Source organism: Palaemon carinicauda, chromosome 43 (genome assembly GCF_036898095.1).
Source record: "Palaemon carinicauda isolate YSFRI2023 chromosome 43, ASM3689809v2, whole genome shotgun sequence".
Lineage (NCBI taxonomy): Eukaryota > Metazoa > Arthropoda > Malacostraca > Decapoda > Palaemonidae > Palaemon > Palaemon carinicauda.
In genome coordinates this window covers 24,435,988-24,508,076 of record NC_090767.1, presented here as the reverse complement: position 1 = coordinate 24,508,076, position 72,089 = coordinate 24,435,988, and the positions used below count along the sequence as shown (strand labels likewise).

Here is a 72,089-nt window from a genome sequence, read left to right as displayed (position 1 = left end):
CCAAGAAGGACTCAGACAAGCTCAGAGTCATTCTGGACTTATCCCCCCTCAACAAGTTCATAGAGAACAACAAATTCAAGATGCTGACGCTTCAACAAATAAGGACCCTTCTGCCTCAAGGTTCCTACACGGTCTCTATAGACCTGGCGGATGCCTATTGGCACATTCCAATGAACCATCACGCTTCCTCCTACCTAGGATTTCGACTCCAAAGGAAAAGCTACGCCTTCCGGGCCATGCCATTCGGCCTCAATGTGGCCCCTCGGATCTTCACAAAGCTGGCGGATGCCATAGTACAACAGCTCCGCCTAAGAAACGTCCAGGTGATGGCCTACCTCGACGACTGGCTAGTCTGGGCTCCATCGCCCGAAGAGTGTACAAAGTCTTGCGACGAAGTTACCCAGTACCTAGAACACCTGGGATTCAAGATCAACGAGAAGAAATCTCGCCTCTCTCCGGCTCAGAAGTTTCAGTGGCTGGGAATCCACTGGAATCTTCAGTCACACCGCCTTTCCATCCCCCAGAAGAAAAGGAAGGAAATAGCAGGGTCTGTCAAGCGACTACTGAAATCCAAACGCATTTCAAGACGACAGCAGGAACGAGTTCTAGGCTCTCTACAATTCGCCTCAGTGACAAACCCAGTGCTTCGTGCACAGCTAAAGGATGCCGCGGGAGTCTGGAGACGATCGGCATCCATCGCTCGAAGAGACCTCAAGAGACGGCTTCCAAACAGACTTCGACGCCTCCTAAAGCCGTGGTCGGAAGCAATGGCCCTGAAAAGGTCCATTCCTCTCCAACACCCTCCTCCATCACTCAACATCCACACGGATGCCTCACTGGAGGGCTGGGGAGGTCACTCCCACCTGAAACAAGCTCAAGGGACCTGGTCTCCACTATTCAAGACGTTCCACATAAACATCTTGGAGGCCATGGCGGTCCTTCTTACTCTGAAGAAGCTATCCCCGCCGCCCTCGATCCACATCCGTCTAACCCTAGACAACTCGGTGGTAGTTCGTTGTCTCAATCGCCAGGGCTCAAGATCGCCCCAGATAAATCAGGTGCTTCTCCCAATCTTCCGTCTGGCGGAGAAGAAGAAGTGGCACCTGTCTGCAGTTCACCTACAAGGATTCCGCAACGTGACAGCGGATGCTCTATCTCGGACAAACCCGATAGAGTCGGAATGGTCTCTAGACGCAAGATCATTCTCCTTCATCTCTCATCAAGTCCCAGAACTTCAGATAGATCTCTTTGCAACGAGCGACAACAATCAACTTCCTCTGTACGTAGCCCCGTACGAGGACCCCAAAGCAGAAGCGGTGGACGCCATGTCACTGGACTGGAACAGATGGTCGAAGATATACCTGTTCCCTCCCACCAACCTTCTGTTGAAAGTCCTCTCCAAACTGAGAACCTTCAAAGGGACAGCGGCCCTAGTGGCTCCCAAGTGGCCCCAGAGCAACTGGTACCCCCTGGTCCTGGAGCTGCAGCCCAAGCTGATCCCTCTCCCGGGCCCAGTTCTCTCTCAACAAGTACAGAAGTCGACTGTCTTCGCTTCATCATCGAAAATCAAGGACCTTCATCTCATGATTTTCTCTCCCTTGCCGCAAAGAAGAGGTTTGGGATCTCGAAGAAAAGTCTAGACTTCCTAGAGGAATACAAGACCGAATCCACGAGACGGCAATATGAATCATCCTGGAGGAAATGGGTCTCCTTTGTTAAAGCAAAAAATCCTAAAGAAATCACCATTGATTTCTGTATGTCCTTCTTCATTCACCTTCATGGACAAGGATTAGCAGCCAATACGATTTCAACCTGCAAATCGGCTTTGACTAGACCAATTCTATATGCTTTCCAAATTGATCTGTCCAACGACATCTTTAACAAACTGCCGAAAGCATGTGCTCGCCTACGCCCAGCACCCCCTCCGAAACCGATCTCCTGGTCACTAGACAAGGTGCTCCATTTCGCCTCCAACTTGGACAATGATTCATGCCCCCTCAAGGATCTGACTCAGAAAGTTATATTTTTATTTGCTCTCGCCTCGGGAGCTCGAGTCAGCGAAATAGTGGCATTATCAAGAGAAGAGGGACACATCCTGTTTGCTGATTCAGGAGAAGTGACCCTCTCCCCTGATCCGACGTTTCTCGCCAAAAATGAATTACCCACCAAAAGATGGGGCCCTTGGAGAATATGCCCCCTGAAGGAGGATGTCTCTCTATGTCCAGTAGAGAGCCTCAAGGTCTATCTTCGCAGAACTTCAAACTTTGGTGGAGGCCAACTCTTCAAAGGAGAAACATCGGGCAGCGACCTGTCACTGAAACAATTAAGAGCGAAAATCACCTACTTCATTCGCAGAGCGGATCCGAACAGTACACCCGCTGGTCATGATCCTAGAAAAGTGGCATCTTCTCTGAACTTCTTTCAGAGCATGGACTTTGAAAGCCTTAAAAACTTTACGGGCTGGAAGTCCTCGCGAGTTTTCTTTAAACATTATGCGAAACAAGTGCACGAAATCAAACATTTTGTGGTAGCCGCAGGTAGTGTTATGAAACCTGCACCTAACTCTGCGTAGAACAGTGAGTTACTTGGGACTCTAACTCTTCGGGTGCCTATGTTGACCCTCGAGTGATTCATAGTGATGTCTAAAAACACTTAGTGCTTTTATAACTGTTCTTATCCCAGGTGAAATGTCATAGTGTCACACAAGTGCCGCATGCCTTGAGCATGATGTGTTATTTAAAGACTTGCGTTCCTCGAGAACGAGTACCTACTAATCCTGAAATTCCCTTTCAGATTCAAGAGCAAGCCTTTATTTCTATGTACATTATTATTACTGTAAATGAACTTTACTTTTGCTGTAAATTATTTAATTTCTGCATTGTGAAATAAAATTTCTATTTTATTACTTATGCGTCTCTTTCAGCTCCTACTTACTATGAAATACATACTGTCATAGTTTTATTTATTCCTCCTTTCTTATGGTCATGAAGAATTTAAGATGTCTATTCCTAAATTATATTCACCTTGCCTCAGTAAGGTTCCTACACGAATACTTACTTCTGATAATCAGGAGATGAACTCTACACACAGTGCCCAACCACCACTGGCCTACTTCAGAATGTTCCTATACAAATATCAAACATTCTGCTTCATCTCTAAGCTCTTAAAAGTTCTTCTGTTAAGATGAATAGCCCTTCAATACCACTTTGACGTCGGCATAGCCCATGGGAACTTCCTACCAATGGGGGGCAGGATATTTCGTTCCTATGGTTCTTACCTAAGATTACTTTGCTGTTTTGTCAATGCCTAGGCATTTAACTCTGGGGGAAAATCTACCACGATACATTGATTCTCTGGTACTCTTCCATCAGGACGCCATGGCTTGAGCCCAAAAAACGGATTTTGAGCGAAGCGAAAAATCTATTTTTGGGTGAGATAGCCATGGCGTCCTGATGGACCCTCCCTACTACTTCGTTCAGTTTGCTCCCACCCTACACAATTGTATCATGGTGATGGGCAGCAACTGGCGCCAGGATAAAGACGCGCGTGACGTCATTAGAGCAATGGCGTCCGTTTGTTTACGTCTCGAGTATCAGTAGTAGCCACGAGTGAGATTAGCTGTGGAACGGCTCCCAGCTATTCTCAGCCCTTACACACCGAAGCGTTAACTCTGTTCGGGGTGGAGATAGCTATGTGGCACGACCAGACATGCGTGTCCCCTGTTGTATTACGATGTCTTAAAGGGAAACCTTTGAGATACTCGCTCCAGAAGTTAGAATTCTGTGATAACCTGTGGTTAAATTCTCTGGGAATATCTTAGTAGTCTTATACCCAAGGAAGCTACCAAACAGGAACCTTCCATCAGGACGCCATGGCTATCTCACCCAAAAATAGATTTTTCGCTTCGCTCAAAATCCGTTAAATAACTCTCATTCTCAGTGATAACAGATGAGCTTCTTCAAAAAGATTTCAGAATCATGAGACAAATTTTTTAATAAAGTTTGCTCAAACAACTGCTTGATTCCTCTTTGAGGATTAATGCTACTTTTTAGTTTGAAAATTTGAATGAGATTCTTGTGCCGACTGTTTTTCAAGATAAAACTCATGGTGCTGCAAGAGGCAACTAAAGACCTTTACCTAATCTTAGGTCTTCAGAAACAAGGAAGAAAACAGGCGCTTTATTGCAAACCCCCTTTTTCCCTCAATTTCAAAGGTTGATGGAAATTGTAACCTTTCAGAGCTCGGATCCAAAAGAAAGCAAGAAAAATTAAAAGAAAGAATGAATGGTCAAGGGAACTTGAACCATTATGGACAAGACAGACCTCTGTGCCTCTTGAAGGAAGAAAAGCTATCCTCTCCTTCAATCAATTCCATCTCCTGAATGTACGCCATGGATTACTGAATCCCTTAATAGAGATCTCGCTAAAATTAGAGCATGATGCGATTTATGGGGCATGAAGTTGAACCCTAAAATCTCAAAGCATGATTGTAAGTTGGTCGAGGACAGTGGCTCCTCAACTTCCGGATCTTTGAATTGATAATGTCTCTTTAACAATATAGAATTCATTTAAAATTCTACATGTGATTTTTATATTGCAAATCTACTTTTGAGAAACACATTCAGTCTGTTTCCTCTTCAATTACACAAAAAAAAATTTGCTTATTGAGAAAGTCTTTCAAGATTTTCAGTGATCAGCCTATCATGGGGAAATGTTCTAATTCCTTCATTCTTCATTATTTCGAGTATTGCTCTCCTGTCTGGTCTTCAGCTGCTGACTCTCATCTTAATTTGTCGGATAAAAACTTGGTCTATTAAATTCCTGATCTTTAATATAGATATTAATCTCTGTCACTGTCATTCTGTTAGCTCATTGTGCATGTTGCATAATATTTTTCATAATTCTGATCATCTTTTACATTGAGATCTTCCCAGACTGCACCATAATGTAGGTTGCACTAGGTATGCAATTAATTCTTGCATTCTTGCCTTCTTCATCATAAGGCTTGATGCTACACAGTATTTTAAGACTTTTATTTCAGCTGAGACAGACTGTGGAATAATCTTCCTAATCAGACAGTTGAATCGATGGAGCTGCAGAAGTTCAAACTTGTTGCAAATGTTTTTCTGTTGAACAAGTTAACTTAAATCTCTTTTCATAGATTATAGGAGAGATCTATTTTAACATTGTTACTAATCACTGTTGGAGCACTTGAGCTTATAGCATCCTGACTAGTAATAGTAATACGTCATGAAAATCATGGAAGAGAATTACGCACTTGTATTTGTCTTGAAATATGACCAGTCACAGGAAACGAGCAACTAGATCTTTCAGGTAGATTTCAAAGCTTCCGTTGACATACTGAACATGAATTTTTGAGGGTATCATTGTCCTTTAATTAGTTAGTGATAATTTCAAAAGTTGAACATCCTAAGTATAGAAGCAGTAATGCTATAATATATTGCACAGTGCAGTACAGTAATTTAAAGTGATGTTCCATTTGGCTTGAAGTTTTCCCTAATTTCATCAACTGGGTATGAAAATATTCCTTTCTCTTTTTTAAATGACATACTATATTGACGAAGATTCCATCCCAAAGAAAGACCTTATTCAGTGGAACTGTGTGGATATTCTGAATTCTTGTCCCATTTTCAAAATAAGAATATGATCATCTTTAGTCCAAAATTAATTCATTTTAAACAAGAAGAAATCCCATTGAGAATATTCTTTGAGACAACTCAAACCACATTCCACAGTCTGGATGTGAATGGTAAAGAAGAAAGCTCCAATGTATAAGTGAGCTTTTAGAAATATGGATTGTAAAACTTGAGGTTCTCACTTATTTTCTATCCTGAAACACCAAGTCTTCAAATTTCCATTTAAAAAAGACATCTTCAAGTCATCAACATGAAATGGGGACTGTCCAAAATGTTTCCTGAAAATGTCTTACCACAGTCTCCAAGTATTTTCATTTCCATATTTCCATGAACTTTCCAAAAGTCTTTTTTTAATATTACAGTTGCTTCATCGACTTTTGTTTATCCCTTTATTATGAGATTTCAAAACTGCATGTTTCTTTAGTCCAATGGGTCATTCCTTGAAGGTGATTAGCTGACTGAGGATTAAAGCCAGACAAAATTTTCTCTTCTAGAAAAGTGAGAGATGACCCTCAATTGGGTTAGTAGTACACGATGCTTGTTTTCATTTTTTACACAGCCCTCCGTACATTAGGCTCTTTCAAGCACAAATTTGAACCCTCAGTTTTGAATGGTCTTCTGCTCTCTTCATCCTATCTGGTTGCATTTCTCCAGAGCTGTGTACCTTCTCCGACTTTGTATTGTTCCAGTGCTCACATTTTATTTCTAAAATTCTATGGATCCACTTGATTCTAATTCAACTACGATAGAATACTGTACAGTATTATACAATCTCAAATCAATACCAACCGTGGAAGGAACATAAAGCATAGGCTTCTGACTGTAACAAAGTTTAGGCAACTACCAATAGAGAGTTATTGGGTACTATGAATGGCCAGACAGTACTACATAGTCTGACCTATTCTCTCCACATTTTCCTCTGTCCTCATACACCTGACAATACTGAGATTACCAAACAGTTCTTCCTTGCTCAAGAGGTTAACAACTGTATTGTAACTGTTAAATGGCTATTTTGAACTTGGTAAGGGTAGAAGACTCTTTAGCTATAGTAAGCAGATCTTCTATGAGGACTCTTCAAAATCAAACCATTGTTCTCTAGTCTTGGGTAGTACTTAGCCTCTATACCATTGGCTTCCACTGTCTTGGGTTAGAGTTTTCTTGCTTGAGGGTACACTCCGGCACACTATTCTTTCTTCACGACAGATCTCTTTTAACATTATTACTAATCTTACTATATTTCATCTTGTCATTCATTACTTCTTATAACGTATATATTTATCCATTTCCTTATTTCATTTCCTCACTGGGCTATTTTCCCTGTTGGAGCCCTCGGGCTTATAGTATCCAGTTTTTCCAACTAGGGTTGTAGCTGAGAAAGTAATAATGATAATAATAATATAGGCCAAGTACTAGGACCAGTAAAGTCATCCAGCACCATCACTACCTTAGTAAAAGAAAGGTTCTTGTGGAAATATCTTTTACACAATATCAGGAGATAAATAAACGTTTCTAAGGCCAAGTGCAAACAGCGGGTCAGTGTTAATAAGAGATACAATTTTCACAGCAGTGAAAACTCCTTTTTATTTTGTCCATTATCTCTCGCCAAAATTGTTCGAAACATGGAAAAGTAAATTGAAGGAACTTATACAATGGACCAAGTTTACCTCACAACTTGAGCCACATAAAAAATAAATTTATTTAAGTTTATATAACATTTCCATTCATAGTTTATTCCAAACCTTGAGTCTTTATTTGTCTTAAGACATATGGGGTGGAAGGACGAAGGATTAGCTTCTCTGTGAGTAATATTATCAATGATCTCCTAAAAATCTGGTAACAAAGCACCAAACATTCTTCAAATGCAACAAATAAGAATGAGTAAAACATCCAGAACTTTAAATGTTCCTGGAACAGAAACAGGAAAAGAAGGACAAAAGCCTTTTCTGGGATACACAGAACAAAACCAGCGATCCCTATGACTCCTCCCAAGGTCCATAATCATCCAACAATGCTTCCTAGATTTCCAGACATCTGGAAACCCACCTCTTCAGTGACATAGCAAAGACAAGAACAAGACGACAACATGACACCCCTATCCAGAATTTCCTACAGGGTCGCCAAAGGTCTAAACGGCACTACTCTGACTGTGGCCCTCTCTGTACGATCCCCTTTGGACCAAGAGATCTAAACGCACCCGCAATATCAATGCGTCTGTCTGCACAAATGGTGAATACAGTTGACATGTAATCCTAATGACAATTTAACAGAGCTTCAAATCAATTACTGCAGCATAAGAATGCTATACACAGTCTTTTAAGACCATTATATAAAAGTGACTTTTAAATTTCATGTGACTCTCACTTAAATGATACTTTACATTTCATTCTGCATCGCAATTCAACTGAAAATAAGTGACATTTATAACAGCTAAAGATATTAAGAATTTTACGATACCATTTAATTTTTTTGATTTAATAATTTTCCAAAAATTGTAAATATTGTCAACCAGATATCTTATGTCAGAATGTAAGTAGTAATTACAATCTTGCTACCCAGTTATATGAGACAGTAATTGGTTTCCATATTCCTAAATGAAAACAAGAAGTATTTGAAACATAACCTTGAGTTAAGCACTACATGTTAAGTCATATTTTCTCATACAATACACATCAAATCAAGTACATAATCATTTCTACATTTGCTTAAATAAACAGAAATATCACACAGGGAAAAAACTGAAATGTATTCATTAGAAAAGTTAGGCACTAAAATAATTGGGTCAAAATAGCAGCACACAATGGGTAACAGACAAATGATTTTGATAAATGCAATACCAACTTCAGTGAACCACTTATTCTTTAAAAAGAACATTAAAAGTCTCTTTACAAATGAACAAACTTACTGGCAAGAACTATTTAAGGGTAACTCATAAATGAGATATTCCTTCGGGTCAATTTGACTGACGAGGCAAATACTAAGTTGTCATATTTCAGACCAAAGTTACAGAACTGAACATCTGGAGGAAAATGGTTGAAACAGAGACTTGGGTGAGAGAGAAAGGGAGAGTGAGACACTGAGGAAAATAATCAGAGAAACTCACAAAGTCAACAAGGAAAGGGGGAGGGAGAATGAGGGAGAGAGAGAGTAAGGGGGGAATGAAAAAGAAGTGTCTGGGATCCCATACCTCCTCCCCACCAACTCTTCTTCATCTTCTTTCCTTTTTCCTCCTCTTCAGGTGGGTGGCCACACTGCACTCCCTGCCCCATGCAACCCAAGAGGTGCCAAAAGGCAAAGTAATAAGGTAAATTTTTCCAAATTCTGTTGGGAAAAAATGGTTACAGTTAGGATTCCAAAATCTATCACAATAGATGACGTACTTCGGGCACAACAAAATAGCCAAAACATTTATAATGGGTGGCCATGATCCAAGATTAAAACATGCAGGCTCTCCAAGATGTTTCTAAAGGAGCTTAGCAATAGCAAAAGAATTTGACGGACTTTAACTTCTTATAACTTGACAACAATATCAAAATGACATTGTAACTTCAACAAATGTTCAACTAATTTTTTCATTAATGATTATATTATATATTTTCATGGTCAAAGCTTTGCAAATGGATTCTATGCTACCTATAAATAGTAAAATTCCTTCTTGAAAAATCTATAAAATTTAGCATAAAGTAAAAAAAAAAGAAATGTACAGTATTCCTAAGTTCTTTTATATACAAAAAAAAAATCCTGTCATAGTTATAGAGCCTTTGTTTTAAAAAAACAGTGGAACCTCTACATACGAACGTTTCTACATCCGAATTTTCCACCATCCAAAGTAAAATTCGGGCAAATTTTTGCCTGTACACCCAAATTTTATTTCGACACACGAAGTAAGCAATTTTCGTCGTACCGGTTGTATCCGAATTTTTCGACACGCGAAGTACAATTCGAACACATTCCTACTCTACACCTGAATTTTTTTTTCGACACCCGAAGTAAACAATACTCGTATACGTAGTCGGTACTCATAGCGCCGGATGTGTTTTTTATTTCCGCCGATAGAAGGCAGCATTTCGACCTCGGAGGGACACTCAATTAGCGCGGCTAGGGTCAGTCCTCTGTTCTCGTCGGCTTCTTGCGGTTGTGCCCTGTGCGTTCTGCTATTATTGTACTGTTTTAATCGTGACTTTTTACGTGCATCTTTTTACGGTAATTTACGTAAAGTATGGGTCCTAAAAGGCTTAGTTTTGCAAGTGGTAGTGGTAGTGGTGAGAAAAGGAAGAAGGAAATGCTTTCTTTAGATGTACAGCAGGAAATTATTGAAAAACATGAGCGTGGCATCCGCGAGAGTGAACTTGCTAAACAATATGGCCGTAATATGTCGACGATCTCGACAATCCTGAAACAGAAGGAAGCTATTAAAGCAGTGAAACCTTCTAAGGGGATCACCATTATTTCAAAATGCCGTAGCCCTATCATAGGATAGAAGTAACGACTTCTGCTAATCTGGATCAAGGACAGAGAGATTGTTGGCGACACCATCACCGAAACCATCGTCTGCGAGAAGGCGCACGCCATCTTCACGGACTTGAAGGAGGAGAGCTCTGGGGGTGATGCTGGGGAGAGTTCAACCAAACCTTCCTCAGACGATTTCAAGGCATCTCGTGGCTGGTTTGAGAAATTTAAGAAACGGTTCGGGATTCATTCAGTTGTTCGCCACGGAGGCTGCTAGTGCGGACACAAAGGCTGCAGCTGACTTTGTCAAGAACTTTGAAAGGATCGTGCTGGAAGAAGGCTACGTAGAGCAGCAAGTGTTTAATTGTGATGAAACCGGGCTGTTATGGAAGAAGATGCCCAGTCGAACCTACATCACCGCCGAAGAGAAGAAATTGCCTGGGCATAAGCCAATGAAGGATCGGTTGACTCTTGCCCTATGTGCCAACGCTGGCGGGGACTTTAAAGTCAAGCCCTTAATGGTTCACCATTCTGAGAACCCTAGGTGCCTTAAGGCACACAACGTCGATAAGGACCAGCTTCATGTTTTCTGGTGATCCAACTCAAAGGCCTGGGTCCCTAGGCAGTTCTTTGTGCAATGGGTTAACCAAGTTTTCGGCCCTTCTGTATCTTCATGAACAAAAATTGCCTTTAAAGTGCCTGCTATGCCTTGACAATGCACCCGCTCACCCCCCCCCCCCCCCGACTTGAAGATGATATCTTCGATGAATTTAAGTTCATAAAGGTGCTGTATCTTCCACCGAATACCACCTCTATCCTCCAGCCCATGGACCAGCAAGTCATCTCAAATTTCAAGCAGCTCTAAACCAAGCACCTATTCAAGCAGTGCTTTAATGTCACGCAAAGCACAAACTTAACTTTGAGTGAATTTTCAAAAAACCACTTCAATATCAGGCACTGCTTGAAGATCATAGATCAGGCTTGGGTGGGATTATCTCGACGGACCCTCAATTCTGCCTGGAAGAAGCTGTGGCCTGATGCAGTTTCTCCCCAAGATTTCGAAGGTTTTGACCCCGAACCTGATCCTGTGGTGGGTGCAGCGGAAGACGTAGAGGAAATCGTCTCCCTTGGCAAGTCCATGGGTCTGGAGGTCGACGCAGATGACGTTACGGAACTCGTCGCCGAACATCACGACGAACTTACCACAGAGGAGCCCAAGGAACTCCATGCTATGTCTGAGCACATGAGTGATGACGAGAAAGGGATCGAGGAGGTAGAACATGTGTTAGGTTCAGCGCAAATAAAAGAGGTGTTAGGAAAATATCAAGACGTGATCGACTTCATCGACAAATACCACCCCAAAAAATTGCAGGTTTGTCGTGTAGTTGTGCAGTTCGATGATGTTTGCCTAACTCACTTTCGAAACATTCTGAAAAGCCGTACCAAGCAACTATCTATCGATAGTTTCTTTAAAAAAACTACGAAGCGAACTCGTGATGAAGAGGATAGAAGTGGTTCAAAGAAAATGGCAAAGAGTGAAGCGAAAGAAAGTGAAACAAAGAAAACGGCAAAGAGTGAAGCGAAAGAAATTCAATAAATTTTAAGTGTAGAGAGTGAAAGTGATTAAAATTAATCATCAAAAGGCAAAAAAAGAAAATGTAAAAAAATATAAAATATAAGAATAAAAAAAATAAATAAGTTATGTTAAAGTTCACTTAGTGTAAGTTAGAATAAGTTACGGTAGTGTACGTTTATCGTAGTTAACCTCTTTACCTCCTCGCCGCCCGTCCGTCTCCTCTCTGCGTAAGCAAGACCAACAACACCTGCACTGGAGTTTCTAAGGTAAAGTGACGCTAAAAACCCATTTCTTATTTATAATTTTTTGATAATTCTTCTTTTTTACATGTCTATCTAATTTAGTGTGCATTATTCTCATGGGAAATTATGTGTAGGAGTTTATTAAGAAGTTATCATAGGTTTTTGGGCTCAACCACAGATTGATCCTATTTCAATGTATTCTTATGGAAAAATTCGTTTCGACATCCTTACATTTTCTACATCCGAAGTCGGTTGTGGAACGGATTAAATTCGTATGTAGAGGTACCACTGTATAGATTTTTTCTATTGAATAAAATGAAAAATACTTTTCCTTAGTAAAAACAAATCTATTCAAGAGTAATACTGAAAATGTGCAAGAACAGTAAATACTACAAATTCTATATGATTTGAACAGTATTTTTCCTAGCTATATAAACTTGAGTCATTTATATGGGGTTACTTCTGGTTTCGTTTTCTACAGCCAGAAAATCAAAAGGAAATTGGTAGATTATGTCATATTGCGTTGTTAGGCAACTTCTGCACATGACACACTCAGCTTCTATCAAGCGCTTACTCACAACACTCTTCTGGTCAAAGACTTGACGGGTGGCTGAGGCGGGACCTTTGGTAAATGACTCGGGTTTGGATGGCTGGGAAAAATCACAAATTTTCAAGTAATTTGTATTTTTCCTAACATACTTACCTCGAACTACTTTCTTAGGAGTATCTGGGAGACTCCTCCCAACCGACCAGATTTTTGTGTAGTTTACCCTACTCCCGTTTTCTATGGGGGTCAACCTCAGGCGGAGTGATACGCGCCCTGAGGCGACCCGGGGTCGGAGAGCATGCTTGCTTAAGTCGTGCTCCTCAGCCCTGCAGGGCCCTAGTTCGAGGTAAGTACCGTATATACTCGTGTAATGTTCGATTTTTGAAGGCCTATTTTTCAGTTGAAAAAGTAAGGGTCGAACATTACACGAGATATATATTTGAAAAAGTAAAAATTTCTGGCCTACCAGTAGGTAAACGTAAGCTAGGCCAACGCGAACATTACCCTAGGCTATGCTACCTACCGGTAGTTAATCGTAGGCTATGCTTACACGTATATAAGGTTACCTACCAGTATGTAAACATGGCTAGGCCTATATATAAAGTACTAACCATGTTCATTTAACATCAGGCATATTATTAGCATGGATTTTATTTCCTAAACCATCATAAAGTTTTTTTTCCGCTACGACTACGAGTAATGACTTTACCATAACGAAGCAGGTATGAAGCTAACAAACAGTCGGGTTGCGTATGTTATGACGTGATATGGTTAATTGAAATAATAGGCTCATTTTATTTTACTTGGTATGGTATATTAATTGATATTAATAATAAACTGCAAAAATTTTTCTTAATTGAATCCACATTTTTTTTCCTCCAAGTTCGAACGCTAGTTTCGGTAACTCCCAACATTTTTACGGCTTGAACGTTATTTGTCGTTTCAGCGGACAGCGGCTGCAATAACTTGAAGCTTGAATTTTGCAGTAAATTTTTTATATTTCTTGGTAGACATCTTGATGGGTTATGAGTAAATTCTCATTCATATATATTGTGAGGGAAAAAAATGATTAGCATAACGGGTAATTATAATCACAGTAATTACCTGCAATTACCGGTAATGGTAATTTGTTGCTCAAAACGATGAACTAATTTTGTTTGCTACTTGTAGTGTTTGCTTGTTTTTGAAAGCTATTAGGCGGTGATGATAATCGGCTGTTTGTTACTAAAGTGTTCTCTAGAAAATGTACGCTGAATACTCAATTGTTATTGTAAACAGATGTTAGTATTTAGGTGTTGTTCCGTTTTGTTTTATAAACTTGTTTGTCGCACTTAGGCATAACCCTTACTTTGTTGGTAATTATGGTATGCTGGAGATAAAAGACCTCTAGCCTACTGCCAAAATCAAGACTCGAACATTACATGAGGTATATGATGAATTCATGATTTTGAAGGCAAAATAGGGGGGTCGAACATTACACGAAGTCAAACATTACACGAGTATATACGGTATGTTAGGAAAAATACAAATTACTTAAAAATTTGTGATTTATTCCAACACGGAGTACTTAACTCGAACTACTTTCTTAGGAGACTTAAACTTTAGGAGGTGGGAGAGTCCTGCAGGGACCAGAGACTGGAAAGCTGGAAGCAACAAGGGGGGAACCTAGGTAGAAGGCTAGGTTCCGTTGACCACTGATAGAAAACGCACGAGATAGGGAAAACTACCCAAAAAACAAACTTAGTGTCTAAGTGGCTTACCTCTGTAAAAACGCCTCGGAGACGCATTCCTTGCTGATGCCGTATCCTACAGTAGTTAAGGTCTTCTGAGTCATTCCAGGGAAGGTAATCAGGGACCAGGGGAAGGGAGAAAGGGGGAAAAAGGTAAGGAAGGAACTTGTGTCTCTTGGACTTACCGCCCACAGCTTCCCCGGGGCTATGGCCTTAGATCTTCTGGAGTGCGGAAATGACAGGACCAAGGGCGAAACAGTCCAAAGATTTTCTCGAACAATCCTTCAGGTAGTGTTCCGTGAAGGTGGATTGTCTGGACCAAGTGCCTGCCGACAGGATTTGGCCCACTGCCATGTTGTTCTCGAAGGCTAACGAGGTGCTTAGACCTCTAATATCATGAGGCCTAGGCCTGCCTGAGAGAGGAGTTCCTGAGGTGTCGTAGGCCCTCTTGATCACTTGACGCAGCCAGAAGGAGATCGAATTCTTGGAAACTGGCTTCTTCACTCGGCCTGTCGAGACGAACAAACTCTTGATCGCAGGGCGAAGCCTGGATGTCCTCTCCATGTACACTTCCTTACTGCTCTAACTGGGCACAAAAGCAAGTCCCTTGGGTTGTCTGAACGAGGGATCGCTGGTACCGAGAATCCCTCGAATCTAGGATCCCAACATGACGGGTTCTGAGTCTTGGCCACAAAACTAGGCACGAACTTAAAGGAAGCTTCTCGCCACCCCTTCGAGTGCGAGACTTCGTATGACAGCCCGTGTAACTCACTAACTCTCTTTGCCGAAGCCAGGGCTAATAAGAAGACCGTTTTGAGGGTGAGTTCTTTGTCCAGGATGTCTTTGAGGGGCTCAAAGGGCAGTTCTGACAGGGCTTTGAGTACTCTAGCTATATCCCACTGTGGCACCCTCGTTGCCTGGGGGGGACATGACTGATCAAAGCTCCCGATGAGCATTGAAATCTGTCTGGAGGCCCCTAAGTCAATGCCTTTTAGGAGGAAGACCTGCCGTAATGCTGTACGCACCCCTTTGATAGCCGGGATAGAAGTACCTACGTCATCCCTAAGATACACAAGGAAATCGGCTATCTCGTGAATAGAAGCCCTCAGGGGCTTGATGTTCCGGGCAGTGCACCATTTCGAAAAGACAGCCCACTTTGCTTGGTAAACTGCGACCGAGGAACGCCTTAGGTATCCCGACATCCTCGTTGCCGTCCTCGACGAGTACCCTTCCTTCTTCAGGAGCCGCTCGATAACCTCCACGCGTGTAGGAAGGGGGCAAGGGGGAACAAGAACTAGTTCCTTTAAGTCTGCGAACCATTCTCTCTCCGGCCACCAAGGCGCTACCCAAGTCATCTGTAGGTTGGTTGCCCTCCTCACTCTGCTGAGCACTTGCCTGAGCATCTCGAAGGGTGGGAAGCCGTACACATCGAGGTTGTCCCAAGGATGTTGGAAGGCATCCTCGAACGCTGCTGCTGGATCTGGAACTGGAAAACAGAACACGGGAAGTTGTGTATTCAGACGAGTGCACCTGGGTGCAGAGTCCACTCCGAGCCTATCACTTGGCCTACCCTGCTGAGGCCATCTGCTGGGACATTCTTTTTTCCTGGGATGAACCTGGCCGTAATTTCGATCCCTTCCTTTGCCGCCCATTCCAGCAGTTCTGTCGATAGAGTGCATAACTCCTTTGACTTTAGGCCTCCTTGTTTCTTTACGTAGGCCACTACCGTGGCGTTGTCGCACATCAACGCCACGGTGTTTCCTCTGAGGAGATGTACGAATTCCTGACATGCTCTCTGGACGGCTATCATCTCCAGAATGTTTATGTGTAGGGTCCCTTCCTCGAGGGACCACTTCCCTTTCGTTGATTCGTCGAGGAGATGTGCACCCCAACCCTCCTTCGACGCGTCAGTGAATAACAACATCTCCAGAGGATAGAGTGCGAAGGGCATCCCCTTCAAGGTGTTCAATCTGTCGTGCCACCACTGTAGGACTTCCAACGTTCCTGGGCAAACTGGAACTATCTTGTGCGGGGGCTCCTCCGGGGACCACCGTTCCTTCAAGTTCCATTAACCACCCTTGAGCTTGAGTCTCCCCTGAGGGACTAGCTTCTCTAGCGACACCAGATGGCCCAATAGCTTCTGCCAATCTTTGGCTCTCCTGGGTTGGCTCGTGAGGAAGGGCTGTAGTACTCGGTCTAGATTGTCCAGCCTCTCCAAGGAGAGGAAGGCTCTCACCCGCCGGGTGTCCAGGACCATCCCTAGGTAGGTCATCCTGATGGTGGGTGTCAAGTGGGACTTCTCTAAGTTGACTGTGATACCCAAGTCCTTGCAGAGACGTAGAAGCCTCGCGCCTTGCTCCTTCAGTTCTTCCTCTAAGGCTAAAAGTAACAACCAGTCGTCCAGGTACCGGATCAGGCAAATGCCCTGCCCGTGTGCCCAGGCCGAAACTGTTGTGAAGACTCTCGTGAAGACTTGAGGCGCTGTCGACAGCCCGAAGCAGAGAGTCTTGAACTATAAGACTTGGGTATTCGACTTTATTCTCAGGAACTTCCTGCTGGAGGGATGAACAGGGATCTGGAAGTAGGCGTCCTTGAGATCCAGGGACATCATGAAGTCCCCCTCTCTCAAGGCTGCCAACACAGTCTTCGCAGTGTCCATTTTGAAGTCGGTTTTTGCCACAAACTTGTTGAGGGCTGACAGGTCTATGACTGGCCTCCATCCCCCTGTCGACTTTTCCACCAGGAAGAGCCTGCTGTAGAACCCCCCCCCCGGGATTTCGACCGATTCCAACGCTCCTTTGGTGATCATGGTCGACACTTGCTCCTGTAACGCTGCTCGTTTCAAGGGGTCTTTGGGCACCAACCACTCCGCCTGTTGGGCTGAAATAAGTGGCGAAGGCTCCGCCAGGAAAGGTAGCTTGTATCCTTTCTTCAGGATTGTAACGGTCCAAGGATCTGCCCCGTAATCCCGCCATGCTTGCCAAGAGTGTCTGAGGCATCCCCCTACTTGAGGCTCCGGTAGGAGTAGGGGGCCTCTCTTCCTATCTCCTCCTAGAGGCGCGGCTGGAACGACCTCTCCTAGAGTTGCCGTAGGTGGGTCTAAAGCCAGACTGAGAGGAAGTGTTGCTGTGAATTCTGGAGCCAAGAAGCCGTTGGAGTTTCTCTCCTCGGTTGGACTGGCGAGGAATGAGAGGAATGTGCAACGTCCGCCGAAGGTCTTCTGTGCACTGGACGTCTCAGGGGAGGGGGTCTTGGTTCCCCTACATCCTTCATCTTTCTAACCCTCTCCATCGTCTCTTCGACAGATTTGAGGGGAAACACCGACTCTTCCCACACCGAGGAGTTTCTCAGAAACCTTGCTTCTCGGTCGGGTAACTTCCTCACTAACTTGCTTAGGATGGTGTCTCTTCCGCAGGACCCAGTTGGCGGCCTGGGAGAGACTGGTAAGAAAGGAACTTCAGTGCTTTTCCCCCTGAACTGATTAGCTCTCAGCAAGGACTGGTTCTCAGGCAGAGAGAGATCATGTGAGGACTGGAAGCCCACCAGAGTGCACGCCCACCAGTCTAACCAAGAAGACACGTAGACTAGGTCCTGGGCCAAGTCTTCCATCATCGAGGTCTCCGTTGGGGAAAAACAAACTGGGGCCGAGGATGCCCGTCCTCTGCCGCCCCTTGGTTCAACTTGGTGACTGCCGACTCTACTGCGCGGGGTCCCCCACGACGTCCTTCCGGGACATAAAATTTTTCTGGGTCTTAAGGCCAAGAAGAAGCTTCGAGGCACTCTGCTTGGCTGGCTAAGAACTTGTCTATGTGCTCCATCCCTAGCTTTACGTCTCGTGCTAGGGGGAGCGCCAAGGAAGGTCTCTGCTGAACTGGGTTGACCACAAGCCTGCTGAGTCCTGAGAGCCAGGCTTGTTCCGCCGAGGGCTTGGGCTCATCCAACCTATGGTGTCGTCTGATGAGGGCCAAGACCTTTCGATAAGAGATGTCATCAGATGAGCACTCTCCTCCTTCTACCAAGGCATCCGCTACCAACTCCTCCGCCCGAGAAGACTCGTCGAGGGCGGGAGGGGAAGCGCGGGAAGGGAGCAGCTTCTTCTCCTGCCTCGCAACTGACAGGCCTGCCCGCAGGATGGGTGAATCCGCTGGGACGAGGGTAGCCGTCATGGGTCTACCTTGTCCCGCGGGGGGACCCTGGGCTGTGGGCTCCTCGAAGCATGAGGGGAGCCCCTGGTGCTCGTGGAAGACCGCCGAGGTGGCTGCTGATGACGCCAAGCCTTCGTCCAAAGGAGTGCCTCCCTCCGTTGGGCTGAGGAAGCGGGAGCCTTTGCGGCCTTAGAGACGTTTAGGGAGGCTTAATGCGACGTCCCCTGACGGAGATCTGGTCCGCTGGAGGAGTAGGGTCACGAGGGTGAAGATGAGGCTCTAGGGAGCCAACCGGAAGTGGCCGCGGCTAAGGTAGCCTTAAACAGCTCACTCCGGGGTACAGTACTGTAATTCTCACCCACTTATCGTTTGAAGAGCGACTCTTCTTTGACTTCTTCTTTGAGGTCTTGGATCTCTTCCTGCTGTGCCTGGAACGAGAACGGGACTACTTCTTCCGCGACTTTTCCAGCTTTCTCTTCGAGGACTTCGGACCTTCGTCCTCCGATGAAGACGAATCCGAGGAAGAGGATGACGAGGAGGAGGAGAGGGAGTCCGCCGAATCTCCCGAGCCGCCCAAATCCGCATGGGGAACTCCGCGTCAGTTCTCTGGCGAAGAGGGTTGAAGAAAGACGGGCGGGAGCGTTGACGAGGGCGCCGGGCCAGACCGTGGAAACTTCTTTCGGTCGAACCAAGCATCGAACTCCTCCTCTAACCTCATGGGGACCTGCCGAGCGTCCTTGGTGGATCCCATGCGGTGGGGTCCGAAGATGAGCCTGCCTTCTCGCCGTCTCCCCCGGTCGCTGAAGCACCTGAAACACACATCCAGGATACAGGGGAAGAGGCTGCACCCGTCTTCCCCCACATAGGATCTTCCGTAGAGACGGGCCCTGTAGGCACCAGGACTTAGCCTCTTAAACACACTCCCGCCCCTCCCTCAGGCCCCACACATGCTTGAACTGATCTAAAATCATCCCCCACAGACATCTCAGACTCTCGGGGAAGGGCAATGGGCCGCTTCCCCACAACGGACTTACCTCGTCCCCTACTCTGGGTAGGGGAAGGTGGAAGGAAGCCCCGTTCCGACGAGGCATCCGGCGAAACTAACGACGAAGAAACGTTGGCCTTCTTGGGCGATTTCTTGGCAGCTTTCTTCTTTTTAGTGCCGTAGAGGGCCCACTGAATCTCGGTCCAAGCCTCGCACTCCGGACACGTGGTCGTAGGGGAACAAACCTTGCCCCTACACGACGAACACAGGGAGTGGGGATCGACTTCGATCTCCAAGAAACGCACCACAAGATTTACTGGCCACAGGACCAGGGCAACGGCGCGGATGCTCCATTACGCTACACTAGGACACCAAGAGACACAGGAACACAGAGGAAAGGATAGGGAATGAACACGTGGGAAACGTGAACACGTGGGTAACGCGTGGTAGACACAAAGGGTCGCACTGGGTGAGGAGAGCGCGGCGAGATGGTAATCACGTCGCGACCAGAAACTTACTGAGGAGCACGACCTAAGCAAGCATGCTCTCCGACCCCTGGTCGCCTCAGGGCGCGCATCACTCCGCCTGAGGTTGCCCCCCCCCATAGAAAACGGGAATAGGGTAAACTACACAAAATTCTGGTCGGTTGGGAGGAGTCTCCCAGATACTCCTAAGAAAGTAGTTCGAGGTAAGTACTCCGTGTTGGAACAAATACAAATTACATCTAAGTGAATTATTTGTGAACAGTGAAGCCAGCTCGTTCGAGGCAAGGCTTTCTGTTCCATTCTAGAGAACTCTGCCAGGGTGAAGTGATAAGAACATCACATGGCTTATAATATTAATATACCATTCAATATATCATCAAACAAACAAAAACGAAAACTTGCATTAGGAATATTTTTAAGTCAGGGCTACAAGTCCGACCATAAACACACTTGTAATGCAGAAAATAACCGATGCCTGGAATAGGTGCGGTTACTTGTCCCATGAGAGCTTAGGTTAGACTATTTGTTGTGCAGCAACAATAGGTCCTATGGAAAAGGTGTCTCAGGACGTGTGTGTAACGTAGTTCATCTCTTTTAGACTCCTGCTTTTAGAACTTGAGCTACTGAGTCGTTTTTGCGGAACGCTAAGGCTACGGCAAGCCTACGTCTATCATGTGTTCATGGAGAGCCCCTGAGGATTTATAGGCTCTCATGATAGTTTCTGTCAGCCATAAAGAATTGGTGTTTCTGAAAACTTTCTTTTTGGAGCAGCCAGAACTCACAAACAGATTGGAGATTTTAGGACTAAGATACTGCGTCCTCTTTAGATATTTACGTTCAGCTCTTATAGAACATGGTAATATGTCATCCGGGTCATCAGTTACGTCTTTGAAAGACAAGATACGAAAGAGTCAAATCTGATATCATTATCAACCGGACTTTGGGTTTTAGCCACAAATTCAGGAACAAAAGACAAAGATAGTCCTTTCCAGCCTCTGGAAAGTGACATAAGATGAGACATACCATGCAGTTCACTTACCCTCTTGGCTGAAGTTAAGGCAATGATGAAGACTGTGTTTTCTTTAAGGTAAGGTCTCTGTCTAAGACTTCATACGTAGGTTCATACAGAGCTACTTTCAAGGCCCGTAGGACCTTAGTCACATCCCAGGAGGGGGGTTTTAGTCTTTGAGGAGGGCAAGACTGCTCAAAACTTCTAATCAAGGCTGAGAGTCCTCAAAAGTTTGAGAGATCCAATCCTCTCAAGTTTGAATACTTGGCTCAATGCCACCGAGCGGTAGTCTTTTACCCCAGTGACTGAAAGGGCCTTCCTGTTTCTTAGGCACACTAAAAGTCTACAATCAGGGGAATAATGGCTTTGAGTGGGGCAATATTCCTCTAACGACACCAATCACAGAAGATTTTCTACTTTGCCTGGTAAACTGCTCCTTAAGACTTTCGGAGGTACTGTATCCGGAGAGTTGCTTCGCAGTTGGTTTTGAAAATCTTTTCTTTCGGAGGAAACGCTGGATAGTCTGCAGTCATGAAGAGATAGACAATGTATTGTATTGAGGAATTTTCTGATGTGAGGTTGGCATAACAGGTTTGGCCATTCTAGAAGTTCTCTGGGTATTTCCATGAGAAGTTTCTGTAGGTCTGAATACCATTCCACTGCTGGGCACCTTGGGGCCACTAGTGTTACTCTGACTCCCTTGGATGTTCTGATTAAGTTTAGTGTCTGACGAATCAGACAGAACGGTGGGAAGGCGCAGAAGTCGAGTCCGTCCCAAAGGTGTTGAAATGCGCCTTCCATCACTGTAGCCTGGTCTGGAACTGGAGAGCAATACACCTGGAGTCTGTGATTCAGGTGGGTGGTGAACGTGTCCAGAGAAGGGTAACATCACAAATTTACAAGTCTCTTTGCCACTAGAGGAAGCAAAGACCATTCTGAACCAATTGTCTGTCATCCCCTGATAGCTCAGATGGTCTGTAACGACGTTTCTCTTTCCAGGGATGAACCTGGCCAAGAGAGAGATCGCCTGGGACTGTGTCCACTTGAGAATCTCATAATGCACTTTATTAACACTTGGTGATAAAATGTTATGAAATTACAGCTGTCATCCTTCGGGACAGAAACCTCAGAGGTCTCCTGACACATAGAAATACGGGGGGAGATAACGTCCGTCGCCTAACCTACTTTACGCTTCTTCTCACTGCTCACAGAAGGCGAAAGAGGAGAACGCTCTCTCTTGGCTCACTTCTTACATCGAGAACGATATCTATCCCACGGGGAGAATGACCACTCGCTACAACATTCACATGGAGATTCCACCGAACATCTTTTCCCTCGGCACGACGGACATACCTGGTGAGGATCCACTTCTACCTGGCTCACGAAGGTACCAGGGGCGGCCATTACAGCCCAGGCAGGTACACATCGAATTTGACATGGTCAAAAGGCACATACTCTTAACTCATAAATAACGACTAAAGCAAGTGACAAGGAATGTGAAAGACACAAGCACTATAAGGGCGAGAGTAGGCGATTTGGTTGTCTGATCGTAGGATTGAAGGCAAGGCTGTCTGATTACCTTCAAAGTCAGTAGTGTTATGAGTAAGCTCTTGAGACAAGCGGGACGCGTCATGCGCGGCAGTTGCCTAGTAATGCAACATGACGTAACCTACTGATTTTTTTTCTGGGTCGATCTGTGGCGCCGGGTGAAAAGAGTCCTTCTTATATACCTTTTCTGATAAAACCTTCCAATTATACCAGAGAAAGATAAAAGCATGGAATGCTGAGGTTACAACCCTCGCGCGAGCACCTTTAGGGTGTCGTGTATAAAGCAAAGGCGCGTGAAATCCACTATTCACAGGTTGTCTTCCATTTAGTTAATTCCTTCGTCAAAGGGATGGGCCGATACAAAGGCCCTTGCCAACCACCAGCGCCACACCACCCACGCCACGACGCGAGCGCCATCTGAACAACATCCTTCTTTTTGGAATTCTAAGTGTTGATTTGTTTTGTGGTGCTCTCGGTCTTTTTTATCAATCGTGGATTTATTTTGTCATGTCCGAAGCTCCATCTTCACACATTCCAATGTTAAGTACCATAGTTTGTTTTGACAGTATTTTATTGTACCGGGCTTTTGTTTTATATCCAGTATAGTCTGTTTTAATTCCCGTCTGGCCTTTGGCGGCCATTGTTTGTTCACTTGTTGGGAATTCATCTTTGTCTGCCCGTTTAGTACTCTGTCACTTAGGTTCTTGGTTAAGTCCTGGCCTTATGCCTTTAGAACCGTTATTATTTTTATTTTTATTTTTTTTGTGTATTTATGCTCATGGTACTTTTTGCTAGTAAGTCCAGCCTACGAACGAGATAGCGATTTAGCTTTGTTTTTGTTTAGTGCCCGCCCCTCCGAGGCGTTCGTCACTCGACTGTGCTATTTATTTAAAGTTTTAGCAGTTGCTATTCTTCGATCGTAGTGTTATATGGATGTACATTTTTATTTTATACGTTTATAATAGTGTTGTGTGATTTTTAGTCCTGTTTTTGTGTCCAAGAGAGCGAGAGATGGGGGTCCCCGTTTTCTGTTCGCAGTCACGAGTTACCCCTTTCTCTCGTTTTCTTTCTTTGCTCTGGTGGTTGAGCGGATTTCCCGTTTTCCGTTTTGTGCGTTCAACGGGTTCTCCCTCCCTCACCTCTCCCCCTCGGGGTGGATGATAACTTACGAGTTATTTATTTTTCGTGACTTTTCAATTGTTAGCGTTATTTTGGTCCGTGTTCGTCCTCTCCCCGTTACGGCTCGGGAGTAGTTTATGAACGTTTTCCACTCCGCCTTGAGTTCTACTCCGGCTTGAGGGATTCTCAATGATTTTCGTTCTATTGTTATATTTATATATTGTTTACTACATGGGACGGGCTTCATATTGTTTAGATACGACCCTCCGGTGGCCCTTACTGCGGTCTCAGGCCACGGCCATATCCACAATAGCCATTGTTATTACAATTGTGTTTTATTCACAATAATTATTCAGGACCTTTCTTCTCCCTCCGGCCTCACCGGAGGTTGTAAATACGCTTTGCTATGATCTAAGCCTTAGCCTTTAGCTGCGGCTTGGCTTTTATATCTTCACAATTGAATTATTAGCCACAATTGAATTATTCAGGGTATCTCATTATCCTCCGGCGTCACCGGAGGTCGCCCATACACTTCACACTTATATTTGCCTTGCCTTTGGCTAAGACGGCATTATTCAGGACATCTCATTACGCTCCGGCTTCACCGGAGGTCGCCCATACACTTAACACTTATATTTGCCTTGCCTTTAGCTAAGGCTGGTGTTTATATTTATTTTAAGGGCATGTCACTGCTTCCCCGACCCTCGCAGGTCGGCAGATTGCTTTAAGTTATTTATCCTTATGTCATTAACAGACATTATGTAAATTACAAATATACAAACATTTGGATATTATAGTGCCAACAATGGTTTTGGCCGAATAGCGATTTAAACGTTTGCGATTTAGTCTGTTAGTCTGTTAGTTTACACTCGCCCCAGGAAGGCTCGATTTAGACTATATCCTTATTTATTGGTTACGTTGTCGTTATTCTTCGTTTTTGGTTATTACAATGACTAAAAATGAAAAAGAAAAAGGAAAAATAAAAAAAAAAAAAAAAAAAAAAAATAAAAATAAAATAAAATAAAAACAATCAGTTTTATTTTACTTTCCTTATATTATTGGGTGATGTTAGCTGTTATTATGTAACCTTGAGAGTGAGAACATAAGGTGCTCGTTTATTAGCTCGAGTAAGGGAGGTGATTTTCCCGTTCTCCGTTTTTATACGTTCACGAGTTATTCAGGCCTCCTCTTATTATCAGAGTTGATGATAGTACGTTTAATGTTATACACGTTTTATTGATGTGGTTACTGTTAATATAGCTAACACTATTAGTAGGAACGTTGGTGTATGAGTCATTAATTGGGTTCGATTTATACCGACACCCTTAGCTCCGCCTTGAGTTATGTTTAGCTCCGCCTTGAGTTATACGCCGCTATAATGGATACTCATTGGGTGAGAACTAGTCAGATATTTGGAGTGCAACGGTGAAATCCGGCACTCAGACTCCGGCTGAGACCTTTTTGCACACGAACCTTTGTCATGTTTGATCTCAATTACACCTTTCCGGCCCCTTTTTTCATCGAATCTCCGGCTACGCTGGAGATAACTCAAACATTCATTGAGGTTAATGGTATCGTACCGGTGACGGTCACGATCTCACGGGGACTAGCCTTTGCTACCGGATCTCCCATACAAACAGAGATCAAGCAGACGTCCAGAACCGGAGTTAACAATGTGATACCGATGAGGATTTCACAGTTTCATTATTACGGTCCCTTTTTCATCGAATATCCGGCTTCACTGGAGATAACACAGACATTCAGTTTTAGAGAATGTTATCGTACCGATGAGGATCACGTTTTCACGTTGCCGGACCTTTGTCACTGGTTCTCCGGTACAAACTGAGATCAATCAGACGATCAGAATCAGGGTATGAACCCTTTTTCATGAATTATCACAATATCGTCATTACGATTCTTTTTCATCGAATCTCCGGCTTAACCGGATATCGTACAGGCGATCAGCATTGAGGTTAATTTTAGATTTCCTCTGGTTCACGTTGTCACTATGACGGACCTTTGTTTGTACCGGGGATGGTTGTCGGAGATCACTCAGACCACGGGTGGCCAATCTTTTGTTTTACCTGTAAAAAAAAAAAAAAAAAAAAAAAAAAAAAAAAAAAAAAAAAAAAAAAAAAAAAAAAAAAAAAAAAAAAAAAAAAAAATATTTATGAACGTAACTATGCCTATATTTATGCATGTATTTAATTCTAACTATGTATAAATATGGATAAATATCCATACAACATCGTGTTCAAATAGAATTAAATTAATTATGCCTATATTTATGCATGTATTTAATTCTAACTATGTATAAATATGGATAAATATCCATACAACATCGTGTTCAAATAGAATTAAATTAATTATGCCTATATTTATGCATGAATTTAATTCTAACTATGTATAAATATGGATAAATATCCATACAACATCGTGTTCAAATAGAATTAAATTAATTATGCCTATATTTATGCATATTCAATCCTAACTGTCTAAATATGGCTAAATATCCATACAACATAGTGTTCAAATAGAAATACATTAATTATGCCTATATTTATGCATAGTCAATTCTAACTATGTCTAGATATGGATAAATATCCATACAACATAGTGTTCATATAGAAATAAATTTCCACCCAGTGGCGAATGCGCCAACAGTGTCACATTTCATGAATACAAGTGTCGCACTATACCCCAGAAGATATTACATTAAATAACTTGTCTTTAAAATGGCTTTTTAAGAGTATACAGCTGATCCCAGCCTGTGAATGGGATCGCTAACCAAAGTTCAAGGAACATCCAGACTTATGTCCCCTTTCTGTTACAGAAGGTTCACCTGCATGGTTCCCATCAGGATGATGATGATTCTCTCTGGCCTGCAAAGAGAGGCTCTCCACCCTTGGGTATCGAAGTTGGGAAGGAATGCTCCATCTAGAGGTCCCTATCTCCTCGGAGTGTCCTCTCTAAGGTTGGACAACGACCCCATGGACGGGCAGGTATGTGGGGATGAGTTTTGAGCCTTCAGCTTTGCAATTACCTACGTCACCGACCTAGGACCATTAAAGGATCCTAATGTTCATGTTACCCTGCATAAACGGTGACGGCTAAAAGCAACACATACTAAGGAAATCCAAGGGGCTATGACGAGCTCTAAGGTATGGTGGTGAGTCAGTGCCGTTCAGGAACTCGGATATAGGTGGTACCATAAATCTGGAGGGCATAGACGTCCTCCCTCTGGGGGACCTAGATTTTACTCCCAGGTACTAGAATTCCCATTCAACGGATTCGTTCGATTGAAAGAGATTGCCTTGGTTAGATTAGACAAGGTACCGAAGGTAACGGTATTATTTCCTAAAGGGCAGGCCCGATCTGTCTGGACCAGGATGTTGTCAGCCTGGGGGGTACGATAATTCCAGGCTCTGCCCTTCCAGTTCGACCTACACCTTTGTTGGTCTGATCGGGTCAGTTGTGGGAAGTACGTTCTGTCTGAGACCTCTATCAGACAGGAATTGATAGTCGGTTTCCCACTCGTCATCACAGCCTTCCTCTGGTTCGACGATTTTGTATCTGACCCCCCATCATCAGGTGGTCTACCTCACTGATTCCCCAGGTACACAGCCCAACTCCGTTGGGATGTTTTGCCTGCATGCAGCCCTAGATCCGAACCCTCAGGCTCCTTTCATGGACACCAGAGAGGAAGCTACAGGAGTAGAAGACAGTCCCGACATCAAAGCGGACCTAGGAAAAAGGGGGCTCGGAGAAGGGAAGGACCTAGATTCACTCCCTCACAACGCGGTGGTCCTGGTAGAGGGAAGACTTTACCACTTTCGTGACCATTGGACTCGGTCTGTGGGATCATAGCATGGTCTCTAACGGTTTGAGATGAAAATGGCCTCAAGGTCCTCCTCCTCCGCCAGTGACCTTCTCCCAGAAATACACTCCCGTCCTGAAAGAGTACACCACAGGGTTACTCAAGAAAAAGCAATCAAGCGACTATCTCTTAGGTATGGACCTTACTTCCCCGTGGGACCGTCACCACCTCTGTCGATCTTACCGACCGCTATTAGCTTGCGCCTATAGCTCGAAACTTCTCTTCTTATCTGGGTTTCCACCTAAGCAGGAAAGCCTTTGTGTTCAAGACATGCCCTTCGGCCTCAACATTGATCCCAGGATATTCACGAAACTGGGAGAGGCAGTGTTAGAACAACTCAGGAACCAAGAGATACAGATCATTGCTTATCTGGCCGGTTGGCTCATTTGGGCCCGGCCGGCCATAGAAGGTAACAGAGCTACGAAGGAATTTCTTCGATCGCTCGACAACCTGTGATTTCGGGTCAATCTCCATAAGTCTCGCCTGCGACCATCAGGCCACTTAGAATGGTTAGACATTCAGTGGGACCTTTCGAAGCACACGTTGTCTCTCCCTTCCAAAAGTAAGAGGAATAGGTCCCAAGATCAAGGATTTCTCAAGCACAAACAGGTGTCCAAAGAGCCTAGAAAGTATCCTCGGCCTTTCCCAATTCACTTCAGTAACAGATCTCCTAATAAAAGCCAAACTCAAGACATCAATCGATTTTGGAGAAAGAGAGCTACAGTACCTATAAGAAGACAAGGTCTCTAAGATCCCCTCTGTCGGGAAAATGAGACTACGCCCATGGTCCGAACCGAAGGACCTCTCCAAAGCGGTTCCTCTACAATTCCCACCTCCACAAGTGACATTCCATTCAGCCGTGTCTCTAAGTGGATGGGGGGATTTCTCCGAACATCAGATGTTTCAGGTTCTTGGTCACTAGCCATGAAACAGTCCCATATCAATGTTCTCGAAGCCATGGCGGTGTTCTTGACCTTGAAGAGAGAGACTCCTCCGAGGTCGACCCACATCAGAGTAGGGTCAGACAGCACAGACGAGGTACACTACGGAAACAGGGGAGGATCCAAGTCACCCAACCTGAATCAGGTCCTGGTCACTTTCTTCGCCTGGGCAACAGAAAAGAACTGGTTCCTGTCAGCACCTCACCTAGCGGGAGGCCAGGGTGTGAGAACGGGCTCACTATCCAGGACGAGTTCCCTGGAGTCAGAATTTCACTCCGGTGGATACTCAGGTTCGTTCCAGGCATCCAGGTAGATCTATTCACATCTCAGATCAATCACAAACTACCTTGTTATGTGACCCCAATCCTGGACCCTCGGGCTCATGCCATGGACGCATTACCCCGGGATTGGAACCATTAGAGGAAGATTTCCCTATCTCTCCCAGTGAATCTTCTAAAAACTTTAACACCGACTGCGCTCCTTCCGGGGCGCAGTGGTTTTAGTACCACCTCACTGCCCAAGAACAGTTGGTTTCCTCTCCTCCTCGAGTAGAAACTCCGTCCCATCCGGATTCCGTTCCTCAAACTGACCCGAGTATTCCAAACTCACTGTGTCGGATTACTCAAGGATGTCCAAACCCTAACTTTGTGGACTACAGGAAGTTGGCAGCTCGTAGAGACTCGAACATTGAACCGGAAAACGATTTCTTCATCGAATCAGTCAAAAGGGACTCGACAATTCGCCAATATGATTCGGCCGTTAACCCCCAAAATAGGTGGTCCCCTTGGAAAGTTATTCCTCTTCTCCAAGATACTTTTCTATGTCCGGTCACCACTCTCAGGGCCTTTTTAGCCACGACTGCTACCCGATCGTCTGGCCCCTTGTTTATCAGGGAACAAGGAGGTACCATTCCCATACGTGGTATTAGGCTATAGATCCTATACTTCGTTTGACAAGCCAATCCGGGATCATTTCCCCCAGAAGATGGACTTTGATGACCTTATAAAGTTCACGGGTTGGGAATCTCCTATGGTCTTCAAACGCCACTATCTAATGAACTTACAGGCTCTTAAATACCCAACAGTTGCAGCTGGGAGCCGTATTTCTCCCCAGTGATCTTTTGTTCTTCCTTTCATCCATCTCTTTTCTTCTCCCTCCTACCCGCCACTCGCACCACGACGCCGCTTCCTTGGTAGTTCGTTAACCCTAAGTTTATTACATATTAGGTTATGTTTGTAACTATTATTGATTACCGTTGTTACAGGGTTGGGATATTCTTAGCCATGTCAGTTTTGTAGCATGTTTCCTCTGATACTCGGAGGCTTCCCTGTTATCATGTTTGTTTACCTTAATTATTTATGATTTTCTTTACATGGTGTTGTTTCTCTCCCCTCATTAAATTAGTTATTGTTGGGCTTGGAAGGCATTCTCTGGTACATTTTCACCCGGCGCCACAGATCGACCCAGAAAAGGGATTTTGACGAAGGAAAAATCTATTTCTGGGGAGAGACCTGTGGCGCCCGGTGAAACCCTTCCCCTTTATTTTACACAATCCCACCCTTTCCTTTCCAAGCCATCATGGCCAATACAGAAGGATGTTGTTCAGATGGCGCTCGCGTCGTGGCGTGGGTGGTGTGGCGCTGGTGGTTGGCAAGGGCCTTTGTATCGGCCCATCCCTTTGACGAAGGAATTAACTAAATGGAAGACAACCTGTGAATAGTGGATTTCACGCGCCTTTGCTTTATACACGACACCCTAAAGGTGCTCGCGCGAGGGTTGTAACCTCAGCATTCCATGCTTTTATCTTTCTCTGGTATAATTGGAAGGTTTTATCAGAAAAGGTATATAAGAAGGACTCTTTTCACCGGGCGCCACAGGTCTCTCCCCAGAAATAGATTTTTCCTTCGTCAAAATCCCTTTTTTATTGTCTGGCCGTAAAGAAGGAAATCAGAAGTAACCCCATATAAAGGACTCGGAAGTTTGTATCTGTGTAGGAATAAAATGACAGCAACATAAAAAAAAGTACCTAAATTTCTAGCAGAAGCACAGTAAACAATGTCAATAAAATTAGAAAGGAATCAAAGAAATATTTGATGAGTTGGAATTATGAGACAAATGCACTTGCAGATGAAATAAAGATGGTAAGCGTTATAAACCTTAGACAGTTAATTACCACTCAAGTCTATCAGTCGCTCAGTTACAACTCACCAACCCAGTGGTTCTGATACTTAAGAACTTAAGAATCTCAACAAGAACTATCAAACAACACTAAATATTAACTGGCTTCAAGTAATTGTAAATATATAATATTATCATTAAGATTATGATACAATAATCTATTTTGGTATTCAAAACTATTTGTGATTGACACTGGTCTTTAAGCGATTCTATCTCCCTGACTGTCACAGTAATAAAAGGAATTATAATTAATGTAATTTCTTTGACCATAAAAATCTTTTTGGAAATCGTAAACTGTAACTGAGAACACCTGCATGTTTTAATTCATTCATGGGTAACCACAACAACAGCATTTTTTTATTTATAGTGTCTGGGCAACACCTTTACCTACGCGGAAACTAATACAATTTAAATTATGATAAATTCTTAAACAATTTACTTTGCCATGAAAATGATAAGGGACAGTACTGTCTTCTACCTGTTCTCTACTTAAACCAAACAAGAAAACACAGCCTGACATAACCTAACAAATTCAATGACCCAAACTTACATAGCATATATAATGGCGTAAGCCACAGTGAATAACCTACTTCAATCTAGTTTGAAATAAAAATGAAGGACTTGGCACATAACTATTTCCTTGAATCATTTAGGAGAAATAACCTGCCAAATAATATGTTGAAAACAGACAGCAATGTTAACATTATAATAATCAAATGCTGTTCAGGAAAAAGATTGACTTTTTCTTAATAACAAACTCTTCATAAAGTGACGATATGAATCTTGCTCTCATGCTTACAAGACTACCTAGAGTATGAAGTCAAGTTATCATTAAACAAACTGAAACAGTATTTCAGAACACAGAAACAGATGGTTGAAACAAACTTATTGTCCTGAAGACTGAAGGAGAAGAGTAAGAACCTAGACACCCATCCACATATGACTCTACTGCTTTTCTTTATTGTAATTTTGGTTTGTCAAATCTGGATCTAAAACATGAAATCTATTCTACTTCTTGTTTTACATTAAGGAACATTCTATACTGTATATCATATCCGTATCCTTTTACCAATACAGTACTGTATTTAAAAATTTGAATTCTCTATAAAAAAAGTGTTTTTCAATTACACTCTTTGGATCTCACCCAGATTACGGAAAGGTGAATCCTAAATATTCACTAATAAATACAGGGAACGGACTACGTTACCTAACACATAATACCAAAAGTCCTTCAATCTTTTACATTCTACTATTCCTAAATCAGTTTAAACTAAGTGAAGATATGAATTTCTCTCAAAAGTTATAAAAGTTTCTTATCTCAGAAAATAACAGAAAACAAACCACAGTTTTAAACAGGAACTTTTAGACAGAATTGGTTAAATATTAAACCTATCCAAGCAGGTAGTCATTAACTAATAATTACAAAATAAAACTAATTGAAAGGAGGCTAATTGCTAAATTCAAGTGGAGGACTTGAATGTATTCAGAGCAAGACACAACTTGGTCGCAAGAAATTCCTGTCACTGTATTTTTACGGAAGTTTTTAAAATCATTAAGGGAGACAGATTGGGCAAGTTGGACCCCCAATGGTCTCCAACAGATGGAAGACTAAAAAGCCAGACAACCAAAAAAGGAGGCACACTGTCGTCAGACCTTGGCAGTCTTTCCAAATAGCAATGTGACAGAAAGAGAGTCTGTAAATCAACAGAGTGAAAGATTTAGAACAATTCTCAAAGGTTAAGGTTTGTGGGTTTGTTCTTCGTCAAAGCCTAACGCAGTTTTAAATTACGAGAGTTGAACGAGAGCCTCTCTCATTCATCTTTGACATTTTTTATATTATTTCTCTCACAAAGTAGATTTTCTCTTCAATGAGGGATGAAAAGTGGACTAAAGTCAGACAAGGCAGCGAGAGATCAAGGAAAGCAGGAGTCAAAAGCAGAAAGTAAGGCAAACAGAAGAAGACTCTCATTAATACCTATGATGCAATGCTAAAGGCACACTGTAAGCATCCCTTATTTGAAGGGGGACAGACAGACAGACAGACAGACAGACAGACACTCACTCTCTCTCTCTCTCTCTCTCTCTCTCTCTCTCTCTCTCTCTCTCTCTCTCTCTCTCTCTCTCTCTCTCTCTCTCTTAAAACTGTGGTTTGCTTTCACTGTACATTTAAATATAAAACAAATCCGTTTCATGAGATCAAAGGCTAAATCACTAAACTAAACTAACTCTAATATACCACTGATAAAATTTTATATATTTACTCTCGAGGCAATACACTGCAATATTCCTCTAGGCTTAACAACAACAAATGCAGCCGTTTCTAGTCCAATGCATGACAAAGGCCTCAGATACGTCCTTATTCATATCTGGGGTTTGGCCAGTTTTCATCACCATGCAGGCCAACTGCAGATTGGTGATGCAATGAGACTTTTGTCTGATTGTTCAAAGAAAACCGACCTAGTATGGGTGGCTCTGAGTAGTACAGCTTTGGAGATCATGGTGTTACACAAACCCTTTCACCATGGTAAGGTGTCTACTCTCAAAAAGGCTCAGCATTGACTAAATATCCTTCTATTTTATTGACTGAATGACATGACCAATTAAGGGAACACAAACTAAGAGATTTGCGAGAGGTAGTGGTCCCTAACTTGAAGATATTGTCTCAAGAGTAAATGCACAATGATAAAAAACCTTGATGATTTTACAATTTTGATGTTTCATAACAAACCAGTGTTTTACAAAAGGTCTCAACTGACTTCCAACAGTGACAGACCAGTCAAGAAATAGGGGAGCCAGTCCGGAGACAGATTAGTAATGACAAAAATAATAATAATAATAAAATTGGAGCCCAAATAGGGTAAATTGTTTGACGTTTAAATTACAGCAGATCGTAAGTTTCATAAGGATTCGCCAGGGGATTCTATACCAAAAGGAAATTATAAAATAATTTTAACAATCAAAATTTAAATGCATAAGAATTAATTGTAATAATGATGAATATTCTGGCAAAATTTAAACAGATTCACTACTAAACATTGATATCAACAGCTGATTGGAATTGGGACATTCGCAAGAGTTTAATCTATGTGCTGACCAGCAATCTCTATCAATTGGACCAGGTCATTTAGGCTAACTAAAAAAAATCAATTAGTTTAACAGGCTTCACAAATTCAAAGATGAGGTTGAAACATAAGAACAACTCAATTCCACGCAGGGTTTGTTCTTCTATAACTTTTGATTCCTTATTCTTTACGGTTAGCCATTTACATGAGATGATGGGTCTTGGTGATATCAACCAAACAATTACTAACAAACATTTGCTAGAGTATAAGCTCTAATGCTTTCTTAACTTCACTTCCCTCAATGTTTACAAAAGCTGAGATTCTCTACTTTAACATTAATACTGTTAACATTTAAGAGATTGAACTGATTTAATTGTCCAAGAGAGTTTTTAAGACAAAACTTATTAAAGAGACTTCTATGTCACTCTCAGAATTACTAAAAATGTCAAAAGGGAAATCATCTTAACAGATTTAACCTATCAAAGTTCTACTTTGGAAACAGAAGAATTGTTTGCAAAAAGAATAAACTTTTTTATTCAATAGATTCAATTTTGTGCTGCTTAGAGGTATATTCAATCGGGAGAAATTGACTTGATACATCAATGCCTCAAGTTGTAAAGGTCTTAGCATTTACCAATAGATCTTTTATAAATTCTATGAGCTCTCCAAACTTGATCTGGTAATTTCATTATGGGGTCAATGAATATCACATATTTCATATCATTAATGCAAAACTATAGTTTTTCCTTCATCAGACTTCTCTTCAGAAAATTATGACTCTTGCTTCATCAGCAGAGAACCGAAGCCTTCCTGGGGAAGCCGATATGACAGCTTTGGTTAAAGAACCACTGGTATTCAGCAGCTGTGTAACCCTTGGAAAAATTATCCTTACAGACTATTATATCCAAAGTCAGTAGTTAAGTAAATGTATTAAAATTTCATTATCTATATAAATAAGATTTTCCTATATGAAATAAACCTTAAGGAAAATCTCAATTTGGAGAATATCAATAATCTTGACTGGTCTGACATTGTTGATGGACAAAAGTTAAGACTTTAGTCAAATAGGTTTTCAAATATCCAGATGTACAATGACTTAAAGAAAACTAAGAACTGATTGGATAAGGTGGAGATGGATCGACTAGAATGTCCTGCAATCCAGGTCTGAGAGCCACAGGATATCACAGCCTTCCCATGCAGCATCAAGGAAGAAGCCGATGTAATGCTCACGTGACAATTAATTCCCTGTAGGGAAAAAATCATAAATAAATACAATTCTTTTTTTTATGTTAATTAAAATAATTGAAGACAAAAAAGTAAGTAAAAGTGGCTAAGGATATAAGTAATAACAAAAGGTCCACGTCAAAAACTGTAAAGTGCTCGGGACGTATCTTTCTCTCCCTCAAGGTAAGGAGTTGAGATGTTATCAAATGGAGAACTATAGCTCAAATTCTTTTAATCAATGTTCAGTGGCTTCAATATTTAATATCATTACAGCACTTATAATATTATTATTATCATTACTAGCCAAGTTACAACCCTAGTTGGATAAGCAGATTACTACAAGCCCAAGGGCTCCAAAAAGGAAAGAACCCCTGTGAGAAAAGGAACCAGAGAAGTATTGAATAAGATATAAGTAAAATGACAAATTCATAGATAATTTGTATTTTTCCTAACTATACAAACCTTAGCTATTTAATAGGGGTATTACTTTCGGCTTTGTTGAAATGATGAGCCATTAATTTTTAACGAGGGTTTACTACCCACACTGCTAGTTAGCGGGGATAGGGGAGGGTAGCTTGCTACCGCCACCCCCCCCCCCCCCCGCCCCCCTCTCACACACCTGTGCTTGAGCTCACTTTGCTTGGAGGTAGGACTTCAAGGGGGATAGGGCTGGAGGGCAAGTTTGGTTAAATGTTTGTATAGTTAGGAAAAATACAAATTATCTACGAATTTGTCATTTGTTCCGTAACTGGAATACAAACCACGCTATTTAATAGGGGTGACTCACCCATTAGGAAGGGTGGACGTCCCAGCCAGTCTGGCTTTTTGGCTTTGCCCGGGGGCTCCTTATCTGAGTGTGTTAGCACTCAAGAAATAAGGAGCCCCTGCACCTCGCTAAAACCTTTGCTCTGCAAGGTCTGCGGCCTACACAAGCTGTGTGTGAAGGTATGAAGAAGTGTGACTCGTCCTAGAAAGTTGTTCTGAAGTTCTTTAGATGGAAACTTGTAGACAAGGAATTTCCCAATACCACCTCGTCAGGGTATGGAGACGTAACAGTATTAATATTAATACTAGAAACACAAGGGAGCATGATTTACTTGCAGTGGATTGAGGTCAGCTATGCAGAGAACCCAGGATGCTGCTTTCCCCAAGGGAGGGGAGGATGAAGAAAAGAATAAGGGCCAGTCAAACCTTTTCATTCATGCAGACTTAAACCAGGTAACAATGCCCTCAACCTTCTGCTACCTGTCCAATAAGGAGCTTGAGGTTATAAAACAGCTGTTGTGCAGCCACTACAGGACTGATGGAGAAAGTGTCGAGTCTCCTGTGGGTCATAGTCTTGCAGGTAGTGGGATATGAACGTGGTCTGCCGTTTCCACACCCCAGCTTGAAGAACCTGCGTCATTGAAAAATTTCTTTTAAAGGCCAGGGACGTAGCTATACCCCTGACATCATGTGCTCTGGGGCAACGTGACGGAGGAGGGTCTGGATTCTGTGCCAGGTCAATGACCCTGCGAATCCATACAGAGATGGTGTTCTTGGTGACCCTCCTCTTACTCCTTCCTGTGCTGGCACACGAGGACGGGCTGCGTCTGTTCTCTTGAGGTACAGCCTCAAGCTCCTTACTGGGCATAGTAAGAGATGGTCTGGGTCATCTGTTACAGTACGAAGACTAGAAATCCGGAAGGAGTCGAATCGAGGATCCGCTACTCCTGGGTTCTGAGTCTTAGCAATAAACTCAGGGACAAAGCTGAACGTTACCTCACCCCATCCCCTTGAATGGGCGATGTCATACGAGAGACCATGAAGTTCGCTGACTCGCTTGGTCGAAGCCAAAGCTAGTAGGAACACCGTCTTCCAGGTTAGGTGGCGATCTGATGCCTGGCGTAATGGTTCATAGGGAGGTCTCTTAAGAGACCTGAGAACTCGAACTACGTTCCAGGGGGAGGTAAGTTCATAACGATGTATGAGTAGAGAAAGTTCTAGCGATGAAGAAATGTCCATTCCTTTCAGCCTGAAAGCTAGACTTGAGGCTGAGTGATAGCCTTTCACTGCCGAGACTGAAAGGCGCATTTCTTCACGCAAATACACAAGGAATTCCGCTATTGTTGGAATAGTGGCATCGAGTGGAGAGATACCCCTTCCACGACACCAACCACAGAAGACTTTCCACTTTGCCTGGTAGACTGCTGCTGATGACTTCCGCAGGTGTCCAGACATCCTGATCACAACTTGTTGCGAAAATCCTCTCTCAGAGAGGAGATGCTGGTTAGTCTCCAGGCATGAAGTCGTAGTGAAGCTACGGCTTTGTGGAAGATGTTGGCGTGTGGTTGTTTGAGTAGATTGTGTCGTAGAGGGAGTTCTCTTGGTGGCTCCGTTAGGAGTTGCAGAAAGTCCGGGAACCATTCTGCGTGATGCCATAGCGGAGCTATGAGGGTCATTGAAAGATTGACTAATGTTCTGGTCTTGTTGAGTACCCTCCTCATCAGACAGAATGGGGGAAAGGCGTAAATGTCGATGTTGTCCCACCGTTGTTGGAAAGCATCTTGCCAGAGAGCCTTGGGGTCTGGGACTGGGGAACAGTTCAGCGGGAGCCTGAAGTTCAGGGCCATTGCGAAGAGGTCCACAGTCGGAGAACCCCACAGTCAGGAATTTGTTGGCTACTAGATGATCCAAAGACCACTCGGTACTCACTATCTGAGATGCTCTGCTCAGGTTGTCGGCGAGCACATTCCTTTTGCACGGAATGAAGCGTACCGATGGTGGTATCGAGTGGATTTTGGCCCATCTCAGTATCTCTACTGCTAGATGGGATAGTTGCTGAGAAAAAGTACCTCCTTGTTTGTTGATGTAGGCCACTACTGTGGTGTTGTTGCTCATCACCACCACAGAGTGACTTGCCAGGTACTGTTGGATCTGTTGAAGGGCTAGAAAGACGGCCTTCATCTCTAGGAAATTTATGTGGAGGTACTTTTCTGACTCTGACCAGAGGCCTGAGGTCATGTGGTGCAGCACGTGGGCCCCCCATCCTTTTTTTGAAGCGTCTGAAAATAGCATCTAATCCGGGGGGAGGACAAAGTGATCCACTACTTTCGTAGGTTCTCGTCTGCCACCCACCACTGGAGGTCCGTCAGTTCCGCAGGTCCCATGGGGATATGGATGTCCGAGGACTCGTAAGCTTGATTCCACCGACACTTGAGTCGCCACTGAAGGGATCTCATCCTGAGACGACCATTGGGAACTAGACAGGCCAGCGATGAAAGGTGACCGACGAGACGTAACCACGATTGGGCTGGAAGTTCTTCTCGTCTGAGAAAAGGTCTTGCGACCTTCCTCACCCTTGCTATCCTGTCGTCTGATGGGAAGGCTTTGTGAAGAGTGATGTCTACAATCATGCCTAAGTATACCAGTCTTTGAGTGGGAAGCAGAGAAGACTTCTCGAGATTTACCATGATCTCCAGATTTTGGCAAAGTCTCAGAAGTTTGTCTCGGTGTTGAAAAAGGGTTGACACCGAGTCTGCTAGCAATCCTGTGTGCCCAACATGATACTAGGGTGAACACTCTGGTGAAGACTTGTGGTGCTGTGGGAAGACTGAAGCACAGCACCTTGAACTGGTATTTTCTGTTGCCCAGGCTGAATCTGAAGTACTTCCTTGAAGACTGATGGACTGGGATCTGGAAGTACGCGTCCTTTAGGTCCAGTATGCACATGAAGTCCTGCGGTCTTACTGCTAGTCTGACCTTGTCTGCTGTCTCCATGTTGAACGGAGTTTGTTTGAAAAACTTGTTCAGAGCTGAGAGGTCGATGACTGGTCTCCAGCCTCCAGACGCCTTCTATACAAGAAAGAGTCGACTGAAGAAGCCTGGGGAACTGTCGAGGACCTCTTGGAGAGCGCCCTTCTTCAACAGGGTCTGCACTTCTGCCCGAAGGGATTGCCCCCTTGCCGATCCCATGGCAAGGGAGTTCAATGACACTGGATTCGTCGTCAGGGGAGGTAGAGATGTTATAAACGGGACGCGATATCCTAGACTGATCACGGAGATTGTCCAGGAATCGGCCCAGAGTTGTTTCCACCTATTTGAGCAACTTTGTAGGCATCCCCCCACTCGTGGAAATGCAGGGGGACTGCCTATCCTAGCGATTGCGGCCTCGGCTGCTCCCTCTAGGATTTTTGCCTCCCCTGGAGGACTTTTTGCCTTTCCTTTCTTTGACAGGAAAGGGCTTAGACACCATTGTCTTCGCTGTTGTTGTCGTTGTAGTGGGACTGCTGTGGTGCTGGAGGCTTATAGGGCTTGGATGTTAAAGCCCTATGAAGGAGGGAGTCTTGATGAGACTTCCTCCACCTCTCAGCGGCATGTTCCACATCCTTAGGCTTGAAAAGAACAGACCCTTCCATGGATGAATGTCTGAACCTATTGATCTCGGCGCTAGGGACCTCCTGATGGAATCTCTCAGCTACTGCATCCTGACATTTCAGGATGGTATTTGCCCAAAAGCTTGAGACTAGGTGGGCCAGAAACTCGATCGTGTGAGTACCTGAGAGAAGGAAGGTTTCCATAGCTTTCCTGGTACGTTCCTTGGAGAAATCCTCAGAACGTATCAGGATACCTAAGGTCCTCAACCAGATATCGAGCCATGAAGTAGCTTGCATAACACACTTCGAGACCTTCTCCCGACTGAGGATCTCGGCTGCCGAGAACGAGACCTGCCGGTTGGAGTGTCTCTCAAGAGGGACTCCCCTGGTTAGCTCTTCCAGCGAGTGGTGAAGTGGAAGAGCTAGACAAGGCTCCTCTAGGATCTCAAAGTACCTCCTCTGCTGTACGTGAGGAGGTGGGAGGAGCTTGTTGGTGGTACCGGAACGGTTGGAGGAGGACATCTCGGAGAGCTGCTGGGGGATCTTGTCCGTGGTACTCTTTACCCCTTGAGACCAGGGCAGGGCTGCACTGGTCTTAGAGGGTTTTTGAGTACCAAAGATGCAGTCTAAGACCGTATCTTTGCCCTCTCGAGGAGGGATCTCTGGGTCGGAAAACCCGTTGAGAGCCCTCATTAGAGTCAGAACTTGCCAAAACGCATGTTCTGACTCTTGCTGGTCTCCTCCTGTTGTAGGACTTGCAGCGAAGTCTCCTTCTGTCCCCGAAGGCTCTTCTTGGGGAGAATCGCGGACATTCCCTGAGTGGCTAGCTGGCTCCATCCTAGCCCTAGTTGAGGACTTAGGCAAAGTTTTGGAGTCTTTGGATTCCTTCCTGAGAAGGATGTAAGACTCCAACATTGAAGAGGGTGGCATGTTCCTTCCAATCCCTGACTGTGTGGAACTCTCGGTGTGATGAGAGGTTTCCTCCATTGGTGCGTTGGGGGAAGTCTCTCTTCGCGTGATTCCTTTGGAGACGGGAAATCTTCGTCTGAAAGGGATGGAGAGGCAGTCCGAGGAATAGGAGGAATTTGCCTTGAAGGTCTGCGTGGAGTCAGCTTCGTCCTTTTCCTCTTCAGTGGGGTAGAGGCAGCCATGGTTCTGTGTCCCAATTCAGAGAGGACAGGCTTGAAAGCCTGAGTTACGGCTCTGATGAGGGCACCGAACCAGGGCTGTTGGCTGACAGACGCACTGTCAGATATACCCCTTGAAGGGAAAGGGCCTGAAGGATCCCTGGGAGGAGTCACTGGAGTAGGTGGGTTTGCCTGTGGTAGCTTTGGGATCCTGAACCCCTCTCGAAGTTTCCCTTCTCCCACAATGAGCAGTGGTATGCCCTTGCGGGGAGGGGAATGAGGCAATGGCGACCTTTGCCGGATGTCATTCCATGTGATGCATAGGCTCGCGCGCGGGAGAATATTGAGGCTCGCGCGAGGGAGAATACTGAGGCTCGCGCGAGGGAGAATACTGAGGCTCGCGCGAGGGAGAATACTGAGGCTCGCGCGAGGGAGAATACTGAGGCTCGCGCGAGGGAGAATACTGAGGCTCGCGCGAGGGAGAATACTGAGGCTCGCGCGAGGGAGAATACTGAGGCTCGCGCGAGGGAGAATACTGAGGCTCGCGCGAGGGAGAATACTGAGGCTCGCGCGAGGGAGAATACTGAGGCTCGCGCGAGGGAGAATACTGAGGCTCGCGCGAGGGAGAATACTGAGGCTCGCGCGAGGGAGAATACTGAGGCTCGCGCGAGGGAGAATACTGAGGCTCGCGCGAGGGAGAATACTGAGGCTCGCGCGAGGGAGAATACTGAGGCTCGCGCGAGGGAGAATACTGAGGCTCGGGCGAGGGAGAATACTGAGGCTCGGGCGAGGGAGAATACTGAGGCTCGGGCGAGGGAGAATACTGAGGCTCGGGCGAGGGAGAATACTGAGGCTCGGGCGAGGGAGAATATTGAGGCTCACGCGCGGGAGACTGATGGCGCGCTCGCGGGTGAGTATTCACGCGGGCGCGCAGGAGAATCACGATGTGTGCACGGGCGCGCGGGAGAGTGTTCGCGTGCATCTGCTAAAGGCTTGGGGCACCCGCGCAGGAGAATGTCCCCTAGCGCGCGGGCGCACAGTAGATTCATGCTGGGCGCGCAGGAGTGCTGGAGAATGTTGGCGCGCATCCCTAGTTGAGGTTTGGGGAGGGTGCGCATGGTGCGCGCGTATATCCTTGCGGATGCGTGTAGGAGAAGGCTGGCACATTGGTAAGGGATGGCGCACGGGTGAAGGCAGCATGGCTGACTCATCTGTAGGCGCGCAGGTTTTACCTGGCGCGTAGGAGAGTATGATATAGGGAGCGTATGTGCACATGCAGGAGCATATTGGCCCGCGGGAGAGCGCTGACACGCAGGAGAACGGTGGCGCGCAGGTAACTTGCGCGCACGTGAGTGTTGGCGCGTAGATCATTAGCGCATAAGCGCAGGGAGTGTGGGCGCAGTGTGCGCAGGGCGTGCAGGAGATCGTTGGCACATGTGCGCATGGCGCGTGGTGGAGCTGTGTTCTTGTTGGCGCGCAATGGCACGCTCAGGTGGAGCCTTGTTAGGTCCATGCAGGAACAGCGACGGCAGGTGGGCAGGTCTGTCGGGTGGAAAGTCGACGTTTCCTCTAAAAGGACGACCTTCACCGAAGGAGTTCGCGAACGATCTGCAAAAAGGTCCAGGACCAATGCAGGTGCAGTGATGGATGATCGGTCTAGAGGCTCCTCTGTGGGGACTGCATAGAAGACGTTGAACCAAAGACGCCTCCTCACCGCAGGTGAAGAAAGGCCTCTAAGGCGAAGATGAAGGCGAGCCTTCCGACGGATGCGCCCTCTGTGGGCCGTTGGATCAGCAAGCTGACCTTCAGCAGTCCTCCGAAGAGGAGTCTATGTAAGTGAACTCCCCCGAAGGAGAGAAACACTAACAGGAGAGACTGACGATGGACTTAGTTTCCCCCTCATAGGTTGATCAGGAACGGGGGAAACTAAGCCGTCAGCTACCGTAGTGTTTGGAGTGGAAGAGGAGATGGGTGAAACCGCATTGGATACCTCTGACACCACAACGTCGACAAGAGACAGAGGATCAACCTCTGACAGTGACGACGATTGCTTGACAGCAGCACCCAATCGGATGTAGTTAAGCAAAACCTCCTTGGAGGGGAAACCCGTAAGCCCCAAAGAGGACCAAAGCTGAAAAAGGGAGGTTAGTGACATGTCCTCCCCCGGGGGGAGAGGTGGAGCTGCTTCGCTAGGGGAAGCAACGTCATCTCTCAAGATCCGAGGTTGGTTAGCAATGAATCGGTCTACGCTACCACTCGACGGTCTCTCGAAAGAGACCGACCGAGTGGGAGCTTTGGAGGAGGTATGGGCAACGGAAGAAGAGGCCTTGGGTTTTTCTCCCTTCGAAGCAACCTTTGAAGGAGAAAAATCCCGTTTGGACTTCTTCTTCTATGTCGCAAAAACCTCTCCCACTGGGAGGCAGACTCACTACACTTGTTAACACTATCACACCGTTGGCCCCTACAAGAAGGACAAAGGGCGTGAGGATCAGTCTCGACCGCCGACATGAACGTTCCACAGGGGCGGTCGGGAAAACCAGGGCAGGTGCGCATGATCGCAGAGGCCAACTTCACATACACAGAAACTAGAAAAAGAAAGAACAAATGACAAATTCGGAGATAATTTGTATTTTTCCTAACCATACAAACCTTAGCTATTTACATTGGGTTTACTTTCGGCGTAGCTGAAATTGACGAGCCAATAGAATTCTAACGAGGATTAACTACCCCGCCGCTAGTTAGCAAGGGGGTAGGGGAAGGGGTAGCTTGCTACCCCCCCCCCCCCACACCGGTGAGTTGTCTCACTTCACTAAGAGGTAGGACTTGTCTTGGGGGACAGGGCTGGCGGACAAATGTGTAAATAGCTAAGGTTTGTATGGTTAGGAAAAATACAAATTATCTCCGAATTTGTCATTTGTTCCGTAACCAAAATACAAACCACGCTATTTACATTGGGTGACTTACCCCTTAGGAAGGGTGGAAAGTCCCCAGCCTTACTGGCTTTGGCTTTACCCGGGGACTCAGACTGAGTGAGTAGCACTCGAGATAAGGAGTCCTTGCGCCTCACAAGTCAAGGAACGTGTGGCCTACATAAGCTGTGTGTGGAGGAATAGAGAGTGACTCGTCCTAGGAAGTTGACCTGGAGTCCTTTAGATAGGAATCTAGGCTAGGACGTTCCTAATACCACCTCGTCAGGATATGGGGGACGCGACAGTATTAATTTAATACTAGGAACACAAGGGAGCATGGTTTACCTGCAGAGGTTGAGGTCAGCTATGCAGAGACCAGGATGCTGCTTTCCCCAAGAGAGGGGAGGATGAAGAAAGAAGTAAGGGCCAGACATACTCTTTCATTCACGCAGACTAAAACCGGGTAACAACGCCCTCAACCTTCTGCTTCTTGTCCATTAAGGAGCCTGAGGTTAGACCAGCTGTTGTGCAGCCACCACAGGGCCGATAAAAAAGGTATCGAGGCTCCTGTGGGTCACGTCCTGCAGGTAGTGGGCTGTGAAGGTTGTTTGATGCTTCCAGACACCAGCTTGTAGCACCTGCGTCACAGAGAAGTTTCTCTTGAAGGCCAGGGACGTAGCGATGCCCCTGACGTCGTGTGCCCTAGGGCGACGTGACAGAGGAGGGTCAGGATTCAAGGCGTGGTGGATGACCCTTCGAATCCAAGCCGAGATGGTGTTCTTGGTGACCCTCCTCTTCGTCCTGCCTGTGCTAACAAACAACGCTTGCACGCGGGGACGAACTGCAGCTGTCCTCTTCAAGTAACGCCTCAGACTCCGCACTGAGCATAATAGCAGATGTCTGGGTCACTTGTTACAGAACGGAGACTCCTGACCCTGAAGGAGTCGAACCGTGGGTCCGGCACTTCAGGGATCAGTGTCTTGGCAACAAACTCAGGGACGAACCTGAACGTTACCTCCCCCCATCCCTTGAATGGGCGATGTCGTACGAGAGACCATGAAGTTCACTAACTCGTTTGGCAGAGGCCAACGCGAGCAGGAAAGCCGTCTTCCAAGTCAGGTGGCGATCAGAGGCCAGGCGTAATGGTTCGAAGGGAGGTCTCATAAGAGCCCTGAGAACCCGAACCACGTTCCATGGAGGAGGTCTCACTTCCGACTGAAGGCAGGTAAGCTCATAGCTACGTATGAGTAGAGAGAGTTCTAGCGAGGAAGAAATGTCCACTCCTTTCAGCCTAAAGGCCAGGCTTAAGGCTGAGCGATAGCCTTTCACTGCCGAGACCGAAACTCCGCTATTGCTGGAATAGTGGCATCGAGTGGAGAGAGACCCCTCCCACGACACCAACCACAGAAGACTCTCCACTTCGCCTGGTAGACTCCCGCAGAGGACTTTCGCAGGTGACGAGACATTCTCTTCGCAACCTGTTGCGAAAAGCTTCTCTCCGTGAGGAGACGCTGGATAGTCTCCAGGCGTGAAGCCGAAGTGAGGCTACGGCTTTGTGGAAGATGCAATGTGGTTGTCTGAGTAGCTCGTGTCGTGGGGGAAGCTCTCTCGGAAGCTCCGCGTGATGCCATAGTGGAGCTATCAGGGTCATAGACAGGTTGACCGATAGTCTGGTCCTGTTGAGCACCCTTCTTATCAGACAAAACAGTGGGAAGGCGTACACGTCACTGTTGTCCCACCGTTGTTGGAAAGCATCTTGCCAGAGAGCCTTGGGGTCCGGGACTGGGGAGCAGTACAGAGGCAGCTTGAAATTCAAGGCTGTCGCGAAAAGATCCACCGTCGGGGAACCCCACAAAGTCAGGACTTTGTTGGCTATCTGAGGATCCATAGGCCACTCGGTACTCACTATCTGCGAAGCCCTGCTCAGACTGTCGGCGAGCACATTCCTCTTGCCAGGAATGATTGATTGATTGATTGATTTAAAGTTTTCAGGCATCCTGACATCTAAGGTCATTGACGCCGGTAACATTTATTTTATGTACAGTATACAAAAATAAAAGATAAAATAAAACAAATAATAAAAGAGTATTCAATTAAAATCATAAAAGTTGAATGTCATAAAAATTATATTTTCATTATAAAATAAATTTTTGAATATACTTACCCGGTGAATATATAAATAGCTGACGTCTCCGACGGTCGACAGATTCCAAAAACTCGCGAGCGATTGCCATGAAGGCTGCCGGGTGTGCCCACCAGCGCCGACTATCGGCCAGATACCGCATATACTTCTCAACCAAACCAGTTCTTCTCAGTCCGTAGGGTCTCTATCGGGGAGGAAGGGAGGGCCTTTAATATTATATATTCACTGGGTAAGTATATTCAAAAATTTATTTTATAATGAAAATATCATTTTTAAATATCAAACTTAGCCGGTGAATATATAAATAGCTGATTCACACCCATGGTGGTGGGTAGAGACCAGTATTAAAACAATAAAGGCGTATATGCTAAAGAGTTTTTGACAAATATTAAAAAAACAAACTTAAGTATAGGTACCTGGTAAGGAAGCTGACTGATGATTACTCTGCCTCATTAGTCCGCTATCCTCACGAAGCCCAGCGATCCTCTTAGGATGCTGAAAGACTCCCAGGAGCTGCTATATCCAGGGTGAACACCCCTATAACAGGACCTCATCAATACCCTTAATCTGGGCGCTCTCAAGAAACAATATTTTGACCACCCGCCAAATCAAAAAGATTGCGAAAGACTTCTTAGTCTCCCGTACAATCCAAAACAAGATTAAAAATTTCAAGAGTAGATTAAATGGATATTGGGATTAAGGGAATGTAGTGGTAGAGCCTTCATCCACTACTGCACTCGCTGCTACGAATGGTCCCAGTGTGTAGCAGTCCTCATAAAGAGTCTGGACATCTTTCAAGTAATATGAAGCGAATACCGACTTGCTTCTCCAAAAGGCCACGTCCATAACACTTTTAATGGATCTATTTTGCTTAAACGCTACTGAAGTTGCTATCGCTCTAACTTCATGAGCCTTGACTTTAAGTAAATTACGATCCTTCTCACTTAAATGAGTGTGTGCCTCCCGAATCAAAAGTCTAATAAAATAAGACAACGCATTCTTAGACATGGGCAAAGAGGGCTTTTTAACAGAGCACCATAAAGCCTCTGAACAACCTCGTAGCGGTTTAGTTCTGGATAAATAAAATTTAAGAGCTCTAACGGGTCACAGCACTCTTTCAACTTCATTCCCCACAATCTCAGAAAGACTGGGGATTTCAAATGATTTAGGCCAAGGACGAGACGGAAGTTCATTCTTGGCCAAAAAACCAAGTTGAAGAGCACATACTGCTTTATTAGTGGAGAAGCCGATGTTCTTGCTAAAAGCATGTATCTCACTAACCCTTTTAGCCGAAGTCAAGCTCACCAAAATAAGTGTCTTGAGGGTAAGATCCTTCAGGGAGGCTGAATATAATGGTTCAAACCTGTCTGACATAAGGAACTGTAGGACCACGTCCAAGTTCCAAGCAGGAGTCGAAAAATGACGCTCCTTGGAAGTCTCGAAAGACTTAAGCAGGTCTTGGAGATTCTTGTTATTAGAAAGATCCAAACCCCTATGCCTGAATACAGAAGCTAACATGCTTCTGTAGCCTTTAATGGTGGATGCAGAGAGGAAGCGCTTGAACGCTACTGAAGTTGCTATCGCTCTAACTTCATGACCGTTTCTCAGATAAAGCAGACAATCCGCAATCTGCGCTACAGAAGCACTGGAAGAGGAAATAGAGGAGGACTTGCACCAGTCTCTAAATACCTCCCATTTCGACTGATAGATCCTGATGGTAGAGGATCTTCTAGCCCTCGCGATCGCTCTAGCTGCCTCCTTCGAAAACCCTCGAGCTCAAGAGAGTCTTTCGATAGTCTGAAGGCAGTTAGACGAAGCGCGGGGAGGCTTTGATGAAATCTCTTTAGAGGCTGTCGCAAGAGATCCATCCGCAACGGCAGACTTCTTGGAACGTCTAACAGCCATAGAAGTACCTCTGTGAACCACTCTCTTGCGGGCCAGAGGGGAGCAACCAACGTCAACCTGGTCCCTTCGTGAGAGGCGAACTTCTGCAGCACCTTGTTTAGGATCTTGAAAGGTGGAAAGGCATAAAAGTCCAGGTGAGACCAGTCCAGCAGGAAAGCATCTATGTGGGCTGCCTCTGGATCTGGAACTGGAGAGCAGTAAGTCGAAAGCCTCTTTGTCAGAGAAGTCGCAAAAAGATCTATGGTGGGTTGACCCCATGTCTTCCATAGCTTCTCGCACACAGTCTTGTGCAACGTCCACTCCATGGAGATGACTTGTCCTCTTCTGCTGAGGCAGTCCGCCAAGACATTCATTTCTCCTTGCACAAATCTCGTCAAAAGAGAGATGTTACTTGCCATAAATGGAGTTCCTTCTGATCCGTGGACCAAAGACCTGAGCATTCCAGACTATCCAGTGAAGCTCCCTAACCCAAATCTGACGCATCTGAATACAATACATGGTTTGGGTTCTTGATCGCAAGAGAAAGACCTTCTCGAAGTCTTATGTCGCTGTCCCACCAAGTCAGACATGTCTAGACTGAGTTGGAGATTGGGAAAGAGATACTCTCTAAGCCCTTCTCCTTGTTCCAATGGTTTAGGTGAAATTGGAGAGGGCAAAGGTTGAGTCTCCCCAGAGAGATAAACTACTCCAGCGATGAAAGAGTTCCCACGAGGCTCGTTCAAACTCTTACAGAGCAACTGTTTTTCTCTTGCAAGTGACGGACTTTTAACAGAGCTTGTTCCATTCTTGTGGGAGACGAAAAGGCCCGAAAAATTCGACACTGTATCTCCATTCCCAAATAAAGAATAGTCTGAGATGGAGTACTGTAAGTTACGACTTCTCTACGTTCACTATGAGACCTAGCTCCTTGGTTAGGTCTAATGTCCATTAGAGGCTCTCCAGACAGCGATTTAATGACGACGCCCTGATTAGCCAGTCGTCAAAATAAAGGGAGGCTTTGAATCCTCAAAAAATGTAGAAAGCTTGCTACATTTTGCAAGAGCCTTGTAAAAACAAGAGGAGCAGGAATGAGGCCAAAGCACAGTGCTCGAAATTGGTACACTATTTTCCCGTCCACAAACCTCAGATGTTGTTGAAAGTTTGGATGAATCGGGATGTGGAAGTATGCATCCTGAAGGTCGAGAGAGACCATCCAGTCGCCTTCCCTTACTGCTGCCAAGACAGATTTGGTAGTCTTCATCGTGAACTTTGTCTTGAGAATGAACACATTGAGCGCACTTACATCTTAAGTACTCCTGCAGTGAACGTGACTGCCAGATCATTGGAGCCATCCCTGATAGCCTTGTTCATGCATGACATAATTGTACAGCAATACATTGACAGCTGGAGAGACCTTCTTACTTAAGGCTCCCAGGGACCAATCCAACAAATAAATACTTCAAACGCTTGAAAAAAACTCCTAACAGGAGATGGTCTAACTCTGAAGCAGACCACAAAATCTTGGAGCGTCTCATGGCTAGACGACGAGGAGAGTCCACTAGGCTTAAGAAGTCTCCCTGGGCAGAGGCAGGTACTCCCCAACCGAGAACTTCTCCTGTGTCACACCAGACGCTCGAGCGAGAAGCTAATTAAGAAGGAGGAAAAGCAAAAGCAGACTTTCCTAAACTTCTCCTGGATTCCAACCAGTCTCCCAGTAAGAGCATGGCTCTCTTGGAAGAACAAGAGAGAACTGACTTCGTAAATGTAGGAGTCGAAGAAAGTCATGCCAAGAGTAAACTCAGACGGCGGAGCAGCCGTTACAAAACGAGTAGGACAAAATTTCACTAAAGAAATTCATAATCATAAAACAAGGGATTGTTGGACCACCCTAGGTTACTCCACTTCTGAATGACTCCCCAAAGGTACATTAGTTGAAAGGGGGTCATCAACTTCTTCAGAAGGCACATCATCTGATAAATCTAAAGTCTTGCGAGAAGGAGATTTATATTCAGAATGACGTGAAGGAAAAGCCTGACAGGCTACATCAACTTGTATATGAACAGAAGTTAAAGTTGGAGGGTCGATGTCACGTTGTGACTGCAGAGAATGTTATTCTACTACACGTCGTGACAGAAGTAACTGACGTTCAAACGTCCCGTAGTAACAGCGGTGACTGCTGTTCGATGCTATATCGTGACAACGGTGACTGACCCTCGACGTCACGTCATGTCTACGGTGTCTACCGCTCAACGTCACGTCGTGTCTGCGGTGTCTGCAGCTCAACGTCACGCTGTGACTGCAGTGGAATGCCAACATCATCTGGTGTTCCCAGGCGGTCACCCATCCAAGTACTGACCAGACCCAACGTTGCTTAACTTCGCTGATCGGACGAGAAGCGGTGTTTTCAACGTGGTATGGCCGTTGACTGACGTTCAAAGCGATCAAAGTTACATCGAGATTTATGCTCCGCATCTCGTTTAACAGCAAAGCTGTCACTAGGGATAACGTCAGCGTGACGTAACAAAGCTAGTTTAGAAGGTTGAAGACCTGAATCACGTATCCCAGAACCGTGACGTACAAAAAGCAAAGGATCCTTTCGCACAGGAACAGGATCGTAAGCTTCTATTAAAGAAGAAAGCTTTAACAGTACTGTATACGTATCTTGCAAAACACTTAACTTCGGATCAACCTGTGACTGCGGTGGCTGACGTTCAAACGTCACGTAGTAACAGCGGTGACTGCTGATCGATGCTATATCGTGACTACGGTGACTGACACTCGACGTCACGTCGTGTCTACGGTGTCTACCGCTCAACGTCACGTCGAGTGTGTGGGAGAAACGTCTGTACATGAACGTCATCGCTATGAATGGGACTCTCATGATGACTACAGCTAGGACGTTGAACTTGTTCTGAAGGAACTAATAAACGTTTCAACCGTCTCGAAACCTTACGCCCAGGCTTTTAAAGAGACGAATCATCGGAAGACGAGGAGAAACTTCGTCTCTCCTGTCTTATGGCAAGGACGTGCTTGACGAGCAACGTCTGATACCTTTGAGGGAACGTCTGTTCGTTGGTTTACACCTCTCACTCCCTTAGGTCCTACGACATTCCTTCTCCCTGGTGCAGGGGAGCCTGAAAGAGGTCTCGGACTAGGCAAGCGACAAGCAGGAACAAACGAACCCTCCGCAACACTGAACATGTTTTTCGCACTTTCTTCACTGATATCGCATTTTTTAATAATTTCACATTAGACATGAATAAAGTTGATTTCTACCTGAAGCACGCAATTCTCCCTTAAATCAAAAGGTTAGAATTGCGAAATAAGTCGTATAATGTAAGCACATTAGTACAAAATGAAACACACATGCAAAAATCAATAAACATATACATATACAGTGAACCCTCGTTTATCGCGGTAGATAGGTTCCAGTCGCGGCCGCGATAGGTGAAAATCCGCGAAGTAGTGACACCATATTTACCTATTTATTCAACATGTATATTCAGACTTTAAAAACCTTCCCTTGTACGTAGTACTGTTAACAAACTACCCTTTAATGTACAGAACACTTAATGCATGTACTACAGTACCCTAAACTAAAACAGGCACAAATATTAAAGGTGATTTTATATCATGCATTTCCTAAACATGCTAAAAAGCACGATAAAAAATGGCAACCAATGTTTTGTTTACATTTATCTCTGATCATAATGTAGAAACAAACTGGAGGTAGAGCTTTGCTTATTACCCAGACATATTTCCCATACTTTTCCCTTAGAACTACATCACATCTTCCTACTTTAGATATATAGATATATATATATATATATATATATATATATATATATATATATATATATATATATATATATATAATATATATATATATATATATATATATATGTGTGTGTGTGTATATATATATATATATATATATATATATATATATATATATATATATATATATATATATATATATATATATATATATATATATATATATATATATATATACACATATACATACCTACAGATATACATAAATACATGCATACATATATATATATATATATATATATATATATATATATATATATATATATATATATATATATATATTACTGTATATATATGGGTTATGGAAAAAATCCGCGAAGTGGTGAATCCGCGATGGTCGAACCGCGAAGTAGCGAGGGTTCACTGTATATCGAATAAAACGGAAATATATAAAGTTAAAAAGATCAGTGACTGGGGATGAGACTAAAACTAGTTCACTAAGGACTACGTTTTCAATCTCTCACCGTACAGTGCCTTGGGATGAGAATAAAAACTAAAACGTTTTATCCTCTCTCCCCGTACAGAGACTTGGGACGAGAGTAAAAATCTGAATCGAGAACAACGTTACTCGCTCCCAAACTCCTTGTTACAGAGACTTGGGACGAGAATAAAGATCGTTCTCTCTTTCTCTCTCTCTCTCTCTTGTCACTCACAAGAGAATGGCATACTCACTCTTCGTCAATAACAGGTTATTTGACTAAAGGAAAAAACTAAAAGGACTAAGAAAATTAACATGTTCCTTTAAATTAGTATCTAAAAAACTTCAATTTGAAAGAAGAATGAACAAAACGTCAAATTCGATTTACTCTTTCTGCAAAGTGAAACCGTGATTCTCTCTTTCTCTATCGTAACGATAGAGCGCAAACTGCGTGGCATAAATAAACCAAACGTTAGTTCATCTTTGAAAAACAGCACGAAGACTATTCCAAGAATAAATTTCTTAAAATATTTTCTAAAAATATTCATCTCATCAATCTAAACAAAAATAAAAGTTGAATGGGCTCAACGTTGTTTAACTTCGTTTTCCAAGTCAGGACCGCCTACAAAGAATAAGCAAAGGCCGCTTATAAACAAAAACATAAAATTTATCTCGGTGTTTAGTATAAATGGAAAGCTAATCGAAGAGGCCTAATAAAGGCGGGTGAGATATAAAATATATAGAGGTAAATCTATAAATATCAACAATAATTTATAAAGTGATAAAATAATTACTAAAAGCCTTTAACACACTTCCGTACACTGGGGGAAGGGTCGGCCATCTTTTCTCTATGGAAAAACCAGAGCGAGATTAAAAAAGCAAGGGCAAAAACTTTTCCTCTCCTTTCAAAAGCATTTCTTTTGAAGATAGTATTGAATAATCCAACACGGCGAAAGCAATAAAACCAAAACCAAGTACTTCACCAATTCGGTAAAAAACTCGAGGTCTAGCGCGAGCGGAACCAGTGTTGTCTTTAACACCGACAGAGAAGAACTGGTTTGGTTGAGAAGTATATGCGGTATCTGGCCGATAGTCGGCGCTGGTGGGCACACCCGGCAGCCTTCATGGCGATCGCTCGCGAGTTTTTGGAATCTGTCGACCGTCGGAGACATCAGCTATTTATATATTCACCGCCTAAGTTTAATATTTAAAAGTTAAATATTTTTCAGAAGACCTGCTTCTGAAATAAATCTAAAAATGCCACTTGCATGGTAGGACACATCATTTCCAAGAATCTTGGCAAGGATGAACCTGCCACCCTCACCTCGAGCCTCAAACAAATATCTATTCCTTAAGTTGTTATAATTGGGGCATTCGGTCAACAAATGCCTTACTGTTAGAGGTACTAAACAGTCGTCACAATACGGTTGGTGTTGGCCCTTCAGCAGAAACTCGTGTGTCAACTGAGTGTGACCAATACGGAGACGACAAAGAGACGTCTCCCATTTTCGGGGCATCATATTATACCTCCAAGGAGATATGTCATTTGTTACCTCTCGCATTTTATTGCCATCTAGGCTATCCCATTGCTGTTGCCATTTTTTGCAAACCAATTTCTTGATGTCAGGTAAGAAATCATCACAGGGAATGGGATACCTTCTTGGCAGCAACTTGGATGCAGCCTTCTTAGCCAGTGAATCTGCCTTCTCATTCCCAGACACACCTACATGTGCTGGAACCCAACAAAATTGAACTGTTATACCTCTCCGTCCAATAATAAAAAGCCATTCTAAAATCTTTAAAACTAGAGGGTTATTAGAATTAAAAACTTCTATAGCTTGAAGGACACTCCCTGCATCACTAAAAATTGTAAAATTACCCTCCTTCTCCAACGCTATTTTCTCAATAGTGGTTAATATGCCATACAGTTCGGCAGTAAATATGGAAGCGGTCAGAGGAAGTTCACCTCTACAATTAAAACCATTACTATGTACTCCAAATCCAACGCCAGCATCAGATTTGGAGCCATCAGTATAGATAAAAGTTGATCCTCTATGTTCTTTAACATGTTCATTAAAAAGAGACCTGGCTTCTAGGTCTGACATATTCTTCTTACCTCCAATAAAATATTTACAAAAAGATATCTCTGGTAACTTCCATGGAGGCGTTGATGATACCTTGAATGGAAGTACCTTATTTCTAATTATATTCAGACTATTTAATAATCGTTTCACCCGAAAGCCATAAGGTTGAGGAGATTTTGGGTGCAACTCAGAGTATGATGCGTGTCTTACAAGGCTTGCAGTCTGAAAGGCTAGAGAGTTAGGGAGTCTTTGCAATCTAAACCAATACCGAATAATGGAAGACATTCGGTAAAGGTCTAGAGGTAACTCTCCAGCATCAACAAGGAGACTTGGGATAGGCGAGGTTTTAAAAGCTCCAGTAGACAATCTAATACCTGCATGGTGTATCGAGTCTAATATTTTTAACCGGCTTGGGGTGGCTGAAGAATATATTTCACAACCATAACTAATTTTGGAAAAAATCAAGGCCTTGTATAATTTTAAAATAGTATTGCGGTCTGCCCCCCATGATGTATGGGACAATACTTTTAAGATATTCAGAGCTTCAACACATTTAGCTTTTAACGCTTTTAAGTGAGGAACCCATGTAAGCCTACAATCAAATATCAAACCTAAAAATTTAGCTTCTCTTGCACATGGTATCCGTTGACCTTTAATGTATATATCCGGGTCTGGATGTACTCCCCGGATACAACAAAATGGACAATGGTAGTTTTACTTGTCGAGAACTTAAATCCATTCATGTCAGCCCACTGGATAATTTTATCAATAGAGAGTTGGATTTTTCTCTCAACCATTGCCATTCTAGTGCCATCAAATGATATTGAGAGATCATCCACAAATAATGTTGAGAGAACATCCTGGGGAATGTCTGAGGATATCCCATTAATTGCTAGTGCAAAAAGGGTTACACTCAGCACACTACCCTGAGGAACTCCTCCTTCCTGGCACTTACTCTCTGACAGAGTTTCCCCCACTCTCACTTGAAAAACTCTACGTGAAAGAAATGCCTAAATAAATAGTGGCAGCTCTCCTCTCAAGCCAAATTCATGAATGGTTTTAAGTATACCATATCTCCATGTGGTATCATGTGACTTTTCAAGGTCAAAAAATACTGTCACATGGTGCTGTTTGGAAGCAAAGGCTTCACAAATAGAAGACTCAAGTCGTATTAACACATCAGTTGTTGAGTGCATTTTTCTGAATCCACATTGAATCGGTGATAAAATACCCTTCTTTTCAAGGTACCACATCAGCCTTGCATTGACCATCTTCTCCATGATTTTACATAAACACGAAGTCAATGCAATAGGTCGATAGCTTGCTGCTAAAAACTCGTCCTTACCAGGTTTTAAAAAGGCTAAAATAATGGATAGTTCCCAAACACTTGGGTAACTATGATCATGCCATATTCTATTAATAATACTTAAAATAAATAACTTTGTATTAAAATGTACATGTTTAACCATTGCATATAGAATTCCATCGGGTCCAGGAGCTGTATCGTTGCAAGTAGCGAGTGCGGAATCAAGTTCTCTTTCAGTAAAAGGAGAATTATACGATTCTTCCCTTCCTGTTGCAAATTTTAAAATTTTCTTTTCTTCAATGCTCCTGTACTGGTGACCAGGAGCTGCTACACTCTTGCACGATACATTTGAAAAATGGTGAGCCAGGGCATTACTAACTTCATTTCCTTCAGTCACAAACTGACCATTCACTTTCAACATTGGTGGTGGGTTCGGGGAAAATTTGCCTGCAATTTTTTTTTATTTTCCTCCATACAGAAGATGGTGGTGTTCTACTATTAATGGAGGAAACAAAAGCCACCCAAGATTGGCGTCTAGCTTCTTTCATGGCACGACGGAACTGTGCTCTACACTTTTTGTATATCAAATTTTCATCAGTACGGCGTCTACACAATCTAGTCAGAGATTTTCTGGTGGCTCTGTGCAAGGCTGTTAATTCTGAGGACCACCACGGGACTGGTCGTCTTTTGAATAGTCCTGTGGTTTTGGGAATCGAATTGATTCCTGCTGTATGAAGAGTTCCATTCAGTAGATCTATGGCATCATCAATACTTTCAAACTGTTCTGCTCTCCCTTCGATTTCACTTAGCTCAGAAAATTTAACCCAGTCTGCCTTGTCTAGATTCCAACGTGGCGATCTTTGCAAAGGCGGACCCTTGTTGGTGTTTATAATGATTGATGCATGATCACTAGTATGCCAATCATCTAATGTCCTCCAATCAAAATCAAGAAGGCAGTTAGAGCTTGCAATTGAAAGGTCAATGCATGACAAAGTACCTGTCTGAACATGGAAGTGCGTGGGCTCTTCTGTATTAAGGAGCCCCACATCCTCATTCTCCACAATTGATGAGATAATATTGCCCCTTGTGTTGGCCAAAACATCACCCCATAAAGGATGTCTACCATTCATATCTCCCAGTAAGAGAAAAGGTTGAGGGAGTTGTTGAATGACTTCTGCTAAATCATCATATGAAATATTATCATTTGGAGGTAAGTACAGAGAGCATATTGTATATTTTCTCCCTATATCAATTTGTACAACAACTGCCTGCAGGGTTGTACGTATAGACATGGGTATTTGGGGAACATCTCGACGAATGTACATGAGACTTCCGCCATGGCTCCCTGCTTGTTGATTATATGGTGTTCTATAGCTAACATACTCTCGAGGACTAGGAGTGTTAGAATCAAGCATACTTTCCTGTAGACATACAATTATGGGGGAATGCTCATGAATTAGGAGCTTAAGTTCTTCATATTTTGCCCTCAAACCCTGACAGTTCCATTGCAAAATGGAGAAAACTATGGATCATTTCTGGAAGACATCTTGGATGAGGTCTTCCCATTAGCAGTTTTCAATTTAACATTATTACCGATAGGTTTCTTCAGAGGTGGTCTTGTTATGTTGGGTTTTACATTTGTGTTTTTCTTTGTATTCTTTTTATCTATTTGTTGAGGTGGATGGTGGACCTCAACTTGAATTTCTGATTTATTCAGTTCATCTTCTGGTTCATTAGAAACATCAACAGACAAAACATCAAATTTATTTGATGTCATAACCTTAACGTTTCTAATGGAGGGTGGAGAGAGAGATGGAGGTCTCTCTCTTTTACGATTAATAGATGGTGGGATTCGAGGTTTTTGCACCTTTCCCACAACAGGTGCATCAGGTAAGTTAGTCTTAAGTGGAACCTCCATCAGATCAGGCAAGGACATGGCCTGAGAGAGGTTTGTATTATTTTTTGTAATGGCGGCTGAAGGCTGTACAGCAATGGGCAATGACCTAGTGTTAATACACCGTGGTAAAGCCTCAGGAGGTAATATGGTTACCTCGTTATTTGACATTTTGTCAGATAGTATACTTTTTTTGAGCTATTGGCAGCGCTAGGTTGGTTTGATTTTAATGCCTTAGCATATGTATTTGATTTATTTAATAGTCTTTTGGCATGGGTCACACTTATATGTTCTAAGTTTGATTTGTTGAGGGCAGCTTCCTCCAACTTATATAGCTCGCAGCTCTTGTCTGTGGATTTGTGATTCGAGCTGCAATTTAAACACCTGGCTCCAAGTGCACACTCTCCATGGTAAGATTTGGAGCAAATACCACACATCTCATTTTTGCAAACTTTGGACAGGTGCCCAAATTTAAAACAATTAAAGCATTGCAATGGCTTCTGCTTGAAGGGTCTTACTTTAATCCTTTCGTTCTCGATAATAATATGAAAAGGTACATCAGCATCCTGGAACGTGAGTATCTTCCTCCTCTGTAAAATCATATAGATCTCTGTTAAAAACTACGCCCCTTCCGTAGCTAAAATTTAGGTGGGGTTTGACATCTAACTTAATGTCATCATTACTTATATTCATATTGGACAATATTACCGACTGTGTACTGGATTTAGCATGGATAAGGAAACTATTTTTTCCGAAACGAGATATATCGCCTGGTGCAATAGTTCCTACTTTTTTCTGAATCAATTTGCATATTTTAAAATAATTCCCTGTAACCCCCTTTGATTCAGCTATAAGCCACATCGGTGGTTTTGGATTTCTCTGGGAGGGCATAACTAAATCTGCATCTTTTTCCAACCAATCGGCAGGCCTGTACACATCCAAATCTTTTGGTACCTTATCGCAGAGAGCAGCCGCGACATTCAAGTTATTAATTTTAATATTATTCAAGTTACTTATTGCACTAAATGCTTCGTCATAACTACTATAAGATATCCATGAATCCCAAGTTTCAGCTTCAAGTTTCATCCTTATTTCTTTTATGTATCCATAGCATTCAAATGCTTTACATAGATCATCATAATTTGTCTCTATTGAAATTTGTTTAACATGGAGGATTCGAAGTTTCGTCGTGTTACCCAAATTACTCGATTTAGAAATATCAGTAGAATGGTCCTTTCCCGTTCCGAGGTCATCAACAGAGCTTTCCCTTATCACATTAGCAGAGGTCGTCAACAGTGCCGGGGGAGAGTCAGCGTATCCAGGGGATGGGGGTTCGTTCCTTAAAGAATCCATTAGATGAAAGAGAGAGAAAAGGGTTGGTTTGATGTTGTAGAAAATAATTTATCGTAAACCAAAATTGGAGAAGTTGAAAGTGATTTCTTTTGTTGTTAAATATAATAAATATCAAACCTCTTAAATATTATTCGTAATATTATTTTTGTCATGTTCAAGTGTAGAGCGGGGCTGACTTTAGTTCCTCTAAACAATCTTGTTATTAGTGATCTGTCGCCTAGTATTGTTTTTAAGGTGAACTGCTTGTTCACACTTGTCCGAGAGCTGGAAGTTTTTGTCGAGGCGATCGGAGTTTCCAAGTCAGTTCTCAGGCAAAATCCTTATTGTACTGTGGTCATTTTTAAGTCGCGCTCATGGAAGGATAAACCCCTAGTGATACCGACACTATGACACTTTGGGGGGCAGCAGGAGCAACAGTAATTTAGTGAACGGCAGGAGTATTGAGGTGAGTCAGCCTTTTCACATCTGAACATGAGTTGATTTGATACCCTAGCCATAATGATTTAATACATTAGATTAATTTAGTTCCCTTCTCAAGACCTTGTTAAAATATAAATCTCGGGATCAAAAGAAATAGCTATTTTTCCAATTTTGTTTTCGGTTCTTTTTTTTTTATCTTCAAGTTTTGTTTTTGCAGTGAATTACCACTTTTATTGAGAATTCATTTGTTGTTATTCGTGGATTACCACATTAGGCTATTTGCCATAAAGTTTTGTTTTGGTGGATTACTACATTAGGCTATGTGCCATAAAGTTTTGTTTTGGTGGATTACCACATTAGGCTATTAGCCATTAAGTTTCGTTTTTGGTGGATTACCACAGTTTTTGAATAATTTGTTTTGTGCTTTAGATTTAAAAATCGAATTCCTTTGAAGGGATTTTTATTGAACGGATTCCCGTTTTTTTTTTTTCTTTTTAATACGGATTCCCGTGAGTAATTTAGTTTCCCTTTTACGTGAACAGTTTTACAGGGAGTGTTTTTTGTTTTTCAGATCCTGAGAGACATGATAGTCATTGGTAGGGGCTTGCTTCATACGGTTGTTTTCCGGTGAAGTAAGTTACTAACTTGAGGGAGGCAGGACAGCAATTAATCGTCTCGGTTGTCTCAACCAGTAATTTTTATCAAAAATATTAATTAAATTAATACAACTGGACTTTAAAAAACTTCTTGCTTCATTTACCTCATTTTATTTGTTTTTTACCTTGCCATTGATAAAATATTGTGTATGGAACCCCTGGGGGGACTTGAGAAGAAATTGCTGCCTGCTGCCCTTCCTTTGGTGTTATTTAGTGTCGGTATCTTTGAGCATATTTTGTTAAAGGTTACATGAAAATCGGTGTTTTAGGCCATAGTTACGTTCGGGACTTGAAGCAGTTAGGTTATTCGTGTTTGACATACGGTGATCTTAAAGTGCCTGTTGAATTTTTAGCATTTCCTGGATTCGGATATAGGAATTTTATACTTAATCCGAAGTTGTTGGATGATTTGGCTGAATATAATCCAGAAGTGACCGTTGTATTTTTGGGTGGAAAAGATTATATGGGAGAATGTGGATTTGAATATTGTTAAAGCAGATTGTGAACGTTTTTTTGCTATTTTGAGATTAAGGTTACCAAATTCACTACTTGTTGTTGCTCACGTTGAAATTCGCCACTTGAAAAGTACTAATAGACACGGCCCCCCTTCTGCAGATTTGTATAAGAAATTAGCTAGAAATTTTAATAAGTGGTTAGACCGTCAACCCTTTAAATATAAAACTTTGTTGATTAACGGTTCGTCAAAACTCGATGACCCTAGCTATTTTAAAGCTGACGGCATTCATTTCAATAGAGGGGGTTTAGACTGTCTGTTTCAGTGGATTTATAATTGTTTATCAGACATTGTAAAAGCAAATTCCTAATTAAACATGGCGTCTGAATTAAAGTTGTTGATTAATTCCCGAAAATATATTCGCAAGTTAGTAACTGAATGTTATAATAAAAGGACTAATTATTGTCAGTTAACTGAATTGGAAAAGAATAAGATTAAGTCAGAGTTACAAGATCATTTAGAATCGCTTAAGAAGTATAATAGTGAAATTCAAAGGCTCAAATGGTCTGAAGAGGAGGATGAAACATGGCTAAATGCCGAACTTGATTCCTGTGAAAGTTATGTTGTTAAAATTCGGGAATGTACTGCTGAGCTTACACGAAATGTTTCCCTTTCTAATGTTAGTGTTGATACTGCCCGAAGTTTGTTGAAGAGTCCCACTGCTCCGCTTCCAGAATTTCGTAGCCAAGAAGGGGAGGATCTATTGAAGTTTTTTAAAGATTTTGAAGACATAACGTCTATGTTCAAATATTCAGAATATGACAAATTTATTCTGTTAAAGCAGCAAATCAGTGGAAGGGCCTTAGTACTTTTAGAATCATTAGAATCGGACAAGAAGGGTTATGTTCATGCCAAGAAATTACTAACAGAGGCCCTAGCTTCTAAAGACCTCAGAATTTTTAATACCATCAAAAAAATCTCTGAAATCAATATGAAATTAGAAAGTGACCCATTTGAATATATTTCACAGATAAGAAATCTAACTCAAGCAGCTGAAAGTTTGTCTCTGGAACGTGAGGATTTTTTTAGGTATTTTTTCTAGCAGGGCTTAGATAATCGTTTTAAAGTACACTTAACCCACATTACTAATTCATCAAGGCCAACATTAAAGGAAATTAATGATAATTTCTTTGAGGCCTGTGAAAGATTTAATGAGCAAAGTAAGAGGTCTAATGTAGGAAATAAATTGCATGATAATCATAATCATAGGAAGAATAGTGCAAGTTATGCTGCTAGTGTTAGTTCCCTAAGGAAACCGTCAAATTTCTTTCCTTGTGTCTTGTGTACCACAGAAGGCAAACCTGCCTTGCATCCTATTTATAAATGTGAAATATTTTCGGATGTTACCACTAAGCTTGACAAAATTCAATCTTTAAATGGGTGTTATAAGTGTGCAAGCTTGAGTCACACTACTGACAAATGTAACTTTAAATTTAAGATGAAATGTAAGTTTTATAAAGCATGGCACTTTAGTTTCCTCTGTAAGAATAGTAAAAAATCAGCATCTCCTAATGATAATAGAAAATCTGAATCTCCTAAGACTTCCTCGAAAAAGGATAAGAAGAATTCCTCCATGGAATCTAATAATAACGTAGTTATAATGGAGGCTCTTAAAAGTAATTTGGACTGTGATTCCAGCATTCTCCCTACCTTTTCTTGTAGCATCCAAAACAGAAGCATAAGAGCATTGAAGGATGATGGAAGTCAGTTAAATCTGATTAGTGAGGAACTAGCCAATGCTTTGGATTTAAAGGTATTACAAGCCAAGGTTGACTTGAGAATAAATGGTATTGTTTCTCAGAAATATGCCTCAAAACTAGTGGAATTTGAAATAATAATTGGTAATGCTATTCACAAAATAGAGGCATTATGTATTCCATCTATTAACATAAAGTTGAAATTAAAAGGTTTGGGCAAAGTGGTTTACGGTTTCCAGACGAAAGGGTATGTGTTGGTTGATGAGTTTCTAACGCCTAATAGTGATTGCATTGAGAATATTGATTTGATTTTGGGAACTAAATCCGGATATTGTTTACCACTCACAGAAGTAGTTTTTGGTAGGAATAGCAGGTCTATGTATGCTATGACCCCGTTTGGTGTCCTTCTTAAAGGTGAAATTGACACCTTATTGAAGGATATTCCTTATCTACATCCGTCCTCCTTGGTTATAAATTGTCATCAGTATATTACTGGTTTGGGTGTAAAGATAGATAAGCCGTCTTCTCTGGATAAGTGTGAAGTTGATTATCCTATTAAGGTTTCAGAATTCAGTGTAATCGATGAAAAAGGTAATGTAATTTGTTCAGTTAGATAAAGCCACAGATGATGTGCTTGCCAGTATTTGTAATAAATATATTCACTTGGACAATGAGGTTTATGATTTGGAGAATTCAGAGCTGCATGATCAGCTTGTCAAATATTGTTTGGATCACACTATTCAGAATGAGGAGGGTAGATTAGTTATGCCACTTTTGTGGAATGCAAAAGTATCTCATATGCTTGGTAGAAATTTTCATTTGGCTAAAGTTATTTTGGAATCTAATCTTAAAAAACTAAAGAGAAATCCATCTCATTTACAGTTAATGAATGAAGCCCTAAAAGAACAGGAAAGGGTTGGAATAATAGAAAGGATTCCTAATCTTGACCAGTTTGTACATGAACACCCAGAACACTCTTTTTTGCCTCATATGGGTGTGTTCAAATTGAATCGTGAAACTACCAAATGTAGAGTTGTGTTTCTATCAAACTTGTGTGAAAGAAACTCAACCAAGGGTCAGACAATAAGTCATAACCAGGCCATACATGCAGGTCCATGCCTAAATCAGAAACTTTCTTCATCATTATTACATTTAAGGTTTGATAAATTGTTAGTATGCTTTGATCTATGCAAGGCCTTTAACCAGATTGCATTAAGTGATGTTGATGCTAACAGACTCTGTTTTTTATGGTATAAAAATGTTGAGAAGGGAGATTTTACCATTGTTGCATATCGGAATGTTAGGTTGAGCTTCGGCTTAAGATGTTCCCCAACTTTGTTGATGCTTGGTCTTTACAAGATTTTGATTTTAGATGCTGAGCATGATGAAAACCAGTTGAAGGAGTTGAAAAGGTGCATTCATTCTTTGTCTTATATGGACAATTGTGCTTTTAGTGCAAATGAAATTGAAAATCTGCACTGGGCATATTCTGTGGTAGGATCTATATTTTCTCCTTATGGTTTTGATTTACAACAGTTCGTTACTAATGACAGGTCCCTACAGGGAGAAATAGATTCCTGCACAGGTTCTGAAACGGGAGAGGTTGTTAAACTTCTTGGTATGCAGTGGAATCGAACACTTGATTGTCTGTTAGCAAATAAATTTCAGTTGAATGGTAAGGCTAAAACTAAGAGGGAAATTTTAAGTACCATTGCCTCTCACTTTGATATTTTTGGTATTACTGGTCCCATCCTAAATCGAAGCAGATTATTTCTTCATGGTCTTCAGTGAAATAGAAATTTAGGATGGGACGATCAATTATCACCAGAGTTACGTAAAGAATGGCATAATATTGCTAATCAGGCCAATTCCGCTCCTGATATTGCTATTGATAGATTTGTTGGACGTAGGGATGGAAAATTTCATTTGGCTGCTTGCTGTGATAGCTCTAAATTACTATATGGTGTTGTTGTGTACATCATTGATATTGATTCTATGTCGTCAAGTTTTGTGATGGCAAAAAATCGTATGATAAATAGGCAGTTGGAAAGTAAAAGCATTCCATCTTTGGAGATGCAGGGAGTAGCCTTTGCAACAGAAGTGGTTTTAGATTTGTATAACGAATTAGCTGGACCACTATGCATCAATTCTTTGAATATTGTTGGCCTTCATGTGTTTTCGGATAGTCAGGTAGCACTCTCTTGGTTGAATTCGTCTACTAATAAATTGTCAAAAATGCAGAAACGGTCAGGTTTTGTGATGAATCGAATTCAGCATGTAGAGAACTTATGTGCAAAACACCCCGTCCATTTTGCTTTTGTTGGAGGGAATGAAAATCCTGCAGATGCCATAACTCGTTGCCTTTCATATCGTAAGTTGATGCAAACCAATTTCTATTCTGGTCCTGAATGTTTTGAGGAAAAGGAAACCTTCCTATGCAGTGAAAATGGTAATTTATCATTTATGGTTCCAAATCCTTATGCAGAGTGCGAGCTGGATAATAGTTTAGAAATAGGGGAGTCTGTGTGTACTAGTTCCAATGTTGTGGCCATGTCAGATAATTTTGAATATTTTCTTAAATTTGAAGAATTTTCCAGTTTTGATTTACTTGTATAATATTGCTAATCAGGCAAGTTATTATTTTCGTAGAGAAGTTAAAGGGTTGTTTGAAAGCTAAGGACTCCAATAAATTTGCTCACTTAGAATTAAAGAGCAATAGTATACATGAAAGAGCTTGCAAGTTAGTTATACTACAGGATCAACGGGCACATTTCCCTGAGGTTTTTACATATTTCAATTGTCCTACTCAAAGAAAAAAAGACATGCCTAACATAATAGGTCAGCTTAATGTTTACGTTGACAACAATGGTTTGCTTAGAGTACATAGCAAGTGTGACAAACTCATTCGGAGGCATGGTTTTCCTTTGTTGCTGGCTAAAAATAGCCATCTAACTTCCCTGATTGTGCATAACCTGCACAAAAAGCTCAACCATACGGGATGTTACTCTGTTTTGTCAGAAATGAGAAAGCGGTTTTACGTACCGTCATATTTTTCAGTGGTTAAGAGAAACCTTAGAGAATGTGTTTTTTGTCGTAGGTTTAAGTCAAGAACCAATAGTATTAATCAATCTCCCTACAGGAAATGGAGAGTGTCACCACCTAATGTCCCCTTTAGATATTTATTTATGGATTTCATTGGCCCATTGAGCGTTAAACAACAGGGTAAGAAAGGAAAAATCTATCTACTATGTATCACTTGTATGTGGAGTAGAGCAGTTAATTTGATTATTTGTTTAGATCTTTCTGTTAAAGAATTTCTTAGAGCCTTTCAGATTCATTGTTTCCAGTTTGGAATCCCAGAATATTGTATTAGTGACCTAGGCTCCCAACTAGTCTCTGCCTCTAATATAATTATTGACTACATCAAAGATCATGAGACTCAGTCATATTTTGAACGCAATGGGGTCCAATCTTTAAAGTTTGACCAATTTGTCAAGGGTCATAGTCAGTTAGGTTCGATGGTGGAAGTATGTGTTAAACTTGTTAAAAGATTGATCTATGGAGCTATTGGTAAGAATGTCTTAGAATACCATGATTTTGAGTTCCTAATTCAACAAGTCATTCATTTAGTCAATCGTAGGCCAATAGCATTTAAAGAAGCCTTAAGGGATCAGATTGGCGATGACATTCCAGAACCTATCACCCCAGAAAATTTGATTCATGGGTACGATCTGATATCGGTTAATATAATTCCCGAATTGCATGAGGGGAGAGACCCTGACTGGATTCCTGAAAATTATTCTCAATCAAAGTTTAAGCAAGATTACAATCAATTGCAAAAGGTGAGAAACAATTTAGTTAAACTATATCAGGAAGAATTTATTGCTAATCTAATACATCAGGCTGTAGATGTCCCTGATAGATACAAGCCAGTCACTCATAATAAGATCTCACCTGGAGATATTGTACTACTTAAAGAAAATTTCACTAAGCCAAATGACTACCCGATGGGCGTTGTAAAAGAGATTTTTACAAATACTTTGGGTGAGGTTACTGGTGCCACTATCCTTAAAGGGAAAACCCAAGAACTTGTGAAGAGACATTCGTCAGTCATCATCCCACTTCTCACCCGGAAAGATGAAATTCCGAATAATTCTAAGGTTGATGTACAGGAGTCTCAAGTACCCAAGGATACTAGAGTTAAGCGCCAGGCTGCTATTGACAGCTCGGAACGGACTAGAAAAATCTTGGAAACCTAAAATGATTTATGTTTCGGGTGAATAAGAGAATCTTTACTTGTAAATAGTTATTATATAGAGTATTTGGTTGGGCATTTAACTGTCAATAATGTCATGTTATATTTAAATTTTAATATACCTTTGTATATTGAATGTATTAAATATTTTTTGTAATTTAATGTTTTCAACTTTTCTTGCTTTGGGGATCCTATTTATCATGAATTTCTGCATTCAATTTATTTAGTTTATATAAATAAATTGAATCCCCTCCCCCCAGTGTAGAAAATAATTTATCGTAAACCAAAATTGGAGAAGTTGAAAGTGATTTCTTTTGTTGTTAAATATAATAAATATCAAACCTCTTAAATATTATTCGTAATATTATTTTTGTCATGTTCAAGTGTAGAGCGGGGCTGACTTTAGTTCCTCTAAACAATCTTGTTATTAGTGATCTGTCGCCTAGTATTGTTTTTAAGGTGAACTGCTTGTTTACACTTGTCCGAGAGCTGGAAGTTTTTGTCAAGGCGATCAGAGTTTCCAAGTCAGTTCTCAGGCAAAATCCTTATTGTACTGTGGTCATTTTTAAGTCGCGCTCATGGAAGGATAAACCCCTAGTGATACCGACACTATGACACTTTGGGGGGCAGCAGGAGCAACAGTAATTTAGTGAACGGCAGGAGTATTGAGGTGAGTCAGCCTTTTCACATCTGAACATGAGTTGATTTGATACCCTAGCCATAATGATTTAATACATTAGATTAATTTAGTTCCCTTCTCAAGACCTTGTTAAAATATAAATCTCGGGATCAAAAGAAATAGCTATTTTTCCAATTTTGTTTTCGGTTCTTTTTTTTTTTATCTTCAAGTTTTGTTTTTGCAGTGAATTACCACTTTTATTGAGAATTCATTTGTTGTTATTCGTGGATTACCACATTAGGCTATTTGCCATAAAGTTTTGTTTTGGTGGATTACTACATTAGGCTATGTGCCATAAAGTTTTGTTTTGGTGGATTACCACATTAGGCTATTAGCCATTAAGTTTTGTTTTTGGTGGATTACCACAGTTTTTGAATAATTTGTTTTGTGCTTTAGATTTAAAAATCGAATTCCTTTGAAGGGATTTTTATTGAACGAATTCCCGTTTTGTTGTTTTTGTTAATACGGATTCCCGTGAGTAATTTAGTTTCCCTTTTACGTGAACAGTTTTACAGGGAGTGTTTTTTGTTTTTCAGATCCTGAGAGACATGATAGTCATTGGTAGGGGCTTGCTTCATACGGTTGTTTTCCGGTGAAGTAAGTTACTAACTTGAGGGAGGCAGGACAGCAATTAATCGTCTCGGTTGTCTCAACCAGTAATTTTTATCAAAAATATTAATTAAATTAATATAACTGGACTTTAAAAAACTTCTTGCTTCATTTACCTCATTTTATTTGTTTTTTACCTGGCCATTGATAAAATATTGTGTAGATGTACCTGCTCGAGAATGTTAGGCCATCACACGTCGGAAAGGAAATTTGCACTCTCCACTATCGGCACAATGAGAGTATACTTCCCAGATGGTCCACTCCATACCCTACTCGAAGGATAGCATCAAAACAGATATAGAGACACAGGTGTAAGCTGAACCCGCCTGTTAGGACTGAGACCAAGAAATTATGGAATCATCCTCCCCATGATTGGGCTGGAAGCTCTTCCCGCCTCAGGAAGGGTTCTGCCACCCTCCTCAGCCTTGCTATCCTGTCGTCTGATGGAAAGGCTTTGTGGAGATTGGTGTCTAATAACATGCCTAGATAAACCAGTCGCTGGGACGGCTGCAGAGAGGACTTCTCGAGATTTACCATGATCCCCAGATCTTGGCAAAGACCCAGAAGCCTGTCTCGGTGCGAAGAAGGGTCGACTCCCAGTCTGCCAGGATCAGCCAGTCGTCCAGATATCGGAGGAGACGGATGCCGTTCCTGTGCGCCCATGATGAAATCAGGGTAAACACTCTGGTGAACACCTGAGGTGCTGTGGAGAGACCGAAGCACAGCACCTTGAACTGGTCGGTCTTGCTGTCTAGGCTGAATCTCAAGTACTTCCAGGAAGACGGATGGATTGGGATCTGGAAGTACGCGTCCTTCAGATCCAGTGTACACATGAAGTCTTGTGGTCTCACTGCAAGTCTGACCGTGTCCACTGTCTCCATGCTGAACGGAGTTTGCTTGACAAAATTGTTCAGATCTGAGAGGTCGATGACGGGTCTCCAGCCTCCAGACGCCTTCTTTACAAGAAGGAGTTGACTGAAGAAGCCTGGGGAGCCGTCGACGACCTCCTGGAGAGCATCCTTCTTGAGCATGGTCTCGACTTCTGCCCGAAGGGCCAGCCCCTTTGCCGATCCCATGGCATAGTAGCTCAACGACACTGGATTCGCTGTCAGGGGAGGTTGAGATGTCGTGAATGGGACGTGATAACCTTGGCCGATCACAGAGACCGTCCAAGAATAGGCCCCATGTTGCTGCCACCTGTGCACGCAACTTTGTAGGCATCCCCCCACAGGTGGACACGCGGGGGGACTGCCACTCCTAGCGCTTACGGCCACGGCTGCTCCCTCTAGGAGTTTTGCCTCCCCTGGAGGACTTACCGCCCCTCTTGTCCTTGACAGGAAAGGGCTGAGGCTTAAACACCTTCGTCTTAGCTGCCGGAGCCTGCTTCGGTGTCCTGCGAGGCTGCTGTTGATGTTGTTGCGGAGCTGGAGGCTTGTAAGGCAGAGATGAGAGGGCCCTCTGGAGGAGCGAGTCTTGGCTAGACTTCCTCCACCTCTCAGCTGTGCGTTCCTTGTCCTTGGGCTCGAACAAGCTTCCTCCAAGGATGGAGGAGTGTCTGAACCTGCAGACATCCACGGCAGGGACCTTCGGGTGGAACTTTTCGGTCACCGCATTACGACGCTTCAACACCCAGTTGGCCCACAGGTTGGTAACCTGGTGGGCCAGGAACTCGATGGAGTGAGTGCCCGAGAGTAGGAAGGTCTCCAGGGCCTTCCTATTGCTCTCCTTAGACAAGTCCTCAGAGCGCAATAGGATGCCCAGAGAACCCAGCCAGACATCCAGCCACGAAGTGGCCTGCATGGCACACTTCGCGACCTTCTCCTGGCTCAGGATCTCGCCGAGAATGTCTCCTGCCGGGCGGAGAGCTTCTCAAGCGGAACTCCCCTTATAAGCTCTTCCACCGAGTGGTGGAGGGGAATAGCTAGGCTGGACTCCCCAATGATCTCAAAATACCTCCTCTGCTGTAAACGAGGAGGTGGGAGGAGTCTGTTCCCGGCAGAGGAACGGCTGGAGGATTGATTGATTGATTGATTTAAAGTTTTCAGGCATCCTGACATCTGAGGTCATTGACGCCGGTAACATTTAACTTATGTATACAAAAATAAAAAATAAATTAAATAAAAAATAAAAGAGTATTCAATTAAAATTCATAAAAGTTGAATGTCATAAAAGTTAAATATTTTTCAGAAGACCTGCTTCTGAAATAAATCTAAAAATGCCACTTGCATGGTAGGACACATCATTTCCAAGAATCTTGGCGAGGATGAACCTGCCACCCTCACCTCGAGCCTCAAACAAATATCTATTCCGCAAGTTGTTATGATTGGGGCATTCGGTCAACAAATGCCTTACTGTTAGAGGTACTAAACAGTCGTCACAATACGGTTGGTGTTGGCCCTTCAGCAGAAACTCATGTGTCAACCGAGTGTGACCAATACGGAGACGACAAAGAGACGTCTCCCATTTTCGGGGCATCATATTATACCTCCAAGGAGATATGTCATTTGTTATCTCTCGCATTTTATTGCCATCTTGACTATCCCATTGCTGTTGCCATTTATTGCAAACCAATTTCTTGATGTCAGGTAAGAAATCATCACAGGGAATGGGATACCTTCTTGGCAGCAACTCGGATGCAGCCTCCTTAGCCAGTGAATCTGCCTTCTCATTCCCGGACACACCTACATGTGCTGGATCCCAACAAAATTGAACTGTTATACCTCTCCGTCCAATAATAAAAAGCCATTCTAAAATCTTTAAAACTAGAGGGTTATTAGAATTAAAAACTTCCATAGCTTGAAGGACACTCCTTGCATCACTAAAAATTGTAAAATTACCCTCCTTCTCCAACGCTATTTTCTCAATAGCGGTTAATATGCCATACAGCTCGGCAGTAAATATGGAAGCGGTCAGAGGAAGTGCACCTCTACAATTAAAACCATTACTATGTACTCCAAATCCAACGCCAGCATCTGATTTGGAGCCATCAGTATAGATAAAAGTTGATCCTCTATGTTCTTTAACATGTTCATTAAAAAGAGACTTGGCTTCTAGGTCTGACATATTCTTCTTATCTCCAATAAAATATTTACAAAAAGATATCTCCGGTAACTTCCATGGAGGCGTTGATGATACCTTGAATGGAAGTACCTTATTTCTAGTTATATCCAGACTATTTAATAATCGTTTCACCCGAAAGCCATAAGGTTGAGGAGATTTTGGGTGCAACTCAGAGTATGATGCGTGTCTTACAAGGCTTGCAGTCTGAAATGCTAGAGAGTGAGGGAGTCTTTGCAATCTAAACCAATACCGAAGAATGGAAGACATTCGGTAAAAGTCTAGAGGTAACTCTCCAGCATCAACAAGGAGACTTGGGATAGGCGAGGTTTTAAAAGCTCCAGTAGACAATCTAATACCTGCATGATGTATCGAGTCTAATATTTTTAACCGGCTTGGGGTGGCTGAAGAATATACCTCACAACCATAACTAATTTTGGAAAAAATCAAGGCCTTGTATAATTTTAAAATAGTATTGCAGTCTGCCCCCCACGATGTATGGGACAATACTTTTAAGATATTCAGAGCTTCAACACATTTAGCTTTTAATGCTTTTAAGTGAGAAACCCATGTAAGCCTACAATCAAATATCAAACCTAAAAATTTAGCTTCTCTTGCACATGGTATCCGTTGACTTTTAATGTATAAATCCGGGTCTGGATGTACTCCCCGGATACGACAAAAATGGACAACGGTAGTTTTACTTGTCGAGAACTTAAATCCATTCATGTCAGCCCACTGGATAATTTTATCAATAGAGTTGGATTTTTCTCTCAACTATTGCCATTCTGGTGCCAGCAAATGATATCGAGAGATCATCCACAAATAGTGTTGAGAGAACATCCTGGGGAATGGCTGAGGATATCCCATTAATTGCTAGTGCAAAAAGGGTTACACTCAGCACACTACCCTGAGGAACTCCTTCTTCCTGGCACTTACTCTCGGATAGAGTTTCCCCAACTCTCACTTGAAAAACTCTACGTGAAAGAAATGCCTGAATAAATAGTGGCAGCTCTCCTCTCAATCCCAATTCATGAATGGTTTCAAGTATACCATATCTCCATGTGGTATCATATGCCTTTTCAAGGTCAAAAAATACTGTAACATGGTGCTGTTTGGAAGCAAAGGCTTCACAAATAGAAGACTCTAGTCGTATCAACACATCAGTCGTTGAGTGCATTTTTCGGAATCCACATTGAATCGGTGATAAAATACCTTTCTTTTCAAGGTACCACATCAACCTTGCATTGACCATCTTCTCCATGACTTTACATAAACAAGATGTCAATGCAATAGGGCAATAGTTTGCTGCTAAAAACTTGTCTTTACCGGGTTTTAATAAGGCTAAAATAATGGCTAGTTCCCAAACACTAGGGTAACTATGATCATGCCATATTCTATTAATAATACTTAAAATAAATAGCTTCGTTTTAAATGTACATGTCTAATCATTGCATATGGAATTCCATCGGGTCCGGGGGCTGTATCATTGCAATGAGCAAGTGCGGAATCAAATTCTCTTTCAGTGAAAGGAGAATTATACGACTCTTCCCTTCTTGTTGCAAAATTTAAAATTTTCTTTTCTTCAGTGCTCCTATACTGGTGACCAGGAGCTCCTTCACACTTGCTGGATACTTTTGAAAAATGATTAGCCAGGGCATTGCTAACATCATTTGCTTCAGTTACATACTGGCCATTCACCCTCAACACTGGTGGTGGGTTGGGGGTGAATTTGCCGGCTATCTTTTTTACTTTCCTCCACACAGAAGATGGTGGTGTTCTACTGTTAATGGAGGAAACAAAAGACATCCATGACTGGCGCCTTGCTTCTTTCATGGCACAACGGAACTGTGCTCTACATTTCTTGTACATAATTAAATTCTCATCAGTTCTGCGTCTACGCAATCGTGTTAAAGATCTTCTTGTGGCTCTGTGCAGGGCAGTTAGTTCTGAAGACCACCACGGGACTGGTCGTCGTTTGAATAACCCTGTTGTTTTTGGAATTGAATTGACTCCTGCTGTATGGAGAGTTCCATTCAGTAAGTCTATGGCATCATCGATATTTTCAACTTGTCCTGCATCCCCCTCAATTTCGCTTAGTTCACGAAATTTATCCCAGTCC

General features: G+C 42.9%; 1 protein-coding gene and 1 non-coding gene across 2 annotated transcripts; one reads left to right on the top strand and one right to left on the bottom strand.

The window, feature by feature from the left end:
* Positions 1–49,495: 49,495 nt before the first annotated feature.
* On the bottom strand, positions 49,496–49,614 carry LOC137634038 (5S ribosomal RNA). The gene has a single exon (XR_011042436.1). It is a non-coding gene; the product is annotated as a 5S ribosomal RNA (ribosomal RNA).
* Positions 49,615–64,189: 14,575 nt separating this feature from the next.
* Positions 64,190–65,626, top strand: LOC137633753 (uncharacterized). Its single transcript, XM_068365999.1, has 2 exons — positions 64,190–64,589; positions 64,797–65,626. Exons 1-2 carry the CDS (start codon positions 64,190–64,192, stop codon positions 65,624–65,626), a joined length of 1,230 nt encoding a protein of 409 aa, XP_068222100.1.
* Positions 65,627–72,089: the final 6,463 nt, after the last annotated feature.

Coding starts and splice junctions, on each gene's coding strand:
- LOC137633753 (XM_068365999.1), top strand. CDS start 64,190: ATGCCTAACATAATAGGTCAGCTTAATGTTTACGTTGACAACAATGGT. Junction 64,590..64,796: donor ATTGAGCGTTAAACAACAGG/GTAAGAAAGGAA, acceptor ACTACATCAAAG/ATCATGAGACTCAGTCATAT.